At 39.5% G+C, this 72089-nt stretch overlaps 3 protein-coding genes and 1 pseudogene across 6 annotated transcripts; 1 reads left to right on the top strand and 3 right to left on the bottom strand.

Annotated features, from left to right (window-relative positions):
• Positions 1-1871, bottom strand: part of LOC102998340 (zinc finger protein 883-like) — a 1879-nt pseudogene extending 8 nt beyond the window's left edge.
• A 32490-nt stretch (positions 1872-34361) lies between these two features.
• ZNF391 (zinc finger protein 391) lies at positions 34362-44857 on the top strand. Its single transcript, XM_057554201.1, has 3 exons — positions 34362-34497; positions 42813-42924; positions 43703-44857. Exon 3 carries the CDS (start codon positions 43781-43783, stop codon positions 44855-44857), a length of 1077 nt encoding a protein of 358 aa, XP_057410184.1. The 5' UTR covers positions 34362-34497; positions 42813-42924; positions 43703-43780.
• Positions 39549-41529, bottom strand: LOC130709131 (poly(A) polymerase alpha-like; the record flags this gene model as incomplete). The annotated part of the gene is given in 2 exon segments (XM_057555778.1): positions 39549-40229; positions 40231-41529. Coding segments are annotated over 2 exon segments (1965 nt in total), but the record flags the coding sequence as incomplete, so codon positions are not given.
• An 8114-nt stretch (positions 44858-52971) lies between the features above and the next one.
• On the bottom strand, positions 52972-71860 carry LOC103012398 (zinc finger protein 184). Of its 4 annotated transcripts, XM_028165649.2 has the most exons (7): positions 71731-71860; positions 71409-71473; positions 70970-71113; positions 63831-63898; positions 60293-60419; positions 59838-59933; positions 52972-55937 (listed from the first exon to the last, which is right to left on the bottom strand). In XM_028165649.2, exons 3-7 carry the CDS (start codon positions 70974-70976, stop codon positions 53977-53979), a joined length of 2259 nt encoding a protein of 752 aa, XP_028021450.1. In that variant the 5' UTR covers positions 70977-71113; positions 71409-71473; positions 71731-71860; the 3' UTR covers positions 52972-53976. The 4 variants fall into 4 exon arrangements, with proteins under 4 accessions (XP_028021450.1, XP_057410157.1, XP_028021451.1 ...); XM_057554174.1 differs by having other exon boundaries at positions 71409-71821; XM_028165650.2 differs by lacking the exon at positions 71731-71860 and having other exon boundaries at positions 71359-71427.
• Between the last annotated feature and the right edge of the window lie 229 nt (positions 71861-72089).

Here is a 72089-nt window from a genome sequence, read left to right as displayed (position 1 = left end):
TCCTGAAGTTGACAGTTTTCAGGATCCTCTTTCTGTTTCCCTGGGGAAGGTCTCCATACTAGCCAAGTTCCCAAGGCATTCAGAGGATTTCTCTCCAGTGTGAAGCTTTTCATGTTGAACAAAAGAAGAGTTTTGTCTAAAGGTTTTCCTACACTCAGTATGTATATTTGCCTTCTCTCCACTATGAATTTTCTGGTGTTTTGTAAGATATGTGCTCTGGCTAAAGGCTTTCCCACATTCATTACATCTGTAGAGTTTTTCTTTAGTATGAATTTTCTGATGTTTTTTAAGGTTTGTCTTCTGGCTGAAGGCTTTGCCACATTTATTGCATTCATAAGGTTTCACTCCAGTATGAATGATCTGATGTTGAATAAGGCCTGAACAGTAACTAACGGCTTTTCCACATTCATTGCATTTATAAGATTTTTCAATGGTATGAGTTTTCTGGTGATTTGTGAGGTTTGTACTCTGACTGAAGGCTTTTCCAGAGTCATTGCATTTAAAGGGCTTCTCTCCAGTATGAATTCTTTTGTGCCGAATAAGGGCTGAACAGAAACTGAAAGCTTTCCCACAATCATTACACTCATAGCGCTTTTCTCCAGTGTGGGTTCTCTGATGCTGAATATGCCCTGAGCGGTCACTAAACGCTTTCCCACATTCATCACATTTGTAAGGTTTTTCTCCAGTATGAACCCTCAGTGTTGTGTAAGGAATGAACTCTGGGTAAAAGTTTTCCCACATTCATTACATTTATATGGTTTCTCTCCTTTATGACTTCTCTGATGTTGAGTAAGGTATGTATTTCTGCTGAAGGCTTTCCCACATTCCTTACATTCATATGGTTTCTCTCCAGTGTGAGTTCTTTGATGTCGAATAAGAGCTGAGTAGTTACCAAAGGTTTTCCCACATTCATTACACTCATAAGGTTTCTCTCCAGTGTGAGTCCTTTGATGCTGAATAAGGGCTGAACAATCACTAAAGGCATTCCCACATTCATTGCATTTGTATGGTTTCTCTCCACTATGCATTCCCTGATGTTTAATGAGGTCTGAACAGTAACTGAAAGCTTTCCCACAGTCATTACATTCAAAAAGTTTCTCTCCAGTATGGACAATATGATGTTGAGTAAGAGCTGAGTGATCACTGAAGGCTTTCCCACATTTGTTACATTCATAGGGCTTTTCTCCTATATGAATTCTTTGATGTTGAGTAAGATGTGCACTCTGACTAAAGGTTTTACCACATTCGTTGCACTCATAAGGTTTCTCTCCAGTATGAATTCTTTGTTGTAGAGTAAGATGTGTGCTCCGGCTAAAAGCCTTTCCACATTCAAGACATTTATATGGTTTCTCACTAGTATGAATTCTTTGATGCTGAGTAAGTTATGTACTATGACTGAATGTCTTGCCACATTCAGTACACTCGTAAGGTCTTTCCCCACTATGAATTCTCTGATGTTGAATAAGGACTGAGCAATTACTGAAGGTCTTCCCACATTCATTGCGTTTGTAGGGCTTTTCTCCAGTATGAGTCTTCTCATGGTTTGTTAAATGGGAACTCTGGTTAAATCTCTTTTCACATTCATTACATTTATAAGGTCGTTCTCCAGTATGACTTGTTTGATGTTGAATGAGAGTAGTGTGGTCTCTGAAGGTTTTCCCACATTCACTATATTTATAAGGTTTCTTTACAACACATTTACTTTGTATAATTAAATCTGAGTTTTGTTTGAACATTTTTCCATGTGTACCACATTCATGGCAATGCTCTTCTATAGTATCACTCTGCTCTGAAACAAGTATTGATTTTTCACTGAAACTTTCCCCAAATTCATTAGATTCTATATCACTTTCTTTGGCAGAAATTTTCATGAAAGTGACTAAATCTTTTCCCAGATATTTCTTCTCGTTTAAGTGCTGATTCCAGATTTCCAGGTTTCTCCCAATATAAAATTTCTCTTTGTAATTTCTTCCATCTTTATTCTTTGGGATGAACCTTCTTTGAGAATGTCCTGCTGCCCTATTGTTGATTTCTTGGCTCTAGGTTTAGACTTCCCATCTATAAGACATAAAAATACAAATTTACTATGAGTCTGATGCTAGGAGAAAAAAATCTGCTATATTGGAAACAACATAATGAAACTGAAAATACTGAGAACATTCCATATTGGGAATATAAATATGGTGTGCTAAACTAAGGAAGGATGAGATGGAAAAGCTAGTGGTGTGAAAGGGTCTAATTCAAGAATAAAGTAAGCAAACAGAATAAAGCAAATGGCCTGTCAGGTGAGAAGCGTGATTAGGGAAAAGGCTAAATTACAGAACTTAGAAAAATATGAAGATGAGCATGGATTAAGAAAGGAAAACTGTTATCAAAGAGAGATGGTCTTTTAGGGAGTCTCCTGTGAGAAAACTATTTAAGCAACATTTAAACTATTATCTTAAAGGCTATTACGAGGTATTTAAATGTATTTCAAATAAACTTTCCTATTAGATTTGAATTTTTGACTTGCATAAAGCACTGCTTTTACCTAATCTCTCTTTTTTGAAAAACTGCTAATGTTATTGCTTTACCTTTGAGGTAAGAAGAGCAGAAACTAGGTCTAAAGGGAAAAAAAGAAGGACTAAAACGGGGGAAATTTATTCTTTTGAGGTGGAAAGTAATTCTTAGGGCTTTCCAATGACAAACCTACATTGTTTTTATTCTCAGTCAAGGATAGAAAGGCAAGAAACATTAAGCCCAGAGGACAAAAGAGGGATTATATGTCAGCATATCTAGTAGTCCTTCACTATGGGTTCATACTTGAGAGTGAGTACTAATATGTTGATTGAAAGTTAAGTGTTTGTGTGTAAGGACATGATGAATAATTGGTTTCACTGCAGGATTACTGGGCAGGGACCTGGCTGTTTTGTTAGAGTATCCCCAAATGTTGGCACCTATAGTGTTTTATTTTGGGCTGATCAGTTTCCCCATAATGAAATACTTCAACCTTCTACTTGGAAAGTGTGTTACCAACTAAACTTGGGTCCACCTGCCCGTGTGCAGTAAAGTCAATTTACTGACATCGGGTTGTGGTGAAGGGAAAGTGCAGCATTTATTGCAGGGCGCCAAGCAAGGAGTCCAGGTAGCTAGAGCTCAAAAGGCCTGAACTCCCAGATGTCTTGGCTTTCAGGGAAGGTTTTTAAAGACAAGGTGAGGGACAGGGGTTTGTGGGGTGTGTGATCAGCTTGTGGACATTCTTCTGATTGGTTGGTGGTGAGATAATCGGGAGTCAACATCATCAACCTTCTGGTTCCAAATGGACTGGGTCTATGTGCTTGTGGGCAGCATACAATTAACTTCTTCCACCTGGGACGGGGGAGGGTTCAGTATCTTCAAACCAGCTCAAAGGACATGGCTCAGAATATTATCTATAGCCCTTAAGGATGAACTAAATGTCCTTGACTTTTTAAATGGCTAAACTATTATTATTTTGTCCTGCTTGACTGTTTTCCTTCCTTTCTGCATTTCTCACTTCTTTGATTAAATTTACTTTCTGGAACTTGGAGGAGGCCTAGGAAGCTGAAGTTTTTCTACAAATAAGAGGTAGGCAAAGGACATGGGGTGGGGGCAGGTCTGTTTGGGGAAGTCCCCATAGGGTCCTGCTCCGTTACAAGGGGGTGGGATGTAGAAGCTTGATGGCCCATGTTCTGAGTCAAGTGAAAGGAAGAATTTGTGGAGGGTGGGTTTCCCTTTACAGTATGTAGATTTTCACTTAAACATCTGTTTTCAGTGTGACCCCTAGATCCGGGCATATAAAAAGCAAGCATTAAACATGAGGAATTAATGATTTTATTAACTGTATTCCTAACTTCAACATTGTTTCTTCCTTGTAACTAGTTTATTATTGCTTCTCCTGTCCAAAAAGTCCTTCTTTTTTTGTTTTGCCCATCTAATTCTTGACCATACTTTAGAGCCCCACTTATTACAGTAGTTTCATGACATTCCTAACTCTCCAGTTTTCCTGATCTCCCACAGTATTTACTGTATTATTTTAACTTCTAATTTATTTTTTATTTTTTAACATCTTTATTGGAGTATAATTGCTTTACAATGGTGTGTTAGTTGCTGCTGTATAACAAAGTGAATCAGCTATACATATACATATATCCCCATATCTCCTCCCTCTTGCATCTCCCTCCCATCCTCCCTTAACTTCTAACTTTAGTGCTTAAAAGCAGCGCCTTATATTGTTTATCTATTATCTCATGTGTGCATATGTTCTCTCTTGAGTTACTGTTTCACGTTTTGGAAGAATGGAAACTGATTACTTTTTTGGTTGTACAGCTAATATTTATTAAGTTTATGCCAAGCTGACTCACAATATTAACATAGTTAATTCTCCTAAAAAAACTATGAAGTGAATAATAGAATCTCTATTTTAATGGAGGTTCAGAGTACTGAGTCACTTGCTCCAAGTTACACATAAGCCACAACTCCAGAATCCAAGCTCTTTATCTCTACTGCCCTAGGAAGCAGCCTTGTGTAATAGAAATGATATAGACTAAAGACTCAGAAAATCCTTAGTTTTAATCCCAGCTTTCTACAGACTATTTGTGTGATATCAGGTGAAGCCTTCTCATCTGGACCCTTTCTAATCCTTAATACCACTGATACTGTGACCTTTCAAATACAAAAAATTCTGACCAAACACTTAAATTTCTTTCATACCTTTGAGATAAAGGTCCTTAATGATTTGACCCACTTACCAATCCAGCATCATCATTTGTCACTCCCACATGCCTTATATTCTAACCATACTGTTTTTACTTCCTAGTGTTCATCACATTTATGTCTCCCTGCACATACTGATCTTTTAATCTAGAACTTTCCTCCCACCACCTACTCTTTGCTAAGCTAATTGCTAATCCTGTTCATTCTTCAGGATTCAATTCTAACATTACCTTATCTATATTCTAGGCTCCTTATCTATATTCTCATAGCCTCTATAATAATAAAACAATTATTCTTAAAAATAATAATAGCTAACATTTAATGAGTGCTTATCATGCTTAAAACCATCACTGTTCTAAATACATGTATTTAATCACTTATTCCTCATTAGAACTCCATGAGATAGAAGCTATTTTTATCCCCAATTTATGAATGATTAAATGGGGCATAAAACTTATTACAATTAATTTTACCTGTTTCTCATTACTTTTTAAAACATACTACTAGAGGGACTTCCCTGGTTGTCCAGTGGTTAAGACTCTCTGCTTCCAATGCAGGGGGTGCAGGTTCAATCCCTGGTCAGAAAACTAAGATCTCATATGCCGTGTGGTGCATCAAAAACAAAAACAAAAACAAAAAACCTACTAGAAAAATTTAAATTATATATGTGGCTTGTATTATATTTCTATTGATCAGTGCTGGTTTAGAGAGATTAGACATTTGCTCAAGGCTACAGAGCTAGTTAGTGGCACAGCCAGGACCCAACCCAGTCAGCTGGGTAAGAGAGTCCACCGTCTTCACGACTGGTCCCCATGTTGTGTCAGCATATTCTCCATCACAGAACTCATCAGTCTTTTTTACTAGACTTTGAGCTTCTGGAGATCATAAACTAAAGTCTTTAACCTTTGAATCGTCATTTCCTAACACAGTATCTGACATATAGAATATGCATGAGGAACGTTTGGTGGTTTTTTTTAATGAGAATGCCACAATGATAGCAGTTTTTAAAAATTAGTCTGTCCACTTTTTTTTTTTAAACTAAGCCCTAGAAACTACTTAAAGTAAAAGTTGAGATAAAGCCACCATCCTAATACTTGGAAGAATAATATTTGATAGTGAGTATCTCCTTTTAAAATAATTACAGGCATAAATGCTAAGAGGGATATTCAACCTGTAAACTGAAACAAATTTCAGTTTATAGTTCAGTTCCTTCAGTTTCCTTCAGAAACCATGAAGAAACCCATGGAGTAGATGGAAATTTAGGTGAGTCAGAGCTTTACACTGTCACGCACAGCATGAAAAGATGGTTTCATAAAGGACAGTGAACTCAATCAATTTTATCTGAGAAGATAAAAGAGGGCTAGGAAAAGATAATCAGATTCTTTCTGAAAGAAAAGGAGAAATGCCCTTCATAAGCATATTTGCAACACAGTGGTGAAAGATAAACACAAATTATAGTCAAGAAGTGATTGTGTGATCATTAAAAGAGCAACATTAACAACCACTTTTAATATTAATTGACTTGCTTCAAAAATTACTTGCATTTTAAAGGAAATTTTATATCAAGATCATGAATATTACAAATAATTCAACTAAATATATAACTATTAGCATAAACAATGTTCTTTTGTGTATTATCCTGTGGAACTCTGTAAATACCTGCCATGAGGATTGGTATAAAAGAAAGGATGCACAGTAGATGGAAGTACATAAATAAAGAGGCTAAGACTAAAATGAGGATGAGATTCAGATAACTGAACTTGAAAATCTGCAACTTTTTTAGGGTTTTCTTGGTTGCCTAATATACATGATTAACTTCATAATTCTTACTGGACTTTATAGTAGAAAATGTATTTTCCATTTGTAGAGGTACAAAATCAACTTTAATGAATTATCCAGACATTCCTCATCTTTATTTTTTGCTTGTTTGATTTTGTCCAGTAGTATGAAAGGCATATGATCATTGCATGCTTGTCAATATATCTTACATTTTAAATAATTTTATATATTATAGATATATAGATATATATATTTTTTCCCCTGCACTGGGCAGCTTGCGGGATCTCAGTTCCCTGACCAGGGATTGAACTTGCAGAATGGCAATGAAAGCCCAGAATCCTAACCACTAGGCCACCAGGGAACCCCTCCTCCCCCCACCTAAAGTCTATTTTGAAATTAACTTGCAGCTTAACTTCCTTTTTATTTATATCTGTCCAATCTTTTATTTGAAACTTCTTTATTACTTTCATCCAAAAATCAAAACACAACTAAATAAAAAGCCCATATTTTAGGGACAATAACAAGTCCTACAACTCAGGCTTATCACAAGGATTAGATAAATTAATATGTAACAAATATGTAAATACGTTAATATGTAAAGCACTTAGAATGCTTAGAAAGTAGGTATGTGAGGCTAGTTTCAATTAATGTCATCCATTACATCAACAGACTAAATAAGAGAAATTATATGATCACATCAATAGATGCAGAAAAAGCACTTGAAAAAAATCCAACAACATTCATGATAAAAACTCTCAGTAAACTAGGAATGGAGGGGAACCTTCTCAACTTGATAAGATTATTTTTTAAAAATCTTCAGATAACATCATACTTAATAGTGAGAGGCTTGAAGCTTTTCCACTATGATGAGTTACAAGGCCAGGATGTCCACTCTCACCTCTCTTTTTCAAAAATGTACTAGAAGTCTTTGTTAATGCGATAAGACAAGAAAAGGAAATAACGGTATACAGACTGGAAAAGAAGAAATAAAACTGTCTTCATTCCCAGATAACATGATCATCTTTGTAAAAAATCCAAAAGAATCAACAAAAACTCTTAGACTCAAGAGATTATAGCAGGATTGCAAGATACAAAGTTCATACACAAAAGCCAATTGCTTTCCTATATACAAACAATGAGCAAGTGGAGTTTGAAATTAAAAACACAATACCATTTATATTAGCACTGAAAAGAATAAAATACTTAGGTATAAATCTAACAAAAAATATATAAGACCTATATGAGGAAAACTACAAAATTTTGGTGAATGAAATCAAAGAAATAAATAAATGGAGAGATATACCATAATCATGGATAAGAAGACTCAGTATTGTCAAGATGTCAGTTCTTTTCAACTTGATTTATAGATTCAGTGCAATCCTAATCAAAATCCCAACTTATATTATGAATATAAACAAACTGATTCTAAAGCTTATATGGAAAGGGACAAGACCCAGAATAGCCAACACAATATTGAAAGTGAAGAACTAAGTTGGAGGATTGACAATACCCAACTTCAAGACTTACTATAGAACTACAGTAATCAAGACAGCATGGTAAAATAATTGGTAAAAGAATAGACAAATAGATCGATGGAACAGAATAAAGAGCCCAGAAATAGACCCACATAAATATAGTCAACTGATCTTTGACAAAGGAGCAAATGCAACACAGTGGAGCAGAGATGAATTCTCAACAAATAGCACTGGAACAACTGGATAGCCACATGAAAAAAAAAATTAACCTAGACACAGACTTTACATCCTTCATAAAAACTCAGAATGGATCATAGACACAAATGTAAAATACAAAAGTATAAAACTCTTATGAGGTAACATCGGAGAAAACCTAGATAACATTGGGTATGATGATGCCTTTTTAGATACAAAATGATCCATGAAAGAAATAATTATTAAGCTGGACTTCATTAAAATTAAAAACGTCTGCTCTGCAAAAGACAATATCAAGAGAATTAGAAGACAAGCCACAGACTAGAAGAAAATATTTGCAAAAGACACATCTAATAAAAGATTGTTATCCAAAATATACAAAGAACTCAGAACTCAGCTATAAGAAAACAACTCTGTTAAAAAAATGGACCCAAGATTTTAACAGACACCTCCCCAAAGATACATGAATGGCAAATAAGCATATGAAAAAAGTTCCACCATGATATGTCATCAGGGAAATGCAAATTAAAACAAATAGATAACACTACACATCTACCAGAATGGCCAAAATCTGGAACACTTACAAAAACAAATTCTGGGGAAGATGTGGAGTAATAGAAACTCCATTCACTGCTGGTGGGAATGCAAAACGTACAGCCACTTTGGAAGACAGTTTGACAGTTTCTTACAAAACTAAACATACTCTTACCGTATGATCCAGCAATTGTGCTCCTTGATATTTACTCAAATGAATTGAAAACTTATATTCACACACAAAAAAAGGGGCAGCATAGACAGATAGATACATACATACATATATAGATAAAGATACATATACAAGCTCAGGTAGTGAAAAATGCTATCAAAAGAGTAAGGTAAGGGGATAAGGAATAAAGAGGATCTTTATTGTAGATAGGATGGCCAAGGAAAATTTTTATGGGAGGAAACATTTGATCAGACCTGGGTAAAAAGAGGGAGTGAGCCATGAAGATATCTGAGGACAGAACCAGAGAACAGCAAGTACAAGATCTCTACATCAGAATCCTGAGGTGGGAATAACTTCAGGATGCTATGGGAAGAATGGGAGGCCAGTGTACCTGGAGAGAGTAGTAAGCTAGGAGAGTGTAAGAAATGAGGAATGGATCATTATGTGGTGTAAAATACAGCCAGCCCCCGGGATCTGAGGTTGGTTTAATCCATGCGTGCAGAACCCACAGTTACTGATGGCCAACTGTACTGAACAATTTTACAGAAGAGACTTGAGCATACCAAGATTTTGGTATACACGGGGGTCCTGGAACCAATCCCTTGTGGATACCGAGGGACGACTGGAATGCCATCTCCCTTATTCTTCAAGGATATGGGAGAACTTGCTTGTTAAATTCTTACAGTATAGGACTTACTGGCTTTATTATCATAGGCAGTGTTATTTAATGGAAAAAAACACTCAGCTGGGGATAAAGGACCCTGGATTCTAATATCTGAGTAAAATGCTGTAAAAGTATTAAGCAAGTCAATTTGAGTCTTAGTTTCTTCAGTAACAAAATAATAGGGTTAACAGTATCTGCTCCCCTTGTTTTACAGAATTTTGTAGGGATTAAGCAAGATTAAAAAATTTTAAAGGCCCACTAAATTTGAACATTTGAAGGGAGAGGTTTGGAACACTGCTTCTCAAAATGTGGTCCCTAGACCAGCAGTCTGGAAATCACTTTGGAACTTGCCAGAAATGCAAATTCTTAAGTCCCACCCCAGACCTACTGAATAAAAACTGGCAGCGGTCTTAGTAATCTGTGTTTTAACAAATCCTCCAGGTGATTCTGATGCACACTCAAGTTTGAGAAGCACTGGTTTAGAAGAAGTTGAAACTGTTGAGCCAGTCCCCAAATTACCAAGCAATGAGAATTTCCTCTTGGAGGTTCAGAACGTTGCTGCTTGCAGCTGCCATGAGCTAGTAAATATACTGAATATTTCACATAATTCAGGATCTCAATGAGCAGGAACTTGTCCTTATGATGACTGGAGGAAAGGGCCCCTACTAGCATTTAATGTGTAAGAGCCAGGATGTTAGATGCCCTTCAGCATAGAATAGTCCCATACAATTTTCAAATGTCCTGCAGGACATTCACATGGGTGTAAATCTGTTGACAATTAGCAGAGCCTAGAACCTAACTCTTTTTTACACACGACTACAGAGTTTTGTGTTTGTTTTTCCAGTGCTAATATACAATGATTTTTGTATAAAGGTAACTACAGTCTAAATCAAGGTACTTTTTCTGAATTTTACTAACATTTGGATATTTTATCAGCCTGAGATGCAGTGTGTTCCTTTTTTATTTCTCCTCTATTTTAGAGTTGGAGCATTATATAGCTTTTAAAAGTATGTAGGTTAATTTTACTATTTAATAAACTTTATTTCAGGATAGAAATGAAAGCATTACAAAATATTTTTTATAAAAAGGGACTGTTCAGTCTGAAAGAGTTGAGAGCCACTGACATATATTGCATCATTTAACCTCACAACACCCTGATGAAGGTACTCATCAAAGTTAAGTAACTTGTGCAAAGTCACCACACAGTCAATAAGTCTCAAAGCTAGGATTCAAATTCAGACTTGTTTGCCTTCAAACACCAGGCTTAATGAAAACTATTTTCACACAAAAACCTGTACATGAACACTTAGGGCAGCATCATTCATAATTACCAAAAACTGGAAAAATTCAAATGTCCATCAACAGGTGAATGGATTATAAAAAAAACAAAAAAACTGTGGTATAGCTATTCAGTGGAATATTACTGAGCAACAAGAAGGAACTGACATACACAAGATGGATGAACCTCAAAGGCATTGTGCTGAATGACGGAAGCCAGTCTCAAAATGTTACATAATGTATGATTCCATTCAAGACATTCTGGAAAAGATAAAACTACAGAGATGGTGAATAATCAGTGACTTCCAGGGGTTAATGGTGGAGGAAGAGTGTGAAAATAAGCGAGAGCACAAGTAAGGGTTTGGAGTGAAACTGCTCCTGATTGTGGTGGTGGTTACAGGAACCTATATTTATGTTAGAACCGTGCGCCCCTCTCAGAACAATTTAACTGTATGATAATTACAAAACTAACTAAACCAGGCCGTTTTCTCTGTGCCATGATGGATAAAAGACTGGCGTGGAAAAATGGGGTCACTTGAGGCAACACAAGGAGTGATTTTATTTTGGTCGAGGCTTCAAGCATCCCCTCTCATACAGACCCCACCACAAAGGCCCGGAAGTTTTCTTCCCACCTTCTCACACAAAGCTCCTGCCCCTGTGTTCTCCTCTCACCCATCAAGGTGAGGAAAAGGAAAGCTATCTTTCCTCAAATCCAGTCTCCAGATCACTCTCACACTCGATCTCATCGATTTCTTACCTCTCTTTCAATGCAAAGTCGTCGCCTCCACCTTGCAGTGCTCTGGCTGCTGTGACATCACGAAGGCTCTGTTCTCTGTATTATCGTTGGTTCTGTTTCCTTAGTGACCCTGGGCCTCCACCAGACGAGTCCCTGGTCCGGGCTAGGGGGCTTTCTCTTATCCAGTTTGAGGCTCTTAGAGAATTCGCCTCTGCGCCTCCCTCTAGCGCACCTACCTATTTCTGACATCTGGAGGCCAGGCAGGGCCTAGTATTTTATCACCAGCGCCCGCCAGCTGCTGTCACTCTCTGGATGGTCCCCTTAGCGCCAGGCTCCAATGCCCAGAATCCGTCGCAACCCCGGGGCTCCTGAAACCCCGACCTTGCACGGCCCACGAGCTGGCTCGAGTTTCCGCGGAGACACACCACAAGTCCGATGGCCTAGAGGGAGCGTCCTGGTTTCCCCCGGGGCCCTTCAAGGGTTAGCGACAGCCACAGGTAAAAAGGTGAACCTCTGCTCCCACTTCTTCTGAAAGAGCAAGGCCTACCCCCAGCGAAGCTTCAGACTCTGCGAGGCTTGACCCACTTGTCCTGAGCTAGGGGAACCCCAGACAGCTCGCAGCGGGGAGCACTGACAGTGTTCCCCGGTCCCAGAACTACGCTTGCGCGCCTCTAGCCGTCCCTTGAACCCGTTCTCCCTCCAAGGAATACATTTCCCAGCAAGTCTGCGGCTGCTCTGTTTCAGGGGCAGGGGCGTGGCTAGATTCGACCCCTGTGATCCTAAATGGGCAGAACTAGGCGTGGCCACAGGAGAGCATCGCTTGCCTGGAGTTTTCCCAGTATAGTCCTGATTTATGTGACACCTCCACGATGACTGGGATTTACGTGAATAATTTGCATGAAACAAAGTTCCTCCAAATTACAGTATTCACTGTTCTCTAGTAAGCAAAGGACAAAGGCAGATTCCTATTATCTTCTTACGACTTACATTAAACCACTAATTAAAAATTATAGTGTCATAGGAAAAGCAGCCTCCTTTATTTTATAATAACAATAGCCAGTGATTATTAAGCACATACTGTGTGCCAGGCACTCTTACACTTTATATTTATTATCTCATCTGAAAAAGCAAAAATCAGCCCTGCCATTAACCAGACTCAGATGACATTGATAAAGCCTGCTGCAAAGTTAATAGCAAACAATCTTTCCCCCAAATCATACTGCAGCTGTAGTGTCATAATGATCCTCTTTAAATACTGCTTTCTTACCAACGACATCCCCATCTTTGCCTTGCTACTCCCACTTTAAAAAAATATATTGAGAAATGTTGTTTGCTAAAATCACAGACTGTCAAACTATTTGACATCCTATCAGGAAAAATGAACGTCTCACTCTTGCCTGGAAGATCAGAGCCCTCTTTGAAAGAAAAACAATCTCTGTTTCCAAACCAGGTACAGAGCTTCAGATACAGCATTTTCAGACACAACATATCACATTTACCATAACTTGGAGATTTCTAAAGAGAGAAGACCCGGAGTCCATTTTTTTTTAATCCAAACCTGCCTTGCAATGAGCCTATTAAAATGTTACAATAACCCTCGTTCATCCTTTGTGAGATGCTCCATGGTTCTGCTGGTGACCTTGTGGTAGCAAGTGAATAAATATAATTTTGTTGGACTATAAGTTTATCTCTGGTAGTCCTTATCAGATGTGTTTTAACACATTTTACTTCAAAACCTAAGCTCAGAGACTGGCACATTGTAATCAAATAATTAATGATTTATGTAATCTGTTTCCTCATTTTACAGATTACAAATGAGGAAACAGATTCAGAGAGGCTAAGTAACTCACCCAAGGTCACCCATATGGTTTGGCTAAAAGAACTCATATTCTTAATTGCTGTGTTTCGTGCCCAACTACTTTCCAAATGCAAAGAAACAGCCCCAAGATGTTACTTGCTTAACGTTTCACAAATAGCAAATGGTAAAACTACGATTAGAGTCCTTATCTAATCCCAGTCCGGTTCTTTTCCTACTCTACGTCACTGTACTTTCTGAATATGTATGTTTGTACGTACAATCTAGCTCATCTGCCTGATTTTGTATAGACTTCTGTATACTATTTATCCATGACAATATCTCTGAGATCCAATACCTTCATATTTAAAATGGAAAATAAATTAGGTGCCATCCCTTGGTAAGGTATGGCCTTGATGTTTTTTGTTGTTCATTCTAGCAGTGATGAATGTTAAGGGGCCTCGCACTGAGAAGCATATCGGTTATTGTGAGAAATCAGTAATGCACAGAAAAGCACAGTGCCTGGTGCTGAATAAGTGTTGTTGTGTCTGCATCACTTAAAATGTCTTCAGTTCCTTCCTAAATGGACAAGCCTGAGAAAACCACCATCAGTGGATTTAGGGGATTGGCTCTCTACGTTTCTAGATTCTTATATCTAAACAAGTCTCTCATATCTTTTGATTAAGAATGGACAGAATTTGAGATCTCAAATTTGAGATCACAAATCTCACAAGGTATGGCGTTCTCCCGCAGTACATTTTGAAGATTGTTCCTTAGTGGTTCCTAAGGTGGTTGTGAAGATTAAACGAGTTAGTAATGTAATGTTGCTGAGAACACAGCCTGGCAAATGACACAAGGAGCATCTCAAGGAAATTGGGAACAGTTAAGAGAGAGTCAAATGGAACTCATAATTAAGTATCTAGGACCTCAATAAAAACTGACATGGACATTCAAATAAAGCAAAATAAGAAAAATACAAGCAATCCTATCAGGGAAAATTAAAAACTAGAAAATCATTGTCAAAATAAAATAGGCATGATTAAATTTTATGATATTCAATGATGCAGCAAGAGATGGAAATATGTACATACATATATGTGTGCATGTGACGTGTGTGTAGAGAGAAAAAGAAATGGATGCTGCTGAACTTGAATCTGGATCCTGTAGATTTGCAAATTTAAATAAAGACGCAGTTTTACAAACTTTTTAAGAATGTTACAGATCTTAAAGAAAAAATATATTATCTGAAAGAGAAACAACAGAAATTATTGAATGGGCTATTAAAAATTTTTCAAGTATTTGTTGATGTATAATTTTTAAGTATACAGGTAAATGACTTGACAAATGTATACACTTGAGTAATCACCACCCCCATCTCTCTCTATAGAAAGTTTCCTAGTGCCCCTTTGCAGTCAGTATCCCTGCATATAACATTTTAACAATTTCCCATTAAATATATGAAATCAGAATTTTTTAAATTAAAAATACAGTTGAATCATAGATTCTACAATGAAAATTTTATATAGTACTTTATTTGAAGTTATGTCTCTTGGATTTGTTAACTAACAGATTTTGCAAATGAAAAGCAGCATTATTGACTTTTACATACTCAAACCGCCCAAAATACCTGTTGTTAGAACCGTATCAAAATAACCACAATGTCATTAACCCATAAATGGATAGCTTACATTGAAGTTAATTGAAGTTTAACTTGTATTTTCCATTTATTATCACTGAATATTGACCTAAAGATTTAGAGAAATAATTTTTGTACAATATATTGAAGCTATTTCTGTTGTCAGTGTTTGGCTGTATTGTAATTGTTGCAGTGCCATACAATCTAGAGTATATTTTAAGTTGTATTTGAACTTACACTGATTAACAGTCAACTAAAACTAAATAGAAATAAAGTTTAAGGAGGAAGCAGAGCAGTTCTGTGAAGGAACAGAAGGAGTAAACCAAGTCTCCCAGTTCCATCATGTTTAGGTGATTTCTGGTTTTATTCTTCTATGTTGTGGGTATTTCAGGGGAAATCTGATTTATTATCATCTTACCTTTCTACCTAAGGCCGAATCTCTTAAAATAACATGGTGCTTTGTAAACCAAGTGCAAAGTAATAGGAAATAGGCTTGGAGATTTAGTATCTTTATCTTTCCCAATCTTCTACTTGCTCACTGGTATGTTCAAAGGGGAGAAGATAGACTTCAAAGAGTACATGCTTACATCCTGTAGAATCTATTTTTGTGAAATAAATCTTGAAAATCACTCTCTGTCCATGCGTCTTTCCTTAGATAAAACCTTGTGGTGTTGGGGATGAGAAGGTAAAGAGAAGCATAGTGATGGAATTGCTCTGTTAAAGGGATCAATTATTTAAAAGGTATCCTCTTGCTCCTGCAGGTCCTCTGGTATTGTCTCTGTTATGGTGGAGAAGACCCATGTGATAGATACCTGGATTCCTGGCTTCTCTGAATAGAAACTGTAGATACAGAATTTGAGATGCTCTTCCTAATTAAAAGCAGTTTCTCAATTTTATTTGGGTGATTCTATTTCCAGTTGGGGCATTCCTATTTTTAAAAGCGTAAAACAGTTTCTGAGGATGGGAGTACAACAAATCTGACCAAAAATCTATTAACGATACAAGCATTTACTACAGAGTCACTGTACAAAGCCCTAAGAAAAAGCTTCTAGGGAATATCAGAACCACACAATACCTGTCCTCAAGTACAGTATCTCACAAAATTTATTTAGTGCTCTCTTGCTCAGAATATTAACTTGCTGACCTTTCATGAAATGTCAAATCTTACATAAACTTTCCTTATGTTAAAATCTTTGATATCTGGTGATGACTGATATTTACCAGAAGTCATTAGTACTCATCACATTCACGAAATTTCTAGGCAGTGTGAGTTGGCAGATGCTTAAAAGAACTAAACTCTGGCTGAAGGCTTTTCACACTCACTACATGCACAGGGTCTTTCTCCAGTGAGCATTCTTTTGGTGTTTGGTGAGACTTGCATTCTGGCTAAAGATTACCACATTTACCACATTCATAGGGTTTCTCTCCAGTATGTATTATCTGACGTGTGGTAAGGTGTGAACTCTGGCTGAAGGCTTTCCCACACTGGCTACATTTACAGAGTCTCTCTCCAGTGTGAGTTTTCTGATGTTTGGCAAGATTTGCACTCTGGCTAAAGGCCTTCCCATGTTCATTACATTCATAAGGCTTCTCTCTGGTGTGGATTACTTGATGTACGGTAAGGTGTGAACTCTGGCTGAAGGCTCTCTCACATGCATTACACCTGTACGGGTTCTCTCCAGTGTGAGTTCTGTAATGACTTCTGAGAGCAGAGTGGTCTCTGCAAGCCTTCCCACAGTCAACACATTTAAAGACGTTTTCTCCATTATGAGTCCTCTGATAATGAGTCAGGGATGATCTTTGGCCAAAGCCTTTCCCACACTCATTACATTCATATGGTTTCTCTCCAGTGTGTATTTGTGATGCTGAATAAGAGCTGACCAATTTCAGAAGGCTTTCTTTCATTGTAACTTTGTACTCAGAGGGTTTCTCTCCAGTGTGTATTCTTTTATGTTTAATAAATGATGAGCTCTGGCTGAAGGACTTCCCACACTCATTATGTTCATAGGGTTTCTCACCAGTGTGAGTTCTCTGATGTGTGTGTGGGTTTTTTTAAAAGATTTATTTATTTATTATTTATTTTATTTATTTTTGGCTGTGTTGGGTCTTAGTTGTGGCATGAGGGATCTTTTGTTGCAGTGCGTGGGCTTCTCCTTAGTTGTGGTGTACGGGTTTTCTCTTCTCTAGTTGTGGCACGCAGGCTCCAGGGCACAAGGGCTCTGTAGTTGTGGCACGCGGGTTCCAGAGCACATGGGCTCAGTAGTTTGCGGCATGTGGGACCTAGTTGAGGTGTGCGAGCTCAGTAGTTGTGGCACAGAGGCTTAGTTGCCCCGGGGCATGTGGGATCTTAGTTCCCTGACCAGGGATGGAACCTGCATCCCCTGCATTGTAAGGCAGATTCTTCACCACTGGCCCACCAGAGGAGTCACTCTGTGATGTTTAATAAGAGAACTCCTGCTGAAAGTTTTCACACAGTCATTGCATTTGAAGGGTTTCTCTCCACTGTGGATTTTCTCATGCTGAGTAAAGGTTACATTCTCACTGAAGATTTTCCAACTATTACATTCAGAAGATTTCTCTCCAAAATGAGAAGATAAGGGTGACTCTTTGGATGATTACTAAGAAAAGAATAGTAACTGAAAGTTTTCCCACATTCTTTACATTTGTATTGTTTCTCTACACTGCACATTTTATGTTTCATTAGTTCCGTATTCTGTTTGAAAATATCTTCAGTCATATCAAACTTATATGGTCTCTTTCCTATAGGAATTTTTGTTGTATAATAAGATATATTCTTGCAAATTTTCTTTTTGCCTGACCCCTCTCTTTGTTGAGTATTTTCTTGCTGGCAACTGTCATTTGATCCCATACTCTGCTGGTCTCCCTCTTGGCTCTCCAACCTATTCTTTACATTCCCCATCTTCTCTCAAGTTTAGGTTTCAGGGACCATCTTTGGTAGGTCTTTTCATTATTGCTCCCAAGGTGGTCTTATTCAGAAACATCCTGGTTTTCAATAGACTTTTTGGTCTCCAGATTATTTTCTCAGCCTGAAAGAAAATTTTTTAAATGCACGTGTCTTGTGCTGAGTGACAGGAAACTGGTGAAGATGAAGTGATATCATGAAAATATGTCCACAGATATATATGGCTCTTACACTCTGAAATATGTCTTTGCATTTAACATCACAGAGGGATGAGGAAGGAAAAAACATATACATAGGACAAGAATGGTATGAAAGGGGGCCAAATCAATCTATATACATAATTCAAAATGTGAGAGAAGGAAGGGAGGTGATTCAGTGGGAAGCATCATCAGAAGTTAGACATATGGACCAGAAAAAAGGAAAATGGTCATGCCATTTGCAGGGAAATGACTGGGGTTGGGGGTAGCGGGGTGGGGGAGAGAATACTGGAAAGCTGGAGGCAAAGCAATTACTCAGAGATGTTTGGGCACTTATTTCACTTTTTACAGTCGAGTGAGAATATCACCTCCTGCTGGTGTTTTCAATACCAGAATCAGGAAAGCCCAATCTGAGTAAACTTTCTTTAAATGAAAGTAGCAAGCTTCCTGAAGAGTGACAAATGCCCCTAGTATAAAATTATGTGGTATACCATGTGCAAAACAATGTCACCTTCAGGTACCTGGCTTTTGTTGGGGGATTCTGGGGAATGTGGTGAGCCACAGTGAGATATGCTGCATCTGTTCCTGCTCTGTAGGACCACCTAAGTTTCAAGCTTGAAGACAGTTGGCTAATTAGTTTAGAAATTTTCAGGGTTTCTTCTTATTTGGTAAGGAGGCTCTCTTTCCCCCAATCCCTAGCCCATTTGAAACATGCATATGTATAATAACTGTGGGAAGGCATCTGAGCTTAAAATCTAGGTCTTCATGCCTAAATTATGTGAGTCCCCTGACTAATTTCATGGCTGGCAGTCTCTCCTCATCACAGCCATCTACATTCTCCCAATCTGTTCTCTACAATCTCAAGGTGACACTGTTTTGCACACAGTGGGGTTTTATAACCATGGACCACACAAGAGTCTAGGTAGGTGGTGAGGGCAATCATGGCATTCCAAAGTGTCAGGGACCCAGGCTCTTCTATCTTTTTTGTCCATCATGTATAAACTTGACCTCATACTCCAAGATTATAAGGAGAACAGAAGGGATAAAGAAGGGCAAAGATCAGCCATTTCTTCAGAAAGTTTCCCAGAAGCTGCCACCTGACACTTCTGCATATATTCCATTGAGTAGAATTCTAAGATAGCTCCAAGATTCCCACTCCTGTGGTATTAACTCTGTATAATCTCCTCCCTTTGAGTGTGCGTAGCTCCTGTGACTATGGTGGGGTAGTCATTCCCTTGATTAGGTTACATTATATGACTCTATGGTAGCAGACTGGACAGATTCTCCTTCTGGCTGTGAAGAAGCAAGCTGCCTCACTGTGATAGGGCCATGTGGCTAGGACCAAAGGACAGCCTCTAGTTGCTGAGAACAATGCCCAGCCAACAGCCAACAAGAAAATGGGTCCTACACATAAGGAACTGAATTCTGCTAACAAACTAAATGAGCTTAGAAGAGGACCTCAAGCCTCAGATGAGACTGTGGTTCCAGCTGGCATCTTGATTTCAGCCTGTATTAAACCCTGAACAGAGAACCCAATTGAGCCTTGCTCTGACTTCTGACCTACAAAAATGTGAGATAATAAATGGGTGTTGTTTTCAGCTGCCAAATGTGTGGTGATTTGTTATGCAGCAACAGGAACCTAACACAAAATGTTTAATGGATGGATAAATAAACCAATGACTTAAAGAGGTGATTACTAGAGAATGGTACTGTTGAGAGGGAGCTTTTTCTACAGAACCTGCCATTTACCACAGTAAGTCAAATGACTTTAGATCTGATTTCAGAAGTACATATATGGGAACATAAATTTTAAGGTGAGAGGATAAAATGTGTTAATGCTGTGAACACTGGAATGGCATTTCTGATGGGAATAAACTCATATTTACCTGGTGTCCTGCAGTTAGATGCATGGTAGCCAGCCTCTCTCCTTTGGGCTCCATTTTGAGGGGAGGAAGAATCCTGGGAAGACAGAGATGTCAAAAGAACATGGAGTCCTGAAGACAAACTACTGACCAGCAAGTCCCTCAGAACAACAGATGTGGACCCTACCTTCTCTCCAAAGAAAGCTATCAAAGGAAGCAAAAGGACAGATATAACTCCTAATTCCTAAGTTTCAGAGAAAGGAATTCCTATCTCTGTTATTAGAGTGGGTTGCAGATAACAGTTATCTGGATGCTATCAGGGGCAGGAACAGAGAGGGAAGCATGAGGACATAGGATGCCTGGGCAGGGAACACTAGGAGGTGACAATCAGATACAAAAAGGAAGATGAAAATATTAAGGAGAAACTTTACCTCAGTCAGGTGTTCATGTAGTATAAAGTGTTATATCCTTTTTGGAAAGTAATTTGGCCCCACATACCACAGAATCATGCAGCATTTTGTTGCAGTAATAGTACTCTTAACAACTAGTTATAAGTGAATCATTTTTTACAAAACAGAATCTTTTAAAAACAAAAACAAATCGCAGGTTAAAAGATGATCCCTGCAGAAAGCACTAAAATATCAAAAATTCCAAACAATCTAAATATGCCATAAAAAGAAATAAAATTTACAAAGTATTAAAATGGCTTCTTGAGGGAACAGCCCACCTCTATCAAAATAATTATGAAAACTACACAGCCAACATATAAAATGCTTGTGATAGAATGAAAATGTCTGAAACAATAATTGTGACTATTCTACAATTATAATTGGGTAAAAAGTATGCATTTATCTAGGCAGGGAGTGGAAAGAAGCATGGAAAATACACTTGATATGTTATAAGATTCTGGCTGATTTTTGCCCTTTTCACTCTTGTTGGAAAGTTTGTGCAGTAATAAGAAAATAAAATTACTTAGGATTGACTCTGTGCCTAAAAGAAGGGTAAGGAAAACTTATGTTTCCTACTTTTACCTTGTAGACTGCCTTCTTCTAAGCTTATTCCATTAGTACATTTTTTCTATAAGCCATACTTATTTCTTCCTCATTTGGGTTAAATCCTCCAGAGACACAATCTTCATTATTTTCAGAGTTCTGAGACAAATTTTAAACTCCTTGTTCAGGAGGATCTGAAACTGCTTCAGCACAAGTAATTTCACCATTTCTTTGATCTTGCCAGTGCCAATGCTCTAAAGACCTCTGGGTCAAGTTTGTCTGTTGATTGATCCTGCACAACTAGCTTTTCCTCCATACAGGGGTTCAGAAGATGTCTGAAAGCAGCTGGAAGCTCAAGCTTCTCTTCAGGCTGCAAATTCTCTTCAAAGATGTAATTTCTTTGGAGGCTCACCTCCATCTCAGGCATTTGAGCTGTACTTTCAACCTCTGAAGTTCCAAGCTGAGGCCTCTATCCAGAAAACCTGTGGGCAGAAACACAACTGCAAACATTTACTGAACAGTACTCTGTAGAGCACACCAGGATTCCAAACTTTTAAAAGATGTTAAACTATTAGGGGGAAGGTTGACGGGAACATTTATTATATATAAATCAGATGGACGAGCAAAACAGTGGGACATCAAGCCATCATATGCCTCCTGGTGTGATGCAAAATGAAGGACAAAGCCACAGGTATCAGTATTCTTGTCAGAAAATTGAATCTAAATCTAAATATAGTCTTTAGATATAACCACCAGCTTGCAGAGATTACAGAAGATAGAACTGTTTAAAAAAGAATTGTTAATTGATACCACTAATATGTAATTATCCAAATCCAAAACGTAGGAAATTCTACATGATGAATGACCCTGTTTCTTCAACAACAACAACAACAAACAAACAGAATGGCATGGGGAAAAAAAGAAAGGAGATTGTGAGAAAATGGCAGAGTAAAGAAATCCAAAAGTCTGTCCCTCCACAAAAGCAACAATCGCAATTCTGGAAAAAACTGTCAGAATCAACTGTTTTAAAATTCTAGAAATTAACCAAAACTTGCAGCAGCCATCGGAATGCTTAATAATCAAGGAAAATCATCTGAATCTTAGTAAGAACAGTGAGCTTTATGGCATTTTAACTTGTCCCATTCTACACTCCCTAGTTTGGCAGTGGCCTTGAAGATAATAGCCCCCATTTTCAGCACGGGTACTAGTACCAGAGGGAATAGAATAGACCTCATCCACAAAGAATTGTGATTTTTTTGTTTTTGCCTGTCAGGTGGCTTCATGGAGGAATGACTCAAAGAAAATATAAGAAGACTGAACACTTACTAATTCATTGTATGAGGCCAATATTACCCTAATACTAAAGACAGAAAAAGACATCACAAAAAAAAAAATCAAAACTACCTAACAATATCCCTTATGAATCCAGATGTCAAAATCTGCAACAAAATACTAGTAACTTGAATTCAGTAGCATATTTAAAATATTATATACCACAGCCAAGTGAAATTTATCCCAGGAATGCAGGATGATTCAACATAAAAAATCAGTGTAATATACCTCATTAACAGAATGAAGGGGGAAAACCACTAGTTCATCTTAATAGATGTAGAAAAAGCATTTGACAAAAATCCAACACGCTTTCATGAATAAATATATATATATAAAACACACACAACAAACTAGGAAAAGAAGGGAACTTCCTCAGCCTAATTAAGGGCATCTATAAAAAAACCACAACTAACAAATGCTTAACAGTGAAAGACTGAAAACTTTCCCCCTAAGATCAGGAACAAGACAAGAATGTCCATTCTTGCCACTTCTATTCAACTCTGTACTGGAAGCTCTAGCCAAGGCAATTCAGAAAGAAAGGAAAAAAAAAAAAAAAAAAAAAAAGCATCCAGATTGGAAAGGAGCAAGTAAAATTATCTCTATTCACAGATGACACAATCTTATATCTAAAACCCTAAAGAATCCACACACACAACACACACACACACACACACACACAAACTATTCCAACAAACGAGTTCAACAAAATTGCAGGATAAGATAAAACTGAAAGATCAATTTGCAAAAGTCAGTTGTATTTCTATATACTAACAATGAATAATCCAAAAATAATATTGAGAAAACAATTCTATTTATAATAGTATGAAAAAGAAAAAAATACTTAGGAATAAATTTAACCAGAGAAGTGCACAAATTTTACAATGAAAGCTATAAAACACTGTTGAAAGAAATTAAAGAAGATCAAAGTAGGGCTTCCCTGGTGGTGCAGTGGTTAAGAATCCGCCTGCCAATGCAGGAGACACGGGTTCGAGCCCTAGTCAGGGAAGATCCCACATGCCGTGGAGCAACTAAGCCCGTGTGCCGCAACTACTCAGCCTGCACTGTAAAGCCCATGAGCCACAACTACTGAAGCCTGTGTGCACTGAAGCCTGTGTGCCTAGAGCCTGTGGTCTGCAACAAGAGAAGCCACTGCAAGGAGAAGACCGCGCACTGCAATGAAGAGTAGCCCCTGCTTGCCGCAACTAGAGAAAAGCCCCTGCACAGCAACGAAGACCCAATGCGGCCAAAAATAAATAAAGAAAGAAAAGAAAAGAAAAAAAAAAGATCAAAGTACATGGGAAAATATCTGGTGCTTATGCATTGGAACACTTAATATTGTTTTAAAGGCAATATTCCCTGAGTGATTTACAGACTCAGTGATACAAAATCTTAGCTGCCTTCTTTGCAGATATGGACAAGCTGATCCTAAAATTCATATGGAATTGCAAGGGACACCAAATAGGGAAAGCAATCTTGAAAAGAACAAAATAAGACTCACATTTCCCTATTTCAAAACTTACTACACAGCTACATTAATCAAAATAGTGTGGTATGAGCACAAGTCAGTGGAACAGAAGTGAGAGTCAATAAACCTGTGTGACTATGGTCAATTGATTTTCGACAAGGGCGTCAAGACCATTCAATGGGGAGTCACTTTGGGGAATCACTTTTTCAACAAATCCACATCCAAAAGAATGAATTTGGGCCCCTATGCCCACATATTCAAAAATTAACTCAAAATTGATCAAAGATCTAAATGTAAGAACTAAAACTCTTAAAAGGAAATGTAAGTATAAATCTTTGGGACACTGGATCAGGCAATTATCTTAAATATGACACCAAAAGCACAAGTAACAAAAGAAAAAAAATAGATAAGTTGGACTTCATCAAAATTAAAAACTTTTGTGGATCAAAGGACACTATGAAAAGCGTGAAAACAACCCACATAGTGGGTGAACATATCTGCAAATAATATATCTGACAAGGGTCTAGTATATAGAATATACAAAGAACTCTTATAACCCAGCAACAAAAACACAACCCAATTTTTAAAACAGGCAATGGATCTGAATAGTCATATTGCCAAGGAAGACATGCAGATAGCCAATAAGCATATAAAATAACGCTCAATACCATTAGTCACTAGGCAAATGTGAATAAAAACCACAAGATACCATTTCATACCCACTAGGACAACTATACTCAAAACAATTTGATTTTCAACAAATATTGATAAGGATGTTGAGAAATGGAACTCTTATACATTGCTGGTGGAAATGTAAAATGGTGCAGCTGCTGTGGAAAAGTTTGACACTTCCTTGAAAATTTAAATATAGAGGTACCATATGATCCAGCAGTTCTACTCCTAGGCATAAACCCAAGAAAACTGAAAAACAAAAAAGCAAACAAACAAACAAAAACACATTCACACAAAGTCTTATACATGAATTTCCATAGCAGCATTATTCATAATAGGAAAAAGTGGGAAAAATTCAAATGCCCATCAACAGATTAATGGATAAACAAAATGTGGTATATACACACAATGGAATATTATTCAGCCTTAAAAAGAAGTGAAGTGCTAATAAATGTTACATGTGTGAACCTTGAAAGTGAAAGAAGGCAAACACAAACAGCCACATATTGTATGATTCAATTTATGTGAAATGTTCAGAATAGGCAAATTCATAGACAAAAGAGAACAGTGTTTGTCAGGGGCTAGGGAAAGGGTGGAATGAGGAGTGACTGCTCAGTGTGTACAAAGCTTCTTTTGGGGTGATGAAAATGTTCTGGAATTAGATAGCTGTGATGGTTGCACAACATTGTGAATATACTAAAAACTACTGAATTATACACTTAAATGGTTAAATTTTATGTTATGTGGATTTTACCCCAATAAAACAAGAGAGGCATAACCCACACAAAAACTTGCATGCAAATGTTTATAAATGCTTTATGCATAATCTTCAAAAATTCAAAGCAATCAAGATGTCCTTCAACAGGTAAATGAATAAACAAATGGTGTACATCCAACTACTGTGGATCCAATACTATCCAACAATAAAAAGGAATGAGTGATTAATTCACACAATATGGATGAATCTTAAATCCTTTTTGCTAAGTGAAAAAAGCAAACCGAAAAGGCTACATACTACATGATTCCATTCATGACGTTCTATTAGAAAGGCAAAACTAGAGGGTTGGAAAACAGATCAGTGGTTGCCAGTAGTTTGGGGAGAGGAAGGTATTTGACTAGGGGAAGCACAGAAGATCTTTTAGGGTGATGGAACTAACCTGTATCATATTGTAGTTTGGATATACAAAACTATGCAGTTTTTAAAACCAACAACTTTACAACATAAAGAATGAACTTTAATAAATTAGAATTTTAAAAAAACCCAACCAGGAGATTGGGGGATCTTAGGATAGATTGTAAGATGTGAAAAAAAGATTCTAATTGTGTTACAAATGTATGACATGACCTCACTAAGGAGGATGGAGAATAAAGGGAATGATTTAAGTATATTTGGAAACGATCGGAAACTGTAAGACTCAGACAAAAGGAACTAACTTCACACAGCACTCTAATTGGTATATCTGTTTCTCTTGGGAATATGAGACACAAATTCTGAAACAGCTCTACACGTACACTGGAGTTGAACAGATAAGTAAATGGATGGTAGACTGTGAGTGCCAGGTTTCTCACTATTGGGCAGGGAAGTTACAAATAAGCTAGAGGGAAGGTTAAAATGATACACGTGGTATTGGATTAGAGTCAGAGACATCAGCATGTATTCACCTTTAGCTTAATATAGATATGGATGGATACAGAAATAATTATAGATATGTATGGATATATTGGTTAGTATACATATATAGTATAATTTAACACTGGCAGCTGAGAGAGCCCAGAAGCAGTGACACCTCAGTGACAATGAGCACACCCTATATTGTTGACTCCAGGACTGGGACAGAGAAAATACAATATGAACCTGGAGCATCTTGTATTGACAGAAAGTAAGAAAATGCTTAAAAAAAAAAAAAAATGGGGAAATGGGTAGGGGGAATGTCAAAGGGACATAGGACCCAACCTAACAGCACCCAATGGCCAAAGCTGAAATAATCTGAGCAGTAAAATAGTGTGTTATTGTATTATAACACAAAGTATAAAATAAATATCAATGGATCCATATTGATATAAATAATTGAATAAATAAATAGGGGATAAAAAACTAATCTCCCTTACAGAGAATTCCAAATAATTTCTATAGCTACTCTCCCCTGCAGGATGGGGAGGTAAATTTCCCCTCCTCCCACTCCTTCTATGGGCTATGCTTAGTGACTTGCTTCAAAGAATAGAATATGGAAGGAGAGGTAACTTTACAGTGGGGAAACCTGGTAAGTAATACCTCAGTCAGGTGATCAAGAATAATATCATCAGTGATAAGTCATGTTAATAGCATGTATCCTTGATATGAGATGTATCCTTGAGGTGATGAGATTGGGACTTCTCTTCTGTGGTCTTTAGTACCCAAACCTATAACCCCAGTCTAATCATGAGAAAAAAAAAAAAAAATTAGAAAAATCCCAATTGAGGGGCATTCCACAAAATACCTGACCAGGTCAAGGTCATCAAAAACAAGGAAAGCCTGAGGAAAATGCATAGATCAAAGGAGACTAAGGAAACATGACATGTAAATGTAACATGGTATCCTGGAAAGAATCTTGGAACAGAAAAAGAACATGAGGGGAAAACAGTGAAATCCTAATAAAGTGTAGTGTTTAGTTAATAGTAATGTACCAGTGTTGGTTTCTTAATTGTGATAAACATACCATAGTAGTATAAGATGTTAACAATAGGGGAAACTAGGTCAGGGGTATTCAGGAACTCTCTATACTATCTTTACAACTTTTCTGTAGATTTAAATTTAAATAGATCTAAAAATATTTAAAATTAAAAGTTTATCTTTTAGGGCTTCCCTGGTGGAGCAGTGGTTGAGAATCTGCCTGCCAATGCAGGGGACACGGGTTCAAGCCCTAGTCTGGGAAGATCCCACATGTCGCGGAGCAACTAGGCCCGTGAGCCACAACTACTGAGCCTGCGCGGCTGGAGCCTGTGCTCCGCAACAAGAGATGCCGCGATAGTGAGAGGCCCGCGCACCGCGATGAAGAGTGGCCCCCGCTTGCCGCAACTAGAGAAAGCCCTCGCACAGAAACGAACACATATAACACAACCAAAAAAAAAAAAAGTTTATCTTTTAAAAAGAGAAAGACTTAAGCACAATGTGTGCACCTCATTTGGGACTAATTCAAACAAACAAACTGAAAAAAAGTGGAGGGGCCTCCCTGAAGAAGTAGTTGATCCAAGTCTCAGGTGGGGAATACATAGTGAGCAGAAAGGCAGTTATGCCAGGAAACAAGGAAGGTCTCTGAAAATACAGCAAAAAGACACAGAAGCTGACTTAAAGGTCTTCCCATTAGCAAAATTTTGGATAATTCGAGAATCAAAAGAATGATGACAGTAATGCATATAACATGTTGAATTTTTAAAAGAATGCTTGAGGACATAAAAATATTGATAAAAGGGGAGAAATGTACCTTAACATTATGCAGATACCGCCTTAACCTAAGTGATCAAATTTAACCAATAGTGGGACAAAGTGACATAATGTACCTTCTGATGTGATGCCATGGGAGATACATATGTGGTACTCATGCCAACAATGCTTAATCATAATCTAATCATAAGAAAATAACTAGCCAAATCTTAATTGTGAACATTCTACAAAGCAACTGACCTTCACTCTTTAAAAATGTCGATGTTAAAAAACACAAAACGGTGGATGTAGTATTCAATACCACAGTTTATTTATCCATTGTACCTTTTTTTTGGATATTTGAGTTATTTTCAGTTTTTGGCTACTATAAATTATTCAGCTATGAACATTCATGTACATGATTTAGGACACTTGTGTATGTATCACTGTTGAGAATTTACCTGGGAAGGGAATTATGGGCTCATAACATATATATCTTCAGTTTAGTTAACACCAAACTTATTTCCAAAGTCATCATACCAACTTAAATTAAGGGGTTAATTGCACAAAGTTCTATACTTTTGTGTGTTGGATCTTTCCATAATTTTTTAAAAATATAAGGTTAATAAGGAGGATAATTTCCTTCTCCTAAGACATACTACCAAAGGGGGCAAAAAGAGAAAGAAGGGAGGGGGGAGGAAGAAGGAAAATAATCCTAAAAATTATATATGATCATCTCTAACATTCTTCTAAGTTTTTTTTCCCTTTCCTGGTTTAGTGGCGAGTGACTGACACAGAAGAGTTGAAAAAGAAATAAAGTATGATACATTCTTACCGGCACAAGCCAACAGTATCTATCTTCAATCCCTAAGGATAGAGTTACTTTTCTTTCCTTGAATCTCAGTTTCAGAGTCCCTCACTTCTACCACAATCCTTGAAATGGCTGTGTTTTACTCATTCTGAGAATACCAGCATCTTTCCCTTTATTCTCATCTATAACCCTCAAGCATTTCAGTTTAATCATCTACTAGTGAAGTACTTTCTTTCCATTCAGAAATACATTTTACTTTGCAACTACTACAAACTTGCCTCTATGTGTGTATGGTGTGTGTCTGAGCCAAAATTTCACAAAACAATAATTATTCCTACTATACATGTTTGCTGTTACTCTTATTGTGTGTATAAGCTACTCTGGTATACACATTTGCTATTCTATTTCTTTCTTTCTTTTTTAAAACGCTGTTTGCAAGCCACTGAATCGATTTCATAACTCACAATGGTCCCAAAGTTTGAAAAACACTAGTCACTACAGCTTCTCTGATCCTCAGATACTGTGCCACCATCTAAATGCTAATCTTTCCCGGCAGGCATTCAGAGCATTCTTTAGCACCAGAGGACTTTGTCCATCTGAAAATCTCGAGTCAAAGGTTATCTCCTGACAAAGGGAGTTCTCTGTGTCTCACGTGTCTCCTCTGTCCTCCTATATGGCATATAGTTCGTTGTAAGTCAGTGTCTACTTTTGACCACACAGTAATACGTTTTATAACCCGTTACACACACTTGAATACACAAAAGCTTCACGAAACAAATACTTGCCCTTTCTATATGTGTTGCTCTCTGATAATTTCTATTCCATTTGGGGGGGAAAAATGCTTTCACTCTGGAGAAGCACTTTATTTCCATGGCTCTGGGACCTGGAGATTAAAAGAAACAATGAGAAGTGTCCAACACAAAAAATGAATCTCTGTGGAGAGGACCTTCACTCTGCAGCTCGAGAAAGGATACTGCAGCCTTCATCCCCAAGTCCTACTTACTCCGGGAGGTAACAAGAATGGCCAAATGATTTTTATAAAGCCCATTTTAAGGATGTAAGGTAGGTGCATGACGTTGTTATTAAAGAAAAAGCATGAGTCCCCAAAACCACTCTGGCAGAAACAGTCATCCTGAGTGTGTCCCAACCGATCTCTTGAACAGGGAGCAACACAGATCCCACAGTGGGGAAACCTACGAGGAAAAGGAGAACGGAAAAGGTAGACAAGTGCTAAAGAAAGGCCTTGATGTGCACACTTGCCTGGAACAAACCCCAGCATTGGCGATAGGACTCGAGACTTCACCTGGAGGCCAGGCGGTTGCCAGGATACGCAGCTATCCATCCAGACACTCCCACGACTCTGTCCCGAGCGTTGTGGTGCCGCACGCAGCCTCACAACTGACAGTGGGGCATCTCCATAGAAAGTTTTTCCGAAAGGGCAAAGCGTACTGTCAGCCAATACTCCGGAACACACTATTCAGACTCCCACTAGACACTCACCCTCCCAAATAACGCGGGCTTGGGCGACGGAGCCAAAGGCTGGCGGTGGGAAATGACGCAACAGAGGCGCCGGGAATCCTGTGCAACCAGCCACTCCCGCCGTCTCCATGACAACAGTCAGATTGGTCCCAGCGCTCAAGGCAGCGGTTTTTGATCTGGACCTAGGAACCAAGGGTCAAGCTTGGCACTCTAAGTCCTCCTGTCTTCCTGCTAGCAATCCAGTTTTGTTTATCCTCCCATGTCTTCGTCTTCTTGGCAGAGAATAACGCCTGCGTAAAACCAGAGTCTCAGGTTCCATTTATGTTGTTTAGGAATATAATCTGGGTACACTTACCAAGGCATATTTAACATCCAGAGCAGATAATTTTTTTTAACACTTCTCTCCTCTGTACAAGAAAAATTATTTTCAGTAATAATCCTGAAATGGAATGAATAATAATAATGGTCAGTGAAACAGTCTTTATTTCACTTCACATATAATTATGCAAGTTTTAAAAAAGTTTTTAATATAGGCCAAAAAGTTTTAAAATAATGGATTGGTATTTTTAATTACATGAATGTATTTCTGGGAAAAGATGAAAAAAACTCACCTACATATAGTGTGTTGCAGTAATGAATAATAACTTCATAGTTTCTGTTTTTGAGTCTTCTGCAAATTTCTCAATGACTGACAAAATTTAACCTGTTTGTATAGTCACCTTCAATAGACAGTATAGCCAGATTTGTCAATTTATCATCCCTTGTAGCTGATTGAAGAACGCTTTATTTATTTATTTTAACATCTTTATTGGAGTGTAATTGCTTTACAATGGTATGTTAGTTTCTGCTTTGTAAGAAAGTGAAGCAGCTATACATATACATATATCCCCATATCTCCTCCCTCTTGCATCTCCCTCCCACCTTCCCTATCCCACCCCTCTAGGTGATCACAAAGCACTGAGCTGATCTCCCTGTGCTATGCGGCTGCTTCCCACTAGCTACCTATTTTACATTTGGTAGTATATATAAGTCCATGCCACTCTCTCACTTCGTCCCAGCTTACCCTTCCCCCTCCCCGTGTCCTCAAGTCCATTATCTACGTCTGTGTCTTTATTCCTGTCCTGCCCCTAGGTTCTTCATAACCTTTTTTTTTTTTTTAGATTCCATATATATGTGTTAGCATACGGTATTTGTTTTTCTCTTTCTGACTTACTTCACTGTGTATGACAGACTCTAGGTCCATCCACCTCACTACAAATAACTCAATTTTGTTTCTTTTTATGGCTGAGTAATATTCCATTGTATATATGTGCCACATCTTCTTTATCCATTCATCTGTCGATGGACACTTAGGTTGCTTCCATGTCCTGGCTATTGTAAATAGTGCTGCAATGAGCATTGTGGTACATGACTCTTTTTGAATTATGGCTTTCTCAGGGTATATGCCCAGTAGTGGGATTGCTGGGTCGTATGGTAGGAAGAACGCTTTATTTTATTAAATTCATTTTAAGAAGTTTCTTTCACATGAAGCAACAGATATACAAATTGGGAAAATCTTAAAGGTAAGTTTGGTAGAAGTTCATAAAAGTCCCATTTCAAAATTCACAGCAATTGTTTACAAATGGATTTTAAGTTTCTCTGCAGTACAAAAATTGTAAATACACAAAGTCCAAGAAGTCACATAGAAAGGTGGATGTTAAGTATGCTCAGCATTTCTTCTGTTTTTAAGATTAAAATTTTTTTCTTGTCCCTCTTCTTCCAACCAATTTCTCTCCTTATATCTCTTAAAATCCTTATATTCAGGAGACCCTTTCCCCCTTAAAGAACACAAGATTTAATTCTAGCCTTGTATCTGTCTGTGTCATTTCACTCTTCATTCCATGATTTGTAAAAGGAAATGACAGTTATGTCACGGAAGAGGGATGAGTAGGAATGTCCAGGAATCAGTCCCTCCATAGAAACAACTATTGAGCTCGCAGGACTGTGTGAAGCAACTCTTTTGGAAATCTGGGGTCTAGTCAAACATTTGCAGAGTCCAGAGGAGAGATTGAAGAAGAGATTGATAAATTTTGGTGAATCTCACTGTTTCATGCAGTGGCTACCATCCCCCATCTCCTAGCACTATGGCAGGCAGCCAGTGGGAACTATTGGCCTTGCTCCTGGTGTAGCTTGCTGGTGCTGTGGTGGGCAATAAAGACCTTGCACTCTAAAAATTGGGGTTTAATATTTTGATTGCTGATCACTGCTTTTGATTGCTGAGGAGCCAGTACAGAGGCCAGCCATAGTTTTAACTCCAAAGAGCTGAAATGGCTTCCCAACTCCTAGGGGATTTGAAAAAACAGTGCTTCACCCCATAAGCTTTGGTGTGTTGTGCTTTTGTTTTCATTCTTCTCAAGTTATTTTCTAATTTCCTTTGTGATTTCTTTTATGATCCATTGGTTGTTTAAGACTATGTTATTTAATTTCCACATAGTTACGAATTTTCTAATTTTCCTGGGTTTTTAAAATTATTATTAATTAATTAATTTATTTATTTTTGGCTGTGTTGGGTCTTCGTTTCTGTGCGAGGGCTTTCTCTAGTTGCGGCGAGTGGGGGCCACTCTTCATCGCGGTGCGCGGGCCTCTCTTGTTGTGGAGTACAGGCTCCAGACGCGCAGGCTCAGTCGTTGTGGCTCACGGGCCTAGTTGCTCCGGGGCATGTGGGATCTTCCCAGACCAGGGCTCGAACCCGTGTCCCCTGCATTGGCAGGCAGATTCTCAACCACTGTGCCACCAGGGAAGCCCCTCCTTTTGTTATTGATTTCTAGTTTCATTCCATTTTGATCAGAAAATATTCTTTGTATGATATTAATCTTTTAAAAATTATTAATGCTTTTATTGTGGTCTAACATATGCTCTATCCTGGAGAATGTTCCATGTTCACTTGAGAAGAATGTGTGTTCTGCTGTTGTTGGGTGAAATATTCTATATATATATATTTTGTTAGGTCTAACTGGTTTATATTGTTGCTCAAATCCTCTATTTTTTTTTAAACTAATCTGTCTGGTTGCTCTATTCATTAAAGAGTTCCATCTGCAATAGCATCAAAAATAATAAAATACCTAAGAAGAAATTTAGCCAAGGAGGCAAAAGATTTGCACTTCAAAAAGTACAAAACATTGCTGAAAGAAATTAAAGAAGATCTAAGTAAATGGAAAGACATACCATGTTCATGAATTGAAAGACACTATTAAGATGGCAATACTACTCAAAGCAGATTTGATGTATTCCCTGTCAAAATCCCAACAATGTTTTTTTACAGAAATAGAAAAACCCATCCTAAAATTCATATGGAATCTCAAGGGACCCTCAAAACCAAAACAGATTTTGAAAAGGAACAAGTTGGAAGATTCATACTTCCTAATTTCAAAACTTACCACAAAGCTACACAGTGGTAATCTCAACAGTGTGGTGCCGGAATAGGGATATACGTCTAGACCAATGAAATAGAAAAGAAAGTCCAGAAAAAAAAAAAATTCCACATATATATCATCTGATTTTCAACCAGTGCTAAGACCACATAATTGGGAAGTAACAGTCTTTTCCAACAAATGGTACTGGGAAAACTGGATATACACATACAAAATAATGAAGTTGTATGCTTACTTTACACCAAATACAAAAAATAATTCAAAATGTATCAAAGATCTAAATTTAAGAGTAAAACTATAAAACTCTTAGTATAAAACATAGGTAAAAATCTTCATGACCAGAATAGGATCCTGATTTTATTTACCTTTACTTCTCTTGATGGAATTTGGGAAGTGTCCTGCATTTAATTGCATCTAAGCATCTAGACTGTGCAAAAAAGCCTGTTTCTCCAGAGATGGTCTGAGGACCACCTGCATTAGAATTATCTGGGATGCCCCCTGAAAATGCAGTGTTTCTGGGACTTTCCTCTGACCAACGAGTGCGAAGCCTGGGAATCTGTATTTTAACCAGCTCTCCAGGTATGCTGTTTAAAACTAAATCATTGGTTTGGACTATACTGCATAGAATGTATTAAGATCCTCAGGACCTTTCTAGGGTCTCCAGCATCAACTTTCTCAGGCCTCTAGCATCAACTTCTCAATCTCGGCGTCACACACACCAGGGAAAGTGCTTTGCAAAAATCTCCAGGAGAATGAGTCTGAACACTACCTGGCGGTCCCGGAGTCTGCAGCGCAGGCGCAGAGCCACGGCCTCTGGTATGCTGCCCATTCTCCCCATCGTCTCTGTTCTCTAACAGATCATCCGCTCCAGGAGAATTAGGTCGGGGCCGTTGATCAGGCAATGACTGGCCCCACATACTGACAAGGACACGACCAGGGGTCTGAGTGGAAGAGTGTCTGTGACCTCGGGAACCTTGGTGAGCGCGGGAGCAGTGGGTCGACGCAAGGGTTTCCCATTAATCCTTCCGGCTTCCTCAAGCCCCGCGCACTAAGGTTCCGTCTACGCGTGGGTCCGGCCCAGGGTGTGTCCCGGCGCTCGCCCCGAGGCGGCCGGTGAGTGGGGCACGCCGGGCTCCGGGGCCCGGGGCCTGGACGGGTGGGCCTGGAGGCTCTAGGAAGTGGTCGTGCGGAAACACTCAACTCTCTCGGGGGGAGACCGGCGAGAGGTCCAAGGGTGGTCTGGCCGCAGATCCGGCCGAGAGGTGCCTCCGCGGCTGGGACGCGGCACGGTGTCTCCGAGCTGCGCCCAGCGCTCACCTTGCGGGTGGGCACAACCTAGTCCCTCAGCTGCGCTGACAGCAGGTGGTGTTCTCCGGTGAACCCCTGGGAGATGGAAAAGCTCAGAGTTTCATTCCGCTCCGCTCTAGCTGGGCGAGGAAGGGCTTCTGTACTCGGGGTGTTTCCCAGATGCTTACCGTGTGCCAGGCACTGTTCTAAGAGTTTTTACCAGCGTTAACTCATTTAATCCTCGCGTTAACCCCATGAGATGTACGATTATTATCCTCATGTTACAGATTTTAAAATTGAGGCACACAGAGATGAAGTACCTTACTTAAAGTTACAGAGCTTGAGAGTAGTAGTATTTATTTTATGGTTCTGATGATGACGGTTGTACTTCAGTATAGTAGGTGTTGTTAGGGGTATTGACAAATGCTGTATATCAAATTCTGTGAATTTGTTGTGACTTTGAACCAATCTTCAAGGACACTGTTGTCTGAAGACCATCTTTTGGTAGGCCTGGAGACTTGACTGTCTCTGTTTTAGAGTTGAACAGAGGCTGCCTAGGCCCTCCTGCTGACTCCTGTGCATTCGCAAAGGCTCCAGGAAGTAGTCAGCCCGATACCAGAAAGCAAAGCACCAGAAGAAGAGCTATTCCAGAACCTTCAGAACCTGCTTCCTTCGGAATGAGATAATTTCTTAATATTCAAGGGAGTATATACAAGGGAAAATTATTCCAAGATCAGCAATTGATTATAAGAGAAAGTGGCATGGTCAGAAGAATTTCAGATGGTTAAGGTAACAGGAGGGGGTCAGGGCTGTGAGGGCTGGAAACTTAGTCATATAAAGAGGAGAATGGGGTTTGCTGGTGCTGCAGCACTTTGCGACCACTGTACTTTCGAGAATAATGATTTGGTAAGGATACGATATCTATAGACCAGTAAGGTGATCCAGGTAAAACTAAAGTATGAGGAAGAAAGGAGAAAAAGAGAAAAGGAGAGGCAACATTCCACATCATGGTGGAGGAACCCCTTGTATGAAACCTAGATAAGGGTATGGTCCTAACCTTGTGGAGACAGAGACCTCCTAGCCTCTCTGAAATATATCTGGGGGCTCCGCCTGAGACCTTAGTCATATCCACCGGCTCTGCCTTCCCCATTTCATGTGCATCCTCCAAAGCCAGGAAAAAGAATGCATCTGTCCACTCTCTAGAACAGCAGCACAAATCCTCTGAGAGCATCTTTCCCTAAATGTATACTATCACAATTTAAAAACTAATTCATTTGAGGTAAGCACAGCAGTAATATCTCCTTATGTCATAGATGATATTCTTTATAGTAAGCTTTGCCATTTATAATGTGTAACATTCACGGAAGCTTTGTGAGAAAAGACAAGGGAGTACTAGTAATGCCATTTTATAGTGTGGGACCAGCTTTTCAAAAAGGTGAGTGGCTTGCCCAGAGATGCACAGCCCTGTGGTGGAGCAATATCATCTGCCTTCTGTTTTGACTCTCAGGAAGAAGCGACTACTGCCTACTCCCTTTGAACTCATATCCCATGTGAGGAAATCGATAAGCAGACTGGATTATATGCCTCGGAACACCTAGAGAGAGTTTGGACTCAGCCCAGACCAATTCCCTTTACCTTTTCTCATTAAAGAACTAGGGACTTAAGCCCAGACATAAATGTCTACTGTCATTTTCTTTGTGTCTGGGAGGAGGTGGGGTTACTTTAGGACATTTGTTTTACCTCTTAATACCTAGGGTTGCATTCACCTGGCCCAATGTGGACATTACTAGACCAGTGACTCTGGATACCTTAGGGTAAGACCTGTTATCCCCAGATTTGCCCTTTACCAGAAAGAAAATGAAGAGGAGGTGGAAGAGGGAAAGGCAACTTTCTATCTCACTATAGGATCGTATACCATGTATGTTAAGGATTCTTCCTTCTTTTCTGGAAGTTTGTGCCATCTCGCCAAGTGGAGACACATGTATTTCTCTTTTCAGAGAATGTCCCTTCTTAGGTGAGTGTGGCAAATTTTGCCCAGTATGGGATTAGTCCCTGGTTGCCTGCTGACTGCTTTTGATGTCTTCCTCAGCACTCCCTTGCTCTATTTCAGCATTAGGCGATTGACCTCTTTCTCAAACAGTTTCCTCTGAAACATGGACCTTAGGCTCTCACATGTCTCTGGGAATTTGAAAAAGAGTCTGTTCATTCTAGTCTTATCCCCTTAGTCTAGGCAGATGGGTCTGTGCCTCAGAGTTTGGAATCTAAAATTAAATTCCAGGAATCAGACAGCTCTGGACTAATCAAGTCCAACATCTTCCTTTTACAGATGAGGATACATAAAACCAGACTAGTTATTTTTCCTTGGTTTTTAGTTAGCTACCAACAGAGCTATGATCAAAATCCAGATTACTTGGTAAATGTAATACCAAGTAATTATTTATACCACGGGGCCTCTATCTGGTGTTTCACTGATTTATGCCAAGGATGTCACTTGCTTTGTGGTGGCACTTTAGTGGAAGCCAGGAAATTTAATCCTTAGTTTACACAGATAGGGCTTTTAGTGTGGTTGGGACTTATTGCAGCCTCTCAGGATAGTCATCTCTCAGAGGTAGTCACTCTTGTGTCAAGGTCATGCTGGTGTCCTTGGATCAGTGGAGTTTAGTTCCTTGGCCCTTTAGAGGCCATATGAATGGAAAGCATGACTCAAGTGTTCTTTCCCTGCCTGTTGAGAAGCAATAAGTATGATGTAGTGTAGTGAGTTTGAGTCCAGGATTTATCACTTGGCCTTGGGCCAAATTACTTATCCTTTCTGTACCTCAAATTCTTCATTTGTATTTTGGAAATAATAATAGTAACCCTCTTATTGTTGTGAGACAAAAATGAGTCTGTATTCATAAAATGCTTAGAATAGGCAGACCCAAGAGAAAAGACCAAAAAAGGGCCTTTCCAGAGGCTGCACCTCCAAGTCAGGTTCCTTTCACAGTTGGGTTCTTTTTTTTTTTTTTTTTTTTAATGTAGAAACTTTCCCCAATGTGGTTTCTGTGTGTCTGTCATAGGTGTCACATATACAAACACATAATACATAATACAGTTATACATGTCATGAGCTTATTTGAAATGCAAAAACAACTACATCTTGGGACTCTTGTACTGCACTCTATATACACATTAAATTATAATTATCTTATATCAAATTGGCATATTTTACCAATCATCAAGGTATTAATAAGCATGAGAATAAACCCTCAACTTCAAATTGGCTCTCTCCTCTGAACTCTGTCCTAGTTCTCTCTCTGTTCAGGAGATCCTGCCTACTTTTAGATGTCCTGTTTTAATGGTTCTAGTGAGTCAGTTTATAAAGATCTTCACATTTCAGATCTTCCTGGTTTCCCTTTGTCTCCAAAAACCTGAACAAAATCTCTTCTCAACAATATCTCTTCTCCAAGATGGAATGTAATATGTAATAATGTAATAATATTCCACTGTGTACAAAATTCCCACTGTTCCTACGTCACCTTTATGGCAGTGTGGGTGTTCTCAGATCTTCAAGGACTTCTGCTGGGGACAAGGACTTTTGCTTTAAGGCTTTAGAGGCTTTGCAATTTACCGCCTGAGAGAGTCACTATTTATCTATTGTGTAACTGTTAATACTTTAGTCCCATTGCACTAGAGAAGTAATTCTCTACCTTGCAAACCTACCATCCCCTTTACTATCTTGAAATAAAATTTATAGATAATATTAACTACCTATAGATATAATTTCCAGAATATCACTATGTTACCTTAACTGTAATATAAAGGAGAAAGAAAAGGAAAGTAATTTATAATAGAATAATAGTTTTTCAGCATGTAAATGATTGGATGAAATAGACACTTGTACCTATTCATAGAATCATGTGAATACAACAGCTACAAATGCAGACTGATACGTGAATGTTGTATTTGTGAATCTAATGTCATGAGTGGCTTGATTTTCCTAAAATGGCGAACAATTCCAAATATCATTCAAAGAAAAAGAAGTATATTTCCTTGATTTTCCAATACATAGCAAAGTTGTGCAAAATACTTTGTATTTATTTGTAAAGTAGTTCCAGTCTCAGGTAACCATTAACAACTCTTTTGAAAGTCTGGCAGGATAAGGGACATTCTTTGTTTTACAGGAATCCCTGATCCCCACTAAATTCTAATAGCCCCATTCAATCAATATGACAACCAAAACAAAAACAAAAACAAAAAAAACCACACACACAAACCCTCACAAATTCCCAAAACTCTCCCTAGGAGGTGATATTGCTGCCTTGAGGATTACTGTAATAGAGGAGAGAAGTAACAGTGAACTGCCAATAGAATAATGATGGAGTAGCTTAAGGATCTGGGCTGCAAGAATGTAGGCCAGCCAACCTAAGCAGTAAGACAAATGCCTACTAAGGAATGTTAGCGCCAAAAAGTGTGCAACTGGATTTTATTGCAAGGTTCTAAATAAATTAGAAAATCTGACTTCTCAGCCAACCCATTGGTAGAGTTTTGTGTTCCCTGCTTTCAGTTGAAAGGCATGTTCTTCTCAAAGCTGGACACAGACAGCATCGTCATGTTGCTCTTGAGGTTCTCCATGGATGGCTTCTTCGTGAACATCCTCCAAGATTCATTTCCACATGTGGGAGGTTCCCAGTCTCTGAGAAAGGCAAGACTTTTTTTTTTTTTTTAACTTCCACAAAGACAACTTTATTAAACTTCTGTATATGCTCATTTTCATTCATTATACAACACTAATCTTAACAACATTTATAAAATTCTCCTTGCTTTTTGCACTTAGTACCTGAGAGGCCAACAGAGAAGCCGCTGTCTGAATGGTTTCTGATTGAGTTGTACTTGTCTCTGTATCAAGTTGTTCCTTTGTTTCTGTTTTATCATGTCCACTCAAAGCAAGACAGTTAGCATCTTCACTTGTTTCATCCTCTTCTGTTTTGGTTTTCTTGGGACTCTCCTCTTTATGAGGTGAGGATGTCCTCTTGACTCCTACTATAGGATTAGGTGTCTTTGTTGCTGCATTTCCTGAAGGTCTTGGTGGTGGGTTTACCAGACGTGTTGAAGAAACAACTCTGGAGACCGTAGGCTTTGGTGGTGATGAAATGGCTGGTTGTGTGGCAGTTTGAGGAATGCTTTCACTCGATGTACCCCCTGAGCTTTCACTGGAATTTACTTGTGGCACAGAAACTTCAGTAGCCTGTATGTTGGTCACAGATGCTGCTGTTACAGCTGGAGCAGGACTGTTTCCCTGAGAGCTGCCGGAACTGTGCAGCGGGCTGGTCTTCGCAGCACCGGTCGGCAAAGGCACAGACATGCTGTTATCACTGTCCATAGACAGGTCGAGGCTGCTGTCATTCAGAGGGGTCAACCGGACACCTTCTGTTGAATGTTTTTTTCTTTTTCTGAAGCACATGATTAGGCAGTAGTTGATGGAGTTGCTTTCTTCTTACATGCATTGCAGCAATTTTCATGTCCACCTCAAACATCTTGCTGTTTATTGCTTGCCTATAAACTGTATCTGTGAAAGACTGAATATCGTAGGTGAGATCAACACTGAGATTTTCAGAGTTTTCTGTTTTTTTAAACACTAACCCAATCACCCACATCGTGCGAAATTCTTCCTTGTCAGGATTTTCTTTGGGTGCTGGAAATGACTGGGGATTCACATGAGCCAGTGTAATAAATTCATTCTTCTCCAAACTTCCAACCAGGATTCGGATTTTTGATTCCACCAAGCCCACCCATTCTAGGCGTTGTTTTTCAGTTGGTGCACTTGCTAGAAGTACAATATAATGCTTGTACTTTTGAAAGAAGTTTGGAGCTTCAAAAAGTTTGGACCACTCTGCCTTACTCAGCAAAATTTCATCTGTGATAGCAAGACCTTGTTTAAACTCCTCAACCATGACCATCCGTGTTGAAACGGACACATTGTACGTGGAGTTCTGTTGTGGGTATGCTGGTGTAATTATAGGCATAAGATGGTACCTATCACTGGGGTTTACCCTTGGGTCCCATACAGGCAAATTAAGATTGCATTCTTCAGGCTGTTTCAATAGGACTGGATTTGGCCATTCCCATTTAGAAAATACCAAGAAAAATTTATGTACAAGAGTTGATGCTATTGCATTTGGATAAAGCTGGCAAGTTCTTGCTACTAGCATAGCCCAGGAAACACCACCGAGGAAACCTAATATATTGGAATAGATGTTGTGGCGTTTGGCCCACAGTTTGATAGCTCTCAGGGTTAACCTGAAGTTGTCAATGTTTGGTACTAGATGTAAAATTTCATCGGTCACCCTGCAACCGTTAAGACTTCTTATGCATCTTATATCTAAATTTTTAAGCAGACTGTCATCTCTTAAGTCCAAGTCTTCTGGAATAGTCTGCAGTGCTAATCTTGCAAACAAAATATCAATCTCTATCCCATCAAAACACAGTTTGATAACTGGTACAAATGCCTCTTCAACAGCTCTTAAATCTTTTACTTCTTCCTGTAATTTCAATTTATCATAGAACGAGGTGAAAAAGTCACTTCGATCAACATGTCTTGGTGCAACACACAACGCATCAATATCGGCACCTTTTGTATGTACTCCTAATCTATAAGATCCAAATGTAAATATTTTTCCACCAACATTTTCAATTACAGATTGTGGAAGATTAACGGCATCGTCTCCTGCGCCGGCACCGCCCAGTCACTTCCCCCCCGCAACCGCCGCCGCTGCCGCCCTGGGCATGATCCACTGAGGCGGGAGGGGGGTGGGGGGGCTGCCTCAGCCCTGGGTCCAACCCCACTCCCGCACCCGCTCCCGCCGCTTTAAGCGCTTCTCCTCCTTCTCCTTCGTCCTAACATGGCGCCCGAGCGCTACCACAGCAACGTTCTAGAACCCGAAAGGCAAGACTTTTGAAACCAGATCAACTCTTAACCTAGTGGATCTTAAATTGTGCTGTGAGCAGAAACATTAGGGGAACTATTATACAATTTGTTGCCTACTGTCATGCCCAAGGGCTCTGAATGAATTTACGAGAGAATGGGTTAAAGAAAAAACTTCAGTGGGGAAACAGAGTCCAGAGAAGGGCTGGAAGAGTAGGCACAGATTCCCATATCCTCCCCATTTTACCAACAGAGCCAGGATGCTCTGCTAGACACTCAGTGTAGGTCAGTATTCTAGGAGAGGGCCTTGCTGCTCTTCCTTATTGTAAGGCAAGTGTTAGAACAACCTTGTGAGTGGGGAGATAAACAGACTGCTTGGTACAGTCTGAATGTGGGGTGCCAGCTTTTTACAGGAATCATCTGGGAAAGCTAGCTGCCTAATACCTGGAAACCTTGAGATCCTTGGGAAGTGTTGGCCCTTCTAGCAGAAGGAAGAAGTCACCTGTCCTAAGGGAAGCTGAGTTTATGTTTTAGACCCTCTGGCTGTGAGAAGAATGTTTGGTAGAAAGGCTGGTCCCAGTGAACACATTTTTCAGGCAACCTAGAGAGTGTTTCTAAGGTTCATTTTGGACAACTCAACTTGTCGAGTCATATAAACTTAATAAATACAAATGCCTGGGCCTCATTGTACTTAACTAGGTCTGAGGTAACGCCCAGTATCTAGAGTAACAAGTTCCATAAGTGATTCTGATGGGTATGTGTATAACCTTTCTTTTGGAACCAGTTTTAGCCCAGAACTTTCAGATACCCATTTTCTCCAGCCCCTCCTGCCACAGCCTCTAAAAATGCACACTATGGTTTTTGTTTGTTTGTGGGGTTTTTTTTTTTTTTTTTTTGGCTGCACTGTGAGGCTTGTGGCATCTTAGTTCCCCAACCAGGGATTGAACCTAGGCCCTCGGCAGTGAAAGCACAGAGTCCTAACCACTGGACCGCCAGGGAATTCCCACACACTATCTTTTCTATAGATCAAAGCATTAATGTTGAGCTCTCAATAGCCCTGTGTCTCCAGCACCAATAGCCTTGTGTTAAATCATTTCCAATCAGCAGGAATCCCAGCATGTGAATTGGACATGATCACCCAGTTGGAGAAAGAACAACTGTAGACACTGGATCTTCAGGGAGCTGAAGAGGGGAGTGACCAAAAATATCTGTCTAGGTGAGTAGTATCATGAAAAGGCCACCAATCTGAAATTTCGGAGACATGAGTTCTAGTCTAAGCTCTTGCAATTTGCTGGGTGACTTAAGTTACTCACTCTGTTTTCTATCTGTCAAATAAGCAAGTTGGCCTTGATGAACTCTAAGTTAAGATCTGTCATGATGAGCTCTGTTAATCCTCTGAATTCTGTGGTTGTAGACTTGTTTAGAAGAATACCTAAACTAGCTGGAAGAAGGGTTGTGGGATCAAAGGGAGATCAAATGGGGATAGCAGGGTAATAGTTATCATTTCTGAAATTCTGTTTTCTCTCTTTGCCAAGAGAATGGTTACATCCAAGCTTGATACAGTCTTCCTCACTTTTTGTATTTTGGCAGGGGGGTGGTGGTTATGTTTTCTACATTTGAGAGTCTTTACTTTTCTCATCCCTTTCCTTTCTCTCATTTACCATAACTAATTGGCTACAATAGTTAATAGCTCATTTTACTTTCTAATCCCCTATTCTCTGCTCATCAATTGGTATATCTGCTCATGTCCATTTTGGGGGCTCAGCATATTACCCACGCCCCTACCTGTATTTCTTGTGCACCCACTGTGAAAACTCTGTTATCACTTCTGGCCTTGTTCACTTCTCTTTCATTGTCCCTTTTAAGTTTCTGCCCATATAAAGTTACCAGTGTGCATGAATTGCAAATTAGTTGTCTTTTTTTTTTCTGCTGGTTTATTTTCCTTGCTCTCCACACTAGACACAGGTGACATTTGCACTTTAAATGTCTTTCAGATAGGGAGATTTGAACTGAACCAAAGCATCAACACCAATCAGGCTATTTCTGAAGAACTAGAGTTTTCAGGGTCAGCAATGGAAAGTCTCCGAAGGAATACTGCCCAACATCCTATGAATGAAGAAGTCTGTAAAAGTGAAGGCCAGTTGTCAAGGCAGACAAAATGTCCTACACAGAAGAAATCTTCTTTTGAGAAAACAGCAATCAGAAAAGTGTCAATGACCCTCAAGGAAATTTTCACTAGGGAGAGAGGCCCTGAATCCAGTGAATTTAGTCTAAGCTCAAAACTTAATACACGGCAGAAAATTCCAAAGGGAGCTATGTCCCCCATATCTAGGAAAAACTCCAAAGATAATTCAGGCTTAATTAAACACCAAAAACTCTTTCTGCAAAGGAAACCTTGTAAATGCAATGAATGTGGTAAAGCCTTTAGTTACCAATCAGACCTTATTGTCCACAGTAGAATTCATGGTGGAGAAAAGCCTTTTGCATGCAATGAATGTGGGAAAACTTTTAGCCGAAGTACACACCTTATTGAACATCAAAGAACTCACACTGGAGAGAAACCTTATGAATGCAGTGAATGTGGAAAAGCTTTTAGCCGGAGTACACACCTTAGTCTACATCAGAGGATCCATACTGGAGAAAAACCATATGAATGTAGTGAATGTGGAAAAGCCTTTAGCCGAAGCACTAACCTTAGTCAGCATCAGCGAACTCATACTCAAGAAAAACCTTACAAATGTAATGAATGTGGGAAAGCCTTCAGTGACCGTTCAACCATAATTCAGCATCAACGAATACACACTGGAGAGAATCCCTATGAATGCAGTGAATGTGGAAAAGCTTTCAGTTGGATCTCATCTCTTACTGAACATCAGAGAACACACACTGGGGAGAACCCCTATGAGTGCAGTAACTGTGGGAAAGTATTCAGTCGGAGCTCATCCCTTGTTGAACATCAGAGAATACACACTGGAGAAAAGCCCCACGAGTGTAGAGAGTGTGGAAAGGGCTTCAGTCGGAGCTCCTCCCTTATTATTCACCAGAGAACTCATACGGGAGAGAAGCCTTACAAGTGTAATAACTGTGGGAAAACCTTCAGTCAGAGTTCATCTCTCATCAGACATCAGCAACTTCACACTAAAGAGTAATATCTGTGCTTTCCTTAATGTTAGCACAAGAGCACACAGCATAACCTCCCACAGCTGAAAAGAAACATATATACTTGTTTGAATTTTCCTTCCTACTAGCTAGCTCTAAGCCAGTTTCAAGCTAGCCTTCCTTCCTTTTTGTAAACTAAATGCTCAAATGAGTGATCAATCCAACAAGGGGATGACTTTTAAAACCTAACGTATTCACCCTAATATTCTGGAGGGCTCCAACTTAGAATATACAGCTACCTAACACCTTGCAGTTCCTCACCTTATCTATTCCATGGAGCTTGGGTCCCTGAACAACCAGTGAACCCTCTCTTTCCCAACCACATCAGCTCCTTCACTTAAAAGAGGAAATCCCATGTGTGTGTATTTTCATGCTTGCTGGCTCCAGTAGCAGAAGAGAAGGAGCTGGCTTCAGATTAGGACAAAAATTTCCCACCAGTTTGGGGATAAAAAATTCAGTCTCAAATTAATATGGACAAATTTTTCTCTTCATTCCTCCCTTACCTTTTTTGCTATAGCATAGTTTCCTCAAAGTATAGCCCATAGTTCTAATGTGCCTAACTAATCCCAGTGTTATCTTATCTTAGCCTTACCAAGAAGGTCCTAAAAATCTTAGCTCCTCCATTATCTTTTAAAAAATTGCTGCCCTATTTTAAGAACTTTTCTTTTGTTTACAGACTTCATGAAACATATACCATCTGGTTCTGACTCTCACCAGCCTTGTTAAGCTGATCTGTCAAAGACAAACTCCATGCCTCTTTCTCAGTCCTTTTCCTACTTGACATTTGCAGAATTGGCACTTTTGGCCACTCCTATGCCTTAAGACGTGAGCTTCTGGGATCCATTGTTCTGTGCTGATCCACACTTTTCCTACCTTACAGCACTTCTTTGATTAACAATGATCAGCTCTGTGACTTTGGGCAAGAGTTGGACCAGAATAATTTCATTTTATTGGCTTATAGTACTTCATGTTATTCAATTAGATTGTAAGCTTCTTGAAAACAGAAATCTTGCTTTAGATCCCTATAAAACATCACACAGTGCTGAGTAGTCACTAAATGTCCCATAATTATTGCTTACTGATTCCTCTTTATCTATCCTGGGTAATCAGTCTGCTAGGATTTATTTGAAATGTCTTGATAGTTGATTTCTTTCTCTCTATTCCTACTGCTGCTGCCAAGTCCTCAGTAGTTTGGGTCTAGATTACCAGAGTAAACACATTGTTGCTGCTCTTGTCTCCCTGTCTTTATATAGCTGCCTGACTAAACTATCACTTGGTTCAGAAAGAATCCACAGTTCCCCGTTGTCCCAAGGAAAAAGTTCAAAGTGCTTTAACTTGAAGACCTTGCACAGTTGGATCTATTTACTTATTTTCCATTACTCCCCAGTACAACTGGGCAGCCCTGTCCTTTGTCTCTATGACACCCTTTCTCTTCACACTTGGCTCCTCTTCAAACTATTCCGTGGCACCCTTTTACATACCCTGCTTTCCTCCCTGTATCTCCAGAAATCTATCCATACTTTATAAAAGGCCCTGGTCAGGTCCTGCCTCCTCTGTGATAATTTCAGTCCCCCCCCCCCCCCCCCCGCTTCTTAGAAGTCCTTTACAGTGATGGTTTGCCTTATTCTCCTGTATTACATACTTTCTTTTTCTGTTCTCTGGTTCTGTCAGGTGCTTTTTTCCATGAACTTTTTTGAAGTTAGAAATTGTCTTAAATCTCTTAGAAGCCCCATCTAATGCTTAGTACAATACAGGCCTGGATTGTAGTTTTAATCTAAATCAGGAGGGTTTAATTTAATAATGCAGTCACTTTACTCTTTTGAATGGAGAGATTACCTCATAAATATTTTGGTCCTTTTTGTCCTACCTTGAATTATATACATTAAGCCTTGGGACTGACTCTCCTTCAGAGCTCCTGGGATGCTGGCCTCTTGGCTTTCCACTTCATGAGACTGTTTTAAGGAGTAGGTGGGTTTATTCATATAAAGTGATGAAAACAGTGCCTAACATATAGTAAGTGTTCAATAAATGCTAATTGTTATGATTATATTCCTTCATATCTGCCTGTAGTCTTTTATTTCATCCCTAAAGGGTCTGTAACTCCACAGAATGGAAAACTAGGATCACAATCAAATAAGTAAGAAGATATTTCTTCTAACTGCCATCACAGACAGTTGTCATCTATTATATTATAACTCTATTGTGTGTCAAAAATGACTCAAGGCAGCTTACACGATATGATAAAATACAAAACTGAAAAAATGCAAATCAGTATTAAAGAAGAAAATGCCTAGAAGATCAAGATTATGACAAATTATGGTATGCCAGATAGTTATTCAGGTATGAAAGTGAGATGGTCATTTGCTTACATTGTATTTGGAAGGGGAGAAAATGTCCATTCTTCAAGGAAAGCCTAATAGAGTTAAGATGAATTTCTCCACTGGCCTTCATATAATTATACAATGTGCTTGATAACAAAAAATTAATATTAAATTATATGTTCTCTACAACACCTAGCATATAGTATGTTTTCCAGTGAATAAATATTTAGTTCACAGGAGAAGTCTCAGAAAGGCAAATATAAAGATTCTTCTTGGGGTGGAGTGGGGTTAGAAGGAGCAGAGGGTAGAGATAATCAAGTAATTACTGGGTGCCAGAAGAAAAGCTCTTTTTACACATTTGAGTCTCTTAATTTACCACATTATGGGATGAAGAAACTGAAATTTACAGATGTTAAATAGCTTACCCAAGGATCAGGATTTGACCCCACTACTGGATCTCTTAAGCTGGGCCCTGGCAAGATCTGGGAAAGAAAGAACTGTGTAAGTAAAGGCATAGAGGTGGGAAAATGCTCTGTTTGTTCCAATAGATGAACTGGACTGTCTATGGCAGGGAGTTCAGTGAAATAAAAATGAAAAAGTTCATTTGGAATTGGATAACTAGACAGTGGCTGCCCTGAGTACTAGCTTGTGTGTGGATTTAATCATTTAGGCAATGAGGGAATTACAGGAGGTTTTTGATCATGGTAATAAAAATTTGGTTTCGGGGAGAAGATTAATTTGGTAGAGGAGACAAGGTGGTTTGGAAATGAGAGAGACAGCACGCAGAAACTAGGTGAGGAGCTGAAGTATTAGAATAGTGGTATTGTGGAACAGGGCAGTGGTCAGATGAAGAGACAGTATAAAGGAAGGATCCTATGAAACTGGTGACTAGATACGGGCAAGGTAGAAGAGAGACCAGCACTTCCTTAGTTGCTGTTGTTAACTTTCCTGTAAGCTACCTAGTGTATGGAGGGAGGAATTTCTGATACACACTCAGCAGTTAGCCATGAATACAAAACATTAAAAAGCTGAACGCCTGATATGATTAACTTGCATCTTTAAAGTCGATTTGGAACCAAAAACTTTTGGGATTTCTGGTGGGGAAATCGGGTCAGAAGATAAGACTGATCTGGTGTGGGGAGCTTTATTCTAAGGAGAAACAGAGGGTTTTCCAATGCAGCCAAAAGCACTGTGACTAGGCTCACACTGAACAATGTCTTCAAAATAATCTCCGTCTTTGCACGGAGCCCACATCCAGGCGCTCGGCGTGGGCCCTCTTCTGCGAGCCCTGCAGGGGCTCCCGCGGAGGCCAGCTGCCTTCCCAATCCTCGCTCGTCCGGACGCCTAGGCCATTCCTCGGGAACCCGGGTAGGGAAGGAGGCGCGTGAGTGCGAAGACCACCGCGGGGGTAAGAGCCTCAGAGCTCTGCGCTTTGGCTGTGCTCCCGGACTTTCATGGTGACCGTTGTGTGCTCCAGTTCCCCCCATCAAGGCTGCGATGGCCACTCCTAGAACCACCGGATGGGGGCCAGCGACCACCCTAGACGCCATCTTCTCGCTTCCCCAGGGGCGCTCTGAAGCAAGATCGACCAAAGAGCTGATACTACATCTGAGAACTACAATTCCCAGAAACCTCGGAGACTCGCAGACGTCACAGCGCCCAGACTCCATTTCCCAGAAGTCTTAGGACCAACTCCCATCCTTACAGAAAACCTTATGTGACGTCATCGACTTTCTGCTGAAGATTCTAAAGGCTGTCGGGGTGGGCGGTGCCACGCCACGTTTCTGGATGGTATCCTAGCTTGAATCTCTGTCACTTCTTTTTCTAAAAAATTGATAAATCAGAGTGAAGCTTCCACTCTTTTCCGTTAGATTTTATTCATTTAACATGTGTTTTCCGTGCCTACTCTGTATTAATCCGCTTTTCTGATTTGTGGACTGTGAGATTGAAGATGAGTCACTTTCTTCGCTAAATATTAATTCAGCTCCTTTAAAGAGGCCACGATCCTTCCTCAACATTCTCCCTGCCACCCAACCCCTCACCCTGACACACACACACACGCACACACCCTGAAAAGCATAAAGGGATGAAAAGCAAAAAATAAACACTGGTCCCATCACTCATATAATCCCTGGACATATTAGTAAATGTTCTTTCAGACTTTTTTTTTTCTTCTTATATCCGTGTATCTGCATATGCTAGATATGGAGATGGATTGTGTGTACACGTTTATACATAAAAAAGTTATAGTTTATACGTAACAAAGGATTTACTATATACATACATCTTGAACTTTCCCCATGTTAATATTTTCCAAAATAATTTTTAATGGTACCATCAAAGAACTAATCCTGTCCCTGTATAAGCATTTCTTTTCAGGCTTCCTAAACACCAGTGTTTTTATTTAGAACCCCTAGCAAATGCTTCAGTCTGCTGTTGTCAAAACAACTTTAAAAATTACTATTAATTTTATTAGTTGTGATAATGATATTATGGTTACGTTTAAAAGGAAGAATAAGTCCTTATTGGTTAAAAGATAAATACTGACCTGACAAATGATGTCTGGGTCTAACTTTAAAATATTACAGGAATAAATAAAAGTGGGGAGTCAGGGAGGGATTGCTAAACAAGACTGGCAAATGTTGATTATTGTTTAATCTGTGTGAAGAATACACTGAAGTTCACTTTTCTATTTTGTGTCTATTTGAAATTTTCTGTAATAATTTTTTTTTTTTTTAATGTATACTAGCATTCCTCTTGGAGCAGTGTGGCCAGCTAATTCCTTCCAACCTCATGTTCAAGTCATCCTTTGACCACTGCCCAAATGAAGAATTTTCACTTCCATTGTCATTTCTGTAATGCTGACTGATTCCTTTTCCTGGGACCCATCTTCTGATTAGTTTTTTCACAGTACCTCTGAAACTAAAGTAAGTCTCAACTCTTTACAGAACACTCCTTTTACCTTCATGCTCTCCTGCATCTCAGTCTCCTCCTGATCTCTCCTATGTACATGACTTTGGCATCTGGCTTATAGTTTTCTGCTGTATTTAACGTCTCATTTCATTCTGAGTGACATCAATGTGCCTGACAGAGTAACTGCTCAGTAAACATTTGTTGAATCAATTAATGTCCACGTGGATGAATCATCTAGCAAACATTCTGCCTTTTATCTGGAACTCTGGGGTCTTGGCAGGCAGGAATCCCCGCGCTTGTGGGTAATACAGCATCTGCTGCCCGTGCTTTTCCTCTCCCACTGGTTAATCTTATCCTTCCCTTTTTAATTCTTGTTCCAGAAGTCCTCCTCCGCCTCTGCCTTTAAAAGGTGCCTGCCATCTGCTCCCCACGCACAACCTTCTGTCCTTCACACTTTCCACGCCCACCACTTAGCTTCTATCCATCCCAACATTGTCAGAGACACCATTTCTTTCTGCCTCCTTTAGGACTTTGCTCTCACACTCTTTCCACTTTTCAATCTCTCCTTTTCTAGTGACTCATTTCATTATCACTTTAAACAAGTCTAGTAGGTCTCTCCTATTTAAAAACATCCTCATTAAATTCACATGCTGCTTTAGCCACCAAGCTAATTCTCCCCTAGAGCTTCCAGAAGGAGTGTGACCCAGCCAACACCTTGAGTTTGGCCTAGTGAAACTGATTTCAGACTTCTGGACTCCAGAACTGTGAAAATAAATCTGTTTTTTTTTTTTTTTAAGTTATACAATTTTTATTTATTTATTTATTTATTTATTTATGGTTGTGTTGGGTCTTCGTTTCTGTGCGAGGGCTTTCTCTAGTTGCGGCAAGTGGGGGCCACTCTTCATCGTGGTGCGCGGGCCTCTCATTATCGCGGCACAGGCTCCAGACGCGCAGGCTCAGTAATTGTGGCTCACGGGCCTAGTAGCTCCGCGGCAGGTGGGATCTTCCCACACCAGGGCTCGAACCTGTGTCCCCTGCCCCCTGCATTGGCAGGCAGATTCTCAACCACTGCGCCACCAGGGAAGCCCCAAATCTGTTGTTTTAAGGCACCAAGTTTGTGGTAATTCATTATAGCAGCCATAGGAAATGAATACATTCTTCTTTTGCCCTTGCTCTTTCAGGTTCAGGGGTGGTAATGTTTTCCTGCAATTGCTGGACGTTAGTGTTCCACTGTCCTTTGCTGGTTCCCTCTCTTGGCTAAATTTTCTTCCATTAAACTGCTTGAGTATGGCCCTTAGTTTCTGCCTGGGACTCTGCCTAGAGGTGGAGTGAAGAAAAATATGGACCAAATAAAAAGTGGCCCCTGATAATACTGTCCTTCACCAATAGACCCACTCCTTGTTTCCTGGTCTTCTTCGGCAATGCTGGGCCATAAGCCTCCCAGAACTGTGGTTCCAGATTTCTCCTGGCCCCAAAGTAATCTGCTCAGAACTACATTGCTCAGAGGCCTCAGTAATGATATTTTTTGGACCTGGACCTTGAGCCTTCATGCTTTCTCACTAGTCCAAGATCAAGATGAATGCCCCTGTGCAAGGGTGAGTTCATCCATGGCCCAGGCACCCACCTGAGCCCATCTGAGGCAGAGGTGTGTCCAAGACAGGGTCTAGAATACAGGTTCCATCACACTGTGAGGTCATTCATATCAGTCCCCCTTTCCCTCCCCTCTCCACACCATCTTCTTGAGATGTAAACAAATCCAGAGAGAGGTAAACTTCTGTGACTTTTCTCTTGTCATATTGTTAGGGGAACCACTGACCGAAACTGCCCACGCTGGCCAGGCCCTATAGTAACCACTTGCATGAGTGATCTTAAAACAGGAGGTCCTGGTAAGGAACTCGGAACTAACAAGCAACCTCCAGATAGTGATCACACATTCTCGGTGCCCTGCATTTGATCTGATGGTACCTATGAATAGATCAAATTAATGGAACAAAGTAGGATCTTCCATGGTTAATGATAAATTCCCAAATAAATCCTGTTCCCTCATATAGGAATCATAGTGGCAAAAGGACAAGAGTCTTTTTGTCCATTCCAGGCAGACTCTGGTGTTCACTATTTTGGGATCTCCTTTGAAACAGGAGGACCCTTCACCTGGATATAGAAACTTCATTTCCTTATACTGTGGGAGTGGCTCAGATTCCAACCAAAGCATATCCTATAACCTGAGATCCATTCCTCTCTGCTAATGTCCACCTCTCTGCTATGGGATAAATATATTCCTACATAATGGAAGCCTTGAGAAATTAGGAAATACCAAGATGACATTTCTTCATAGATGTTTCAAAACTATGACAGAAAAAAGTCCTGAGATTTAAATGGCTACTTTATCTCCTGAACTCTGTTCTTCACAGTCTGGCATCTTCTTTAAGGAGGTGACAAAATTCTGATGCAGGTCACTGGCATTTATATAAGCAAAAATGACTGCATTTTTTGGTTTCACTTGAAGAAAGCCACAACACCCACTCCCCCAAACCTCCTTTGTGGGAAGAGTCTTGAACTCCTTTTATATAAATAATGGTCAACTTCTGTGCTACCTCCTGTTCTCAGAGCTCCTATTCTCAAGGCCAGGCTAGGAAATTGTCAGTTACTCTTAAAAGAGCGGACCTGATAATTAGACTGTATCTAGAAAAAATATAAGGGCCCATCTCTTTATGGCTAGACCCATATTTGTTTCTGGCTCAAATGTTATCTTGACCAGGGTTGCCACAAATGGCCATGCAGGCTGTGGGCTGCCCATCTTCAGAAGTGTCACTCACACTGTCATCTGCTTGTGATATCAGGTGGCCAAGGAAAAGCAAGTAAAATGACCATTATTTTATACAGCTGTTTAATTTCTGTACTTTGGTAAGGAAACAAATTTGACCATACCTCTCAAAGTTCATGAGAAACCAATTTACAAAACAAGGTAACAGTCAAAATTACATTATGTGTACATCCCCTTCAGTACATTATGTGTACTGAATAGCTAATCTGTGAGCTTCTAGGAGTCACAAGAAGATACTAAGGAAGTGAGTACTGAAATCTAATCCAGTTGTTCTTTCCAGGGTACACATTAGGAGTTTAAAAAAAGACACTGAAGCCAGGATCCCACTCCCTAGGCCAATCAGTCACTGGGGGTGGGGTCTTGGCAACAGAATTTTATGAAGTTCCTGAAGTGATTCCACTATGTAACTGGGGTTAAATAACACAGGTGTAAGCTGTAGTAGAGGATCTATGTAGTTGTGATAAACCTCTAGAATGTTAAAACATACTAGGAGAGAAAATAATAGGAAGGTTTAATACTTGTACTGAATTAAGCCATTATATATTACTGAATTATTAATTTGAGGGTACTTTATAATTCTTTTTATTAGGAACCGGTTACTTAAAGAACTTAAATGTGTTAGAACAGGAGCATGATAGATCTCCAGTCTAGTTACTGAAACATAAATGCTTTCTATTGGCAAAACATGCATAAATGCATACATTCTAGATGCAACATAGCAAAATGCTGATGTACAATAATCCTATTCAAGAATATATTGTGAATATACAAAACCGAATATAAAACTCCAAACGACCTTTGAAATAACCTACTCCAAATCCCTCATTTCACAGAGGAAACTGAAGCTTAAAATGGCTGAATTTGCCAATGTCACTAAGTTGCTTAACAACGTAATTGGCTTACTTCAGCCCAATGTACTTTCCATTCCACAGCATGACAGTGACAAGTAAAAATATTTTTGGCAGTTTCTCAATCCACCCTGATTCTTCTGTACTTAAAAGGACAAACTAGAGTAAATGCATCCCCTATGTTTACGATGTTCCTAGAAGAGTCATATGCCAGGGTGAAGTCTCTGATGTTTGTTGAGAGCAGAACGATATCTGAAAGCCTTTCCACAATCATTACATCCAAAGGGCTTCTCTCCTGAATGAATTCTCTGATGCTGAATGAGGTAAGTGCTCTGGCTGAAAGTCTTCCTGCATTCATTACAGTTGTAAGGTTTCTCTCCAGTATGAGTATTCTGATGTTCAGTCAGATGAGTGCTCCGGCTAAAGGATTTGTCACATTCATTGCATTTATAGGGTTTCTCTCCAGTGTGAATTCGTTGATGCTGAGCCAGATGGGAGCTCTGGCTAAAGGCCTTTTCACACTTATTACACTGGTAGGGTTTTTCTTCTGTGTGAGTTTTTTGATGTTGAGCCAGAGATGAACAATGTCGAAAGGCTTTGCCACACTTGGCACACTCATAAGGCTTTGCTCCTGTGTGAATTCTCTTATGTTGCGTAAGGTGTATGTTCTGGTTGAAGGCTCGCCCACATTCATTACACTTGTAAGGTCTTTCTCCAGTATGTATTTTCCTGTGCTGAATAAGGGATGAGCCATAACTGAAGGTTTTCCCACATTCGTGACACTGATAGGGTTTCTCACCAGTATGAATTCTTTCATGTTTAGCAAGAGATGAACTCCGAATAAAGGCTTTCCCACATTCCTTACATGCATAAGCTTTCTCTTGGGTATGAGTCTTCTGATGTTGATTAAGGTTTGAGAGATAACTGAAAGCCTTTCCACACTCATTGCATTCAAAGGGCTTTTCTCTGGTGTGAATTCTCCGATGCTGAGTAAGGGATGAGCAATAACTGAAGGCCTTTCCACATTCATTGCATTTGTAAGGTTTTTCTCCAGTATGAATTTTTAGATGTTGAGCAAGGGATGACCAGTAACTAAAGGATTTCCCACATTCAGCACAATCATAAGGTTTCTCCCCAGTATGTGTTTTCTGATGTTGAGTGAGGTTTGAGTGCTGACTGAAGGCTTTTCCACATTCATTGCATTCATATGGTTTTTCACCAGTATGAATCATATGATGACGTATAAATGTTGAGGGTCCATTGAAAGCCTTCCCACATTCATTACATTTATAGGTTTTCTCTCCAGTATGAATTTTTTGATGTTGAGTAAGGTGTGTGCTCCTGGTAAAGGTTTTATCACATTCGTCACATTTAAAAGGTTTTTCTCCTGTATGAATTTTCTGATGTTCCATAAAGTGGCCTCTCTGGCTAAAGGCTTTTCCACACTCATTACAAGTATATGGTTTCTCACCAGTGTGAATTCTCTGATGCTGAACAAGATGGGTCCTCTGACTAAAGGCTTTCCCACATTCATCACACTTATAGGGTTTTTCTCCAGTGTGAATTCTTTGATGTTGAGTAAGAGAAGGACCCTCAATGAAGCCTTTTCCACACTGATCACATTTATATGGTTTATCTCCAGTATGAATTCTTTGATGGTTTATAAGGTTTTCACTCCGGCTGAAGGCTTTTTCACATTCATTACATTTGTAGGGTTTCTCTCCAGTATGTGTTCTCTGATGGCGAATGAGAGCTGAACAATAACTAAAAGCTTTCCCACATTCATTGCACTTACAAGATTTCTCTTTTTTAACCGGCTTTAAATTCTGTTTGACATTTGTTTTAGTAGAGGTCTCTTCTGGAGACACTTCTTTTTGTGTTAAAAGGTCTGAACTCACATTGATGCTTTTTTCAAAGTCATTATTTACATGGTCTTTCTTCAAAGTAGGTATTGTCTTGTCAGTTATTTTTGTTTCCCTCGGCAGGGCCTGTTCATTTGTCTGTTGCCTCTCTGAACTGCCTTCAGATTCCCAAGTTTCTAAGACGTTGGAACTCCAAGGATCATCCCTTTTGTGCTTTTCTACTGTTGCCTCTGGAGATGGCTCTTCTTCAGAAATGTCCAGCTCTGAGACTGATACGCTATTTTCTGGTCTTGTCTCCCAGTCTGAAAGAAAAAGAAAATGTCAGTATTCTCTGAATTGAGGGAAAAAAAAAAACAAACACACAACAAAAGTGTTATTGTGGGAATGACCTAATGAAACCAAAAATAAAGCCCTCAGCAAATTCTGAGGATTTTCAAACACAGCCCTATTATTTGGGGAGAAATTTGGAAAGAGCTAAGGAGAATGAGAAATAAAATATGAGAGTAGCAAGAGAATGTCTAATTCAATTTCATAGATAATCTCTAAGAACCAGTAAGGGAACTCCATTTAAGTTGATAGTAAATTTAGAAAGTGACCACAGAGATAGATAAGAGGAGACAGAGATGGACTGAATCTAAAGGAGGCAGTCTGAACTGGGATTCCTTGCCAGTGAACAGCAACAAGAAGTCTAAGAACCATGATTTCAAGACAGGATAAACACAAGACATGACTATGGCTCCATGGTTTTTAGCCTAGAAAACTGACAAAATAGTCATATCACTGCTAAAATTAGAAAGTTGTAAATAGTGGAGGAAATAATTTAGGTGGAGGAAGATAACGAGTTCAACACTAGGCATTTTGAGAATTAGGAAGAGAAATGGAGGACTAGACTATAATGGTGTTTGTGGGGGTGGAAGATGCCAAAAGTAGCAGGATAACTAAAATGTTCAAATATAGGATAGAAAATATCAGCTCAAAAGAAGAAGGAAAAGAATAGCTAAAGCCATAAGAATGTATGTGAAAATAAAGCAGCGATGGGGGAAGATCCTTGAGGGTGTTTAGGGTAATGGGATGAATAAAATATGCTAATGAAAGAAAGCAGTTTTTCAGCAAGCAAACAAAAGAATATAAGAAACACAGAACCAAAGATGTTAAAAAAAAAAAAAAAAAAGAAACAAAGAACCAGAAAAGTACATAATCAGGACATAGAGTTACACTACTCTACTGTCTACTATGGTATAGTTTGTCTTGTGCCAAGACAAGAAAGATGACAGGGTAGTCAATGCTGGCAGATTCAGTAAAGAAAAAAAGGCTGTGTTTAAAACAGCATTTCTTGGACTTCCCTGGTGGCGCAGTGGTTAAGAATCCGCCTGCCAGGGCTTTCCTGGTGGCTCAGTGGTTGAGAATCTGCCTGCCAATGCAGGGGACACGGGTTCGAGCCCTGGTCTGGGAAGAACCCACATGCCGCGGAGCGACTGGGCCCGTGAGCCACAATTGCTGAGCCTGCGCATCTGGAGCCTGTGTTTCGCAGCAAGAGAGGCCACGATAGTGAGAGGCCCGCGCACCGCAATGAAGAGTGGCCCCTGCTCGTCGCAACCAGAGAAAGCCCTCGCACAGAAACGAAGACCCAACACAGCTAAAAATAAATTAATAAATTAATAATAATAAAAAAAATTGGCAAAATATAAAATTTGCTATTCCATTAAATATCCACATCTTTAAAAAAAAAAAAAAAAAAAAGAATCCGCCTGCCAATGCAGGGGACACGGGTTCTAGCCCTGGTCTGGGAAGATCCCACATGCCGTGAAGCAACTAAGCCCATGCGCCACAACTGCTGAGCCCACGTGCCACAACTACTGAGCCTGTGCTCTAGAACCCACGAGCCACAACTACTGAGCCCGTGTGCCACAACTACTGAGGCCCACGTGCCTAGAGCCTGTGCTCCACAACAAGAGAAGCCACCGCAATGAGAAGCCTGTGCACCACAACGAAGAGTAGCCCCCGCTCACCGCAACTAGAGAAAGCCCGTGTGCAGCAGTGGAGACCCAACACAGCCAACTTAATAAATAAATTAGTTAATTAAAAATAAAATAAAATAAAACAGCATTTCTTTGGTTCCACTGGTAACGGGAAGGTACAGCAGACCCCCAGAGAACCCTGAATCTCCTGTGCTGCCAGCCCAGTCACTGTCACCACCATTATCACTGCAAACATGAGAAGCAAGGCAGGGACCTAGAGCTGCCTACCATCCCCTCCATACCTGGTACCATAGGAAATGGTACAGCATGCATCAGCATGCAGAAGTGCAGGCAGCTTCACAACAGCAGTGCTTCTCCAGCAGGGACAAGATGATTAATGTAACACAAGTTTTGAGGAACAGCCAATCAGTATAAGAAATGGATATGTTTTCATCAACAAAAATGACACTAAGGATATACTTGTACAGCAGATAGCCATAAAAAATAGCTCCTGGGAAGTACTTCACAGGGAAAAGGATATGGAGACCATGGAGTCAGATGCTGTTAAAGGCAAAAAGAGTGTGGGAGTGACTGATCTCTAGCTCAAGTTGGAGTTCCAGTTGAAAGCAATAAACATGCAACAGACTGTGACCAATATCATCCACATTGTCATATTGTCTACGCACTAACCAAAAGAGTTACCAGAATATCAGAGGTGGGGTAATGAATGAAGGATTGGAGAAAATTCCAGAAGGCCAGACTGAACAGCACCATTCCTACTGCAGGAAGCAATTCTCACTTTACTATATGCAAAGTCGAAGGGCACTGACCACAATATTTCGACACCCCTGTGCATGGAGAGATAATAGAAGGTGCTGACATCCAGGTTGCAAAAGAACAACGTAGACCGGTAAGACAGAATATATATCAGAATACAATCACGATTCTGCAGGGGCCAAGTCACCAAGACAGCCTAGAGAAGAGGATAGGAAAATGACGCAGACAAGGCCCAGGGCCAGTGGCCACCTCAGTGTAACTTTCCAAAAGTTGACAAACTGTAAGCACAAGTTAACAAAGTTCTTATTTTTAAAAAATTAGTTTTCTAAATTGTGTTCCATGAAACCATCTTTTTTTTTTTTTTGGCCGCACCGCACAGCATGTGGGATCTTAGTTCCCCGACCAGGGATCGAATCCACGCCCCTTGCATTGGAAGGGAGGAGTTTTAACCACTGGACTCAAGGGAAGTCCCATGAAACCATCTTTTAAAATAAAGATTTTAAAGGTGCAGTATAAAAAAAAACGGAATCACAGTTAGGAGGACAGGGGAGAGAAATGTTACATTCTATGCACCCTGTTGGAAATTTATAATTCCCAACTACAAATTAAAAAAAAAAAAATTCTGAGTGGTCCTCCAGTAAGAAACCTGCTAAATTTTAGCTAATCCAGTACTTGCCAAATTTGAACATGGCATGCATTGTCTCTCCCCATAAAAAGGACCCCCTACTCCTACCTCATTAAATCTGGAGATATATTCCTTACCTAGAGTGACTAAGTTTGTACATTTTTTCAGGGTCAGATCTTTGAAGAAGTCTCTCTGTGCAGTTTGGGAATTGATGGTTTACAAGAAAGTTATTCAAAATTTCAAGGGCAGTCCAATAAAGTGATATGATCAGAAGCTACACAATGAGATTAAGACAGGAACAGGTGATGAAGAAATGACGGCTACAGGTATGGAACTCACTTTGGCACAGTTTGGTTGGGAAAGCAAGAAGGCAGACTGGATGGTGGCCAGAAAGATTAACAGTGTTGAGTAAAAGTATTTGGAATTTAGATTACCTATTTCTGTTTGAAGGTACTGGGGGTGGAGGCTGTAGATCCAAAAAGAAAAGGGTGAAAAGGGTAATAATTTCACCCTTCACTGTAAGGGTGAAAAGTGGGGTAATAATTATGAGACCAGGGCCCCAAAGGAGGCTGGGAAAGGAGGAATCCAGATTCCATGTCAAGAAGTTGCCTTTAGAAAAAAGCAAGAAGGATAATAACTCCTTTGAAAGGAGTACAAAAATAGAATACATGTTGAGACATTTAGTGTTTTGACAAAGCATAAGAGAGTCCAGATGCCTTCCCATTCTCCACAGGAGACACTTTAAAGAGAAGCAAGTACATCTACATTTCAGACGTAAAATCCTCTCATCAGGCTGGTGGTTAGTGTCAATAACACTCATCTGCCGGGTATCCATTACTTACCTCCAAGGGCACCTACTGGAATGCTGGGCTCCACAGTCCATGGCTCTGTCCCTTGCTCTAACTGGGAAATCACATCAGGTTTGGAAACTTGGAGTCCTGCTCATAGGGGTAAAAAAAAGTTACCTGTCTGCACTGAGAGAAAAGTGCTGTATCAGAGTTCAGTCTCATCACTTTGTCTTTAGAGGAAAGGATACGTGGACAAATCAGATGGAGTAAAGCATATAAAGCACATATAGCTTCCATGTTATACATTCCCAGATGTGGTATAACTTGGGAACTGATCTGGGTTCAGAAAAATTATTAGTTTGTCCTTCTACTTGCTAGAGAGGAGAAACCTTTTCAGAGCCTTTCAAAGTTTAGGAATCTTTGGTTCCTTAATGGCAGAACTCACCTAAGCACAAGAGCACCCTCCTCCTCCACACCCCCAGATATTAATGCAGAGAAGTCATCTTTACCTATAGAGACCAGATGTGTATAATTTTCCAATGTCACATCCCTGAATAAATCTCTCTGTACAGGATCCAGCTGTTTCCATTCTTCCTGGGTAAAGTCCACTATCACATCCTTGAAGGTCACTGATTCCTGAAATACCAAACATATTTCTGCTTAGCCATAAAGGATTTACCTCGGAAAGGGGTAAAGTTAGCAATACTGACAGAAGTAAGGCAAGCTCTGGGCTATCTGAAAAAATGATTTTGATATTTCCTCCTTTGTAAAATGATATAAAAACAAAACGTGACTCATAGGATTATTGCAAGAATTAAATAAGCAATGTTCAATATTAAATGCTTAATTTAAGGTCTAGCATATAACAAGGGCTCAGTCAATGTTGGCCACTGTTATCTTCATAATCATCATCATCATGATCTCTGTGTTCCAAGATATATCAAGTATTAAAAGTATACCTACTAACATTAATAATATGCTTTACTACCTGTAAGTGCAAGAACAGCCAAAAATGTTTTTGAAAGAATTTGAGGAGGAGACTTACCCTACCACATTTCAAAATATACTAAGTAACATACCAAAATATACCGAAAGATAAAGATAAATTAAAACAGAGTGGTCTAGTATGGAATAAAACTCAATGAAAAACAGAGAACCCCAAAATATAGCCATGTTTATAAGAACTAAATGGGATTAAGCAACTTTCAAATTAGTTTTAAAAAGCTGGATTATTCACTAAATGGTGCCATAACAAATGACTGTCTATTTGAGAAAATAAATTAAGGTGAGTTCCCTACTTCACAGCACACACAAAAATATCTGCTGGATTAGAGACTGAATTGTAAAGAAAAAGCAAAAATAAAATAGAATAAAAGACAGAAAAATGGTTTTATAAGCTTGATATGTGGAAGGCAAAAATTATAAGACAGAGACTGACAGATAAAACCACATAAAAATGTAAAACTTCTGTAGAAACCATAAATAAAATGCAATATTCTGAGTTGCTACAAATTATTAGCAGAAAAGATGAAAGATGAACAACCTACAACAATAACCAAAAAAGGCCGACAACCCAAACAGGCAATTCACCCAAACCATTGTTAACAAACCGTGAAAAGATGTTCCACTCCAAGAAAAACATAATAAAACAATGAGATACCAGATTAGCGAACACTGCTTAAAGTGCTCATGTGTATTACGGTGGGAACAGGGCCCTAATGCAATCTATCAGGGGGCACTCTGCCAGGATCTATCAAAACTTTAAAAGCATATGTCATTCAATCCAGATTTATAGTTTGTAGGAATATATTCTTTAGAAACACTTCAGGGTGCAAAGACATATGTAAAAATTTCCTTGCAACATTGTGAGGGGAAAAAAAAGCAAACTTAAGTGTCTATTAATAGGATAGTGGTTAAAGAATTCATGGTACATCCATACTAAAGCAGCTTATGCAGACATTTTAAAAATAAAGTGTCTCTATATGTACTGATTAGGAAATATATATCATATTAAAAATAGCATACATGATATTATCCCATTTTTATTTTTATGAATAGGAAAGTTTGTATGTAAATGCACAGAGAAAAAGCTAAAAGAATACACTACCGAATATTATCAGTACGACTGTTTAGTCGGACTCTGAGGCAATGCAGGGGAACTTCCTACTTTTTCTTTATTTATTATGTATTTGAAACTGGGCAAGTGAGTTAATTTTGTTTCAAAATAGATAAATAAATTATTGGGACTTCTACTTCTAACCACGACAGAGCTACTGGACTAGCTCTCCCAGTGTAAACAACTGTAAAACTCAACAATATAACTGAAACAAGTGCTTTCATATTTTGAACAGCAGTCAGAACAGAACTGTGATCCCTGAGAGAAGGGAGACAATCACATGAGCCCCACAGACCCTTCAGTTTCCTGCCTGGAGGCAGAAACTGAGCAAGACACAGTGGTCTCACTGAACTAAGGAAACAAAGGTGGCAGCTCAGGACTACAGAGGCAGGGAATTTGCAGGATAGATGCTAGAGAGAAGGGAGATACACAGAGGAGGAGCTCCAAAACTCTGGTGTAAATACTATCTCCACAGGCCATATCAAGTTACCAATGTGACATAACTGAACCCAGAGTTGAGAAGACATACGCACAATCAGTTCCCACAAACAGTTCCAGCACACTTTAGGAGCAGCACAAGTTTAGCCTGTGAAGAAAGAGTTAAAGCAGCAAGTCCGGCTTGCCCAATCCTTGCTAATCTCCAGGGACACTTGGATCCATGTTTCTGAACCTTAAACAAGCTCTGAAAACTAATGTTTATATAGTCACTGATTGACGATGTTATTGTGTGCCTGGAGCACTGGGACAGGATGTACCAGACTGTCAGCATTGTTTAAAGTATACATGAAGATTTACGATGCACATGTGGTGCCTAGTTTGAGGTCTGCACCATGGCTGGTCAACAGCAAGTACACGCTGATGTGATCAGCTCCCTTTAAGAACTCTGGACTGTGAGACTCAAGAAGACTTCCCTGGGTAGAGACATTTCTCTGTCTCTGTGGACAACAGCTCTAGAGAAAGTACATCTGTGTGATCATCACAGAAGGAGGACTTGGAAGCCTGCACCTGATTTCTTTGGATTCTTATAAATATCTTTTTCCTTCTGATGTGTTTTGTATCCTTTGTTGTAATGATCTCTATCTCTGAGTTATGTTGATGGGTTGGGTGGGTCATCCTAGCAAATCACTGAACTAAAGTATAGTCACAGACCCCATGAAACACAGTCCTAGAATAAGGCTACACTAGGTCAGCCCTAACAAAGCTTACAGTTCAAAACCAAACCTCAAAAGGATCAAGCTGTGGCCAAGATGGGATTAACAAGGACTGGATTTATCCTCCTGCATTAAAATAACCAACAAATTCCAGACAAAACATATGAAACAACAGTTTCCAAGGCACTGAATCTCAGATAACAAAGAACAGTGATCCCCAAGAATCAGGAAACAAATGAAGTGAGCCCTACAACTGCTCCAGCTTACTGCCTTGAGAGTGTCCAGGCAGGGGTGCAGGGAAGGGGAACCCAGGAGCTACCCAGCAGACTCCTTGAACTGAAGAGGTAATGCTGAGAGTTTGGGGAAGTCAAGGTGACTAGAGTTCACACAGAGTACTGTAGGGAAGGGAGCTACAGAGGAAAGAAGCAAGAACTCTCCTAACCCCTCCAGACCACATACATTTTTGTTGAGTCTCTGTTTTCCATGGTACTCATTTCACCTTTTTAATATTTAGCAGTCATTTGGTCTATTCAGGTAAAGTATCAAGTTTTGTACTTCTTCTGCTCTCTCATCACTGGCACATGGCAAGACGTAAGCAAGAAGTTAAGTGGTGAATATATTAGTTAAGCTGGAGAGGCAGAGCTAAGAAAAAAGTGGTTGGCAGATGGGAGCCCAGAATGAATTGCCAACATTGGTTTTCAGCTAAATATAACCCACAGCAAAAGAATACACAATCCCACTCTAACGACTGAAATGACATTTCAGGAAATCCCAACTTACCTGAAAACTAGCTGATGGGAGTGAAGTACATCCCCCTTGGAGAAGGGCAGACTCTGGAGAAGACAGATCTAGGGGAGAAAAAAGAAACCACAATGAAACCTGTCCAAGTTAGCTGTTCCCAGCAATCCACAAAATCCACTTATTTTTCTATATGAAAACAGCAGGAACTATTTCTGCCATTTGAGAAGCCATTTCCTTCTCAAAATCCAAAAAAAGAAGCAACGTAACTGCTGACTAGGACCTTCGTACTCTCATGGGTAGGCTTAGGAATTAAAGTATTACTTTAAGATTCACAATTTTGCCCCTAGATACTTACAGTCACATGGATCATACAACTCAATCTACATTCCTCATTAAGTGAGGCAAAATATTTCTGCTGCCTTCTCTGCTACATATAAAATATGAACTAATAATCAGGTTACTTTCCAAAAGTCTTCCCATGCCCTTTGAAACGTTGCTATTAATATAAATTACATGTCACAACGACATATATTTATCTATATTACCTACCTACCAGAGTGTCTAAAGTTAAATACACATGGTCAATACTAACTACTGGCAAGCATACAGAGAGATTAGAACTTTTGTACATTGCTGTGGAGGTAAACATTTACCAATCATTTAGAAAAACTGTTCGGCAGTATATACCAAAGCTATATGTACACCTGCCCTATGACTCAGCAATCCCACTCCTGTACATATATCCAGAGAAATGAGGGGTTATGTCTACCAAAAGACTTGTACAAGACTGTTCACAGCAGGTTTATTCATAATATGCCCAGATTAGAAACAATCCAAACGTCTTTCAGCAGAATGGATAAACTGTGATATATTCATACAATAGAATATTATTCCACAGTGTTAAAAGAATGAGCTCTTGTTTTACCTAACAACACGGATGTATCTCATAAACAATATTGAGCAAAATAAGCCAAACACAAAAGAATGCATACTGGGACTTCCCTGGTGGCACAGTGGTTAAGAATCCACCTGCCAATGCAGGGGAGACGGGTTCGAGCCCTGGTCCTGGAAGATCCCACATGCCGCAGAGCAACTAAGCCCGTGCACCACAACTACTGAGCCTGTGCTCTAGAGCCCGCGAGCCACAACTACTGAGCCCATGTGCCACAGCTACTGAAGCCCACGCACCTAGAGCCCATGCTCCACAACAAGAGAAGCCACCGCAATGAGAAGCCCGTGCACTGCAACGAAGAGTAGCCTCCGCTTGTTGTAACTAAAGAAAGCCCATGCGCAGCGATGAAGACCCAACGAGTCAAAAATAAATTAATTAATTAATTATTTTAAAAAAGAATGCATACTGTATGAGTACATTTATAGGCATGCCTCGTTTTATTCTGCTTCACTTTATTTGCACTTCATAGATACTGTGTTTTTTTTTACAAATTGAAGGCTTGTGGCAACCCTATGTCGAGCAAGGCTATCAGCACCATTTTTCCAACAGCATTTGCTCACTTCATGTCTCTGTGTCACATTTCGGTAATTCTCGCAATATTTCAAACTTTTTATTATTACTATATTTGTTATGGTGATCTATAATCAGTAATTTTTGATGCTACTACTATAAATTGCTGAAGGCTCAGATGATGTTTAGCGTTTTTTAGCAATAACATATAGTTTTAGATTAAGGTATATACATTTTTTTTTTACACGTAGTGCTATTGCACAATTAATAGACTACAGTATAGTGTAAACATACCTTTTATATGCGCTGGGAAACCAAGAAATTCATGAGATTCAGTTTATTTCAATATTTGATTTACTGCAGTGGTTGGAACTGAACCCACAATATCTCTGAGGTGTGCCTGTATATTAAGTACAAAAACTTAGAATAGTGGTTACCTCTGGAGGGTTACTGACTGGGCAGGCACACAAGAGAGACCTCTGGGGCATTAGAAACATTCCATATCTTAGTGTGGGTAGTGGTTACACTGGTATATAATATATAAAAATTAATCAACTGGTACGCTTAAGATCTGTGCCCTTAATGTAGTAACTTATACATCAATAAACAAAACAGAAACCAACTTTGCTCTTGGAGGAATCTATTCAGAGTAATGCTTGACGGGAAAGTCCGATTCTCAGAAAGTAGAGGAAGCAATAAAAGGAACTATTATCCCAGACTTAATTTGACCAGTAATGGAAAACTGTCTTGTAAAAGAAATCTTGAGAAGAAAATGAAGATGTTAGTTGGAGGAAAGTTGAGGAAATGTTGTACATAGGCACATATGTACCCAAGACTTTAGGAAAACAGAATAAAGAGAAATGTCTTAGGTAAGATGATTTTGATTCCAAGTAACAGAAACCAACAAAACCAACAACAGTAACAGCTATAGAAACCAACTAAGTGCCTGGCAATAGTAAATGTTCAGTAAGTGTTACAAATATTACCATGACTATAAGGGACAGAGGCTCACGAAAGTTAATCCTAACTATACAATTGTGAAAAATTCCAAAAAGAAAAAAAAGGCAAAGCCTTAAAATGAAACCATTTGGGCTGATTTAATTTTGAGGAAGTTAGAATTAAAAAGAATATTTATGAAAGATATAAGGGGCAAAGAGCTGAGAAGGGGAGAAGTGATGTCATCAACATGGTGGAATAAGAATTTTCTACCATCTTCCCCACAAAGAACACTGATTTAGACAATCATCCATGGATGAGAGTGTCTTTGTGGAAGTCCAGGAGTCTAGCACAGAAGTTCCAGCACACCACTGGAACAACAACAAAAAATCCAAGATGGATGCATTGAAGAGGGTAAGAGGAACAGTTTCATTTTGCCGGTGTCACCCCCAAGGAGGTACAGCTCAGTGCCAAGAAGGCCTTCTTGGCCTGTGATTTCTCTCAAGGGAAAAAGTGAAAGCATGTGAGCGCCCAGGTTCCCCAGCAGTATAGGACACCACCAAAGATACCCACTTCTTTCTCAGAATACTGAGGTGTCCTAAGAGAATGAGGGGAAGAGAGCAGCTGGGAGAACAGCAGTCGGGGCACTTGGAGGGCATATCAAAGGAACATGAATCCTACTAACCACTTCACAGACTCCATCAGGAAGCCTGCCAAAGAGCCACTGGGGATGCTTCACTTGTGGATTCTCCCAACTGCAATGCTCCATGCACCTCTCCTATACACCCTCCCCACAACCTATGGCCAGCTTTCTGTGCACACCCTAATGGTGGCAAGAGGAGCTTTTATAGATAGCTATGAACACACACAGAAAGCCAGCCTGACTCTGCATGATTTGGAGAAAGCAACCAAAGCAACCTGAGCATTCAGCACCACCAAGGAAAAGCAAAGGTGAAGCTGTTAGCACCCAGCCTGGCTTTGCAGGACTGAGAAGGCATACAATCTTAAGAATCCCCCTCAAGAGGGAACAAAAAGCATGGAGCAGATGTATGCATAGAAGATCTGAGAAAGCCTCAGAATCCCTAACAGAACTGCTGATGGAGGGTATTTCTCTCCCAAAGCCAATCAGTAAAGACAAGAGGAAGTGATTTCATCAGTGGTGTTTCTATACACTAAAAAGGAAATATCTGCAAAAGAAATAAAGAAAATAATCCCATTTAGAACAGCATCAAAAACAATAAAAAACTTAGAAATAAATTTTACCAAGGAGATGAAAGATCTGTGGAATGAAAACTATAAGTCATTGATGAAAGAATTTGAAGAAGGCACAAATAAATGGAAAGACATCCTGTGTTCATGGATGAGAAGAATTTCTATTGTTAAACTGACCATACTACTCAAAGTCATCTATAGATTAAATGTAATCCCTATCAAAATTCCAATGGCATTTTTCACAGAAATAGAAAAAAAATTCTAAAATTTGTATGGAATCAAAAAAGACTCCCAAAAGCTAAAGCAATCCTGACAAAGAAAAACAAAGCTGGAGGCATCACACTTCCTGGTTTCAAACTATATTATAAAGCTACAGCAATCAAAACAATATGGTACTGTCATAAAATAGACACAGATACCAATGGAACAGAATTGACAGCCCAGAAACAAAGTCTCCTATATATGATCAGCTAATATTTGACAAGGGACCAAAAATACTTAATGGGGAAAGGACAGTCTCTTCAACAAATGGTGGTGGGAAAACTGGATAATCACATACAAAAGAAGGAAACAGAATCCCTATCTTACACCAATCATGAAAATTAACTTGAAATGGATTAAAGATTTAAACAAGACCTAAAACTGTAAAACTCCTAGAAAACAGAAGGAAAAAGCTACTTGACATCGGTCTTGGCAATGATCTTTTCAATATGACACCAAAAAACACAAGCAACAAAAGGAAAAAGCAACAAGTGGGACTACATCAAACGAAAAACCTTCTGCACAGCTAAAGAAAGCATCAACAGAATGAAAAGATAAGCTATGGAATGGGAGAAAATATTTGCAAATCATATATCTGATAAGAGGTTAATATCCAAAGTATATAAGGGACTCATACAACTCAATGGCATAAAAACAAATAATCCAGTTTAAAAATGGGCAGAGAACCTGAATAGATATTTTTCCAAGGAAGACATAACAAATGGCCAGTGTATATGAAAAGGTCCTTGATATCACTAATCATCAGGGAAATGCAAATCAAAACCACAATGAGATATCACCTCAGACCTGTTAGAATGAATATTATCAAAAAGACAAGAGATAAGTGTTGGTGAGCATGTGGAGAAAAAGGAACCTTTGTCCACTGTTGGTGGGAATGTAAATTGGTATAGCCAATATGGAAATATAAACATATACCACATTTTCTTTATCCATTCATCCACTGATGGACACTTAGGTTACTTTCATGTCTTGGCTCTTGTAAATAATGCTGCAATGAACATGGGGGTGCAGATATCTGAGATAGTGATTTCATTTCCTTTGGATACATACCCAGAAGTGGGATTGCTGAATCATATGGTAGTTCTAGTTTCAATTTCTTAAGGAATCTCCATATTGTTTTTTATAGTGGGTAAACCAATTTACATTCCCACAAACAGTGGGAATGTACACACACATACACATATATAATGCAATATTATTCAGCCATAAAACAGAAGGAAATCCTGTCATTTGGGATAACATGGATGGACTCTGAAGGCATTGTGCTAAGTGAAATAAGAAAGAGGAAGACAAATACTGCATGATCTCATATGTGGAATCTAAAAAGTCTGAACACAGAAACAAAGAGTAGACTGAGGGTTTTCAGGGGCTGGAGGGAGGGGGAAATGGGGAGATTTTGGATAAAGGTTACAAACTTTAAGTTACAAATAAGTTCTGGAGATCTAATGTACAGCATGGTAATTATTGTTAACAATACGGTATTATACACTTGCAAGTTGCTAAGAGAATAAATCTTAAACATTCTCATCACATGCACACTGCACCAAATATGTGTGGTGACCAATGTGGTTAACTAACCTTACTGTGGTAATCATTTTGCAATATATAGGTGGGTCAAATCATAACACTGGACAACTTAAACTTATACAATTTCAGGGTCAATTATATCTCAATAAGCTGGAAACAACTTTTCTCAGCAATATTTTGTAGCTTTCAGTGTAGAGATTTTGCATATTTTTGTTGGTATATATTCTTGTTTCATATTTTGGATGCTATTATAAATGGAATTATTATTTTTATTACAATTTCCAATTGTTCATTGGTGATAGAATGAAACACAGTTGATTTTTTTCATCAAACTTTTTGTTTTGAGATAATTGTAGATACACATGCAGTTGTGAGAAATAAAACAGAGATTCTTTGTACCTTTAGAAAAAAAGAGCTGAGGACAAATATAAGGTATAGCTCAAACCTAAATAAATAATATAAATAATGTTAAGATCTCTAATGATATTAAACAAATCCGAGAAAAAGAACTGTATGATAGCAGATAGGTTAAACCAAACTTGACTGCATAGCCATACCTACAGAATGTAAAGACAATGACAATACAGAAAGAAGTCTACAGTGACATATCACAGGGCTCTGTCCTTACCCTGACCTGTTGAATGACATGTAGGAAGAAAGAGAAGGAATATTCATTAAATATGCTAGTGACATAAAGTTGGAAAGGACAGTTAAAACACTGAATAACCAAGTTAATATCAATTATTAATTATTCTGACAAGCTGGAACACTTGGCCGAAAAATTTGAACAATCATAATAAATGTGAAGTCCTGACATTAAGGATAAAAAAACAAGTCTATTATACAAGGATGACATAAATCTAGTTCATGGCAGTTTATGTAAAAAAGATCTAGGACTAACAGCATAATATCGCTGATTTTTAAAAAAGCAAATACAATCTGATACTAAACAGCAGAAATATCCAAATCAAAAGAAATAGTATGTCACACTTTAAGGTATTTTTCAAAGTACATCTAAATGACTGTTTAGTTTTAGGCAATGCATTTTAAGAAGCATGCTGTCATGCAGTAGAGTTTTTAGAGAAGAGGTCTAGATATATCGCATGGAGACCCATCAAAGGAACTGAGGCTATTTTGCTTTGAGAAGAAAGAGAATTCGTGAGTAGGGGTTGTAACAGCTGAATTCACATATCTGAAGGGCAGCAATGTTAAAGAGAGAGCAGTCTCTTGCTTTTGGGGACTAAGAACTAAGATCAACACAGAAGTTACAGGGAAAGGCACTTCTGCCTCATATAAGGAACTAAAAAAAGAAAACACCAACAAGGGAATAGTCTGCACCCAAAATGGAGCTTAATGCCATAATTGTTCAGGCATAGGCTTAACAGATGGTCATCCGCCAGGGATATTTCAGAACTGATTCTTGCATTGAAGAGATGATTACCAAGATTTTTTCTGACTGTAAGATTATCATTCTAATTTTTAATAAATAGAAATCATGTGAGGATCACAGACATTCTGAATCATTACTCCTTTTCATTCCCCAATCCCAAAGCCAAGCAGAATTAGCTCTTCCTCCAAGTCTCTCTCTATAATGTAAATAAGAATCTCTCCCTATGATGTAATTGTTTCTTTTCTCTATCCTCATATATATAAGGTTCCCTCCTTCCACTTCTTCCAGCTCTGTCAAGTATTTAATCTTCATGTCATGACTGTTCTTTTGCCCCCATTATCCCACTCTCCCCCAAGTCGTCCCCACTACCTTCCATCTCAGGTGCTCATCCCGTTCCTCTTGGAATCTGGACACCAGGGTTTCCCAAGCAGCGTCCCTCCAGTGGGGTCCTCTCTCTGGAGCCCAGATGTCCGGCACGAGTCTGTGCCCTTACACACAGTGAAGCTGGCTGCCCTAAAAGACACAAGATGGGGTCAGCGGCAACCGTCACACAATCACACCTCAAGAGTTTTACACAGTGGCCAAGAGGTCCTTGGAAAAGAGAAGTGCCCGGAGAGAGCAGTAAAGAAGCATGTGGCACTCCCGCTGAACAAAAACAGAATGAAGATCGAGTACGCAGGTTCGGCCCCAGATTCCAAAAAACCCCCGGCGCCTACCCTAGAATCTGGGCAGAGGCGCCCACCTGCTCGAACGGTTACCTCGGTGCACACTTGTGGGCTCACACCCCCGCGGGCTCAAGAAGACACACCTGTTGCGGAGCGGAAAAGCTGGAAGGTGGACAAACAGGGCGGGGCTCGGCTCGCGTCCTTCCTCCTAGGCCGGAACAAAAGAACAAAGCCCTCCCAGGGATCGGGGCGGAATAGTCCCACACTAAAGGAGGAGAGGGGAGCCCCCTTCGAGGACTCCCCAGCTCCCTCTCGCAGAGGCCGCTTCAAGCGGAGAGCGAGTGGGGTGACGTCACGCGGCCAGAGGGGCTGGCGGTTGCCATAGTGATATCTGGGCTTCCCTCCCGCTAGAGCGATTTTCGCGCTCTGATCCCGGGTCCAGAAGCTCTGGGACAATCACCAAACCTAGTGAAAGGAGCCGAAGCAGCTGGACTTTCCCCCTCGCCAAGCTCTTTTCACGCCTACAGCCGGCTTCAACGGCCACTTCCGGTGGTGGGAGAAGAGAACACCGCCCCCCCCACCCGCTCGCTAGCGTTAAACCGCGCCCTGCGGACACATAGGACTACGATTCCCAGAGTGCTCCACGACGCTAAACTCCATTTCCCAGAGTCCCCAGCCAACGTTTGAGATCCAGTGGAGCGGGGACGAGTGTTCTACCCACTAGTCGTTTGTTCGTACACGTCTCAGGTGAAAGTATGCGTTAGAGCAGTGACTCTCAAGCGTGTGTGACCGGACTGATTTTAAGAATACACATTTACACACAT

Source organism: Balaenoptera acutorostrata, chromosome 10, assembly GCF_949987535.1.
Source record: "Balaenoptera acutorostrata chromosome 10, mBalAcu1.1, whole genome shotgun sequence".
Taxonomy (NCBI): Eukaryota; Metazoa; Chordata; class Mammalia; order Artiodactyla; family Balaenopteridae; genus Balaenoptera; species Balaenoptera acutorostrata.
The sequence above is the reverse complement of the archived record's forward strand: the minus strand, read 5'-3'. Positions and strand labels throughout refer to the sequence as shown.

Bases quoted from the DNA above. Each gene is read 5' to 3' on its own strand.
- ZNF391 (XM_057554201.1), top strand. From the start codon at position 43,781: ATGGAAAGTCTCCGAAGGAATACTGCCCAACATCCTATGAATGAAGAA.
- LOC103012398 (XM_028165649.2), bottom strand. The intron at 59,934-60,292 runs GTAAAGATGACT...CCCTATGAGCAG, and splicing joins TACACATCTGGTCTCTATAG to GACTCCAAGTTTCCAAACCT. The intron at 55,938-59,837 runs GTAAGTAATGGA...TTTTTCTTTCAG, and splicing joins TCCAGTAGGTGCCCTTGGAG to ACTGGGAGACAAGACCAGAA.